Genomic DNA, 66357 nt, shown 5'->3' on the forward strand with positions numbered 1-66357 from the left:
CGACCACGCTGTAAAAAAACTTTGCAAACGCTGCGGAATATAAGTCTAGGTGGGAACGCACTGTAGAATTACGCAAAAGACAGTCACGGTAACTTTCCACGTGACAGCTGAAGGAAAAGTCCAATGGGAACATGGCTTTAATGTACTTGGAGTCTAATACTTTGCTAGAGCCTTCCGCATCAAGAAAACGACACAAACGCCCTAAAAATGAACAAGAAGATGAAGAAGGGTACCCTACCTTTTCCAATATCCCAAGGTCTCGCCGGCGCCGTCTTGCTCAGCCTCTCTGCTAGTCTCTTCTCATCCTCCTCCTTCTGTCTCCGTCTCGCTGACTCTGACTCCTCCTTCATCCTCGCATCTTCCTCCTCCTCCTGATGTTCCCTATCGCCCTCCTCCTCAACTATCTCCCCCTTGGCTCGGTTACGCTGCTTCACTTGAGGGCCGCTTTGCATTTCGCTTTAAGCTGGTCACTCTTGGTTCTCTGACCAAGCGTCTGAAAAAAGAAACGATCGCACAAAACGATATTCCAACTGTATTCTTGAAAAACATCTGTATCAATGTGCATTTGGAACTTTAAAGCTTGATTTCTCAAACCAAGGCCAACTGGGTCAATTTCACAAAGGGTTAGGACTATTCCTAACTTAGGACTATATAGTCCTAGAAGATATAAAAACTGACGAGTAACTCGTCCTAACTCGAGATAAGACAAGTCTTAACTCTTTGTGAAATCCACCCTTGGTCCTACCATGGAGGTAGAGGTAGATACGAAAAGAGTGGAGTGTCCCCTTAAATTTCATGTATATAAATTAACTCAGAAATGAATACTTTCATCACCTTGTGATGGGTTCAGATCGCATCACAATTTTTATTCCATGAGGGGAGGCTTGTGTAAATCTCACTGAGAGTAGTTTTGAAAAGAACTGGTGGTTGACAATCGTGGAGTTGTCAACCAACGGTTCTTCTCAGGACCAACTCTACTCAAAAAGAGATTCATAAATACCTCAGACAGTTTTGCTATTCCTATTGGTGGAGAGCGCGTCACGTGGGTGTGTATAAACCTTTGTTTATGACCGGTAAAAAGTGTTAATTCATGGGCGTGACACGTGACCTTGCACCTGTTCTTATAAGACAGTTTCTTCACTCCTATTGGTAGAGAACAATGGCTGAAACAGATGTGCTACATCACGCGATACGCGCGACGTGCACAACATTCCCCTATAAAGAGTTGTTTACCCGAGGGGGGCGGAGGGCTTTACCATTTCATAGCTAGAGGGGTGTTGTGTTGAAAGAAATCTATTAAAAATTAGAATTTTTGCATTTATTTTACTTTTTGACAAAAAAGTGATGATGTTTTTGACCGAAAAGGTATTTATGAATGGGAATCAAAGTGTATTGAATAGGTTTTCAACTAGTGGTTTAAACCCGCCGAGGTCTGGTTCTCTATAATTTACCTCGACTTCGTCTCGGTAAAATTATCAAGAACCAAGCCTCGTTGGGATTAAACCACTAGTTGGAAACCTCTTCACCACACATTGATTCCCTTATTTAAACATGGTGCTATCGCAAAACTAACCATGGTACTGGACACTATTGGTAATTGTCAAAGACCCGTCTTCTCACTTGGTGTATCCCAACATATGCATAAAATAAAAAGTCTGTGAATGCTTGGACTCAATTACTCATCGAAGTTGCAAGAGAAGGGTTGTGGGTTCTGAGGTGTTGGTAGTGAGTTGTACTTTGGTATTTTGTTGCTGTAGGTTGTTGGGTTGTCGAGGTGGCTAATGGGTTTTGATAAACATGTATGGGTGTCATGGCCGAGCGGGTAAGAGCTCTGATGCTTCTGTTCAGCAGAGTGTGGGTCGAATCCCGGTCGTGACACTTGTGTCCCTGAGCAAGACACTTAACTACAATTGCTTCTCTCCACCCAGGGGTAAATGGGGACCTATGAGGGCAGAGATGGTTCTTGTGATTGATTTAGCCGAGTAGCGCATATTGATGTTGCACAGGCTGCATACTCCCCACCAGGGAGCTGAGATGGTTTAAGGAGTGTAATAATGTGAAGCGCTTTGGGACGCCCTCCGGGTGTGAGAAGCGATATATAAAAACGGGTTATTATTATTATTATTATGCGGGTTGTGGGTTGAGGGCTGGTTGTGATGCCTATCCTAGACTGGGGGTCTGTCTTTCAGGTCCATGCCGCAAGATCCAGTGATTCCATTGGATACAATGATATTGGATAAACGTGCACCCATTATGCCCAAACAGTACACTACTGTCAAGTCCGCAATGGAATTTGACTGCGTATCTCTATGTGAAATTAATAGAGTACAAAAGTCAAAACACACGCCAGTTTTTGATGCCGGTCTCTGGTGTAATTTGCGAGCCACGAAGTGTGGCGTCAGATGTTCAGGCTATGCTTATCCAAGTGCTAAAGTACCGTACAAACTAGTAAGGTTGCAAAGAAAACATCTCCTCAACTGTTTTCCCATAGTTTTCCTCTGAAGTAACGTAGTTTTTGAGAAAGAGGTTATGCAACTGAAAGCACACAAAGTTGTGCAACAAGAGTGTTTTTTCTTTCATTATTTTCTTGTAACTTCGAAGACCAACTGAGCCCAAATTTTCACAGGTTTGTTATTGTATGCAAATGTTGGGATACACCAAGTGAGAATGCTGGTCTTTTAAGGCAGTGGACACTGTTGGTAATTACTCAACATAATTGTTAGCATAAAACCTTTCTTGGTGACAAGTAATAGGGAGAGGTTGATGGTATAAAACATTGTGAGAAACGGCACCCTCTGAAGAGCCATAGTGTCCGAGAAAGAAGTAATTTTCCACAAATTTGATTTTGAGACCTCAGATTTAGAACTTGAGGTCTCGAAATCAACCATCTAAACGCACACAACTTCGTGGGACAAGGGTGTTTTTTTCTTTCATTCATATCTCGCAAGTTCGATGACCGATTGAGCTCAAATTTTCACAGGTTTGTTATTTTATGTATATGTTGAGATACACCAACTGTGAAGGCTAGTCTTTGACAATTACCAATAGTGTCCACTGCTCTTAATCAACAAAAAAATCATGTTATCTTCTTACCTCGTCTCTAAGATGACTCAACATCTCCATCTGACTCTGTCTCTCTCCCTCATCCTTTGAGAAGTCAAAGCAGCCGACACCCATCTCTCTCACCTCTGAACAGAAACAAAACTGGCATTAAAGACTCTGGACACTTTTGGTGTTTGTCAAAGACCAGTCTTCTCACTGAGTGTATCTCAACATATGCATGAAATAACAAACATGTTAAAATTTGAGCTCAATTGGTCATCGAAGTTGCAAGATAATAATGACAGAAAACACCCTTGTCACACAAAATTGGGTTCTTTCAGATGCTTGATTTTGAGACCTCAAAATCTAATATGAGGTCTCGAAATCAAACTCATGGAAAAAACTACGTTACTTCAGAGGGAGCCGTTTCTCATAATGTTTTATACAATCAACAATTCCAACAGTGTCCACTGCCTTTAAAGGGAAGGTACACATTTGGTAATTGTCAAAGAACAGTCTTCTCACTTGGTGTATCCCAACAAAAGCATAAAATAACAAGCTTGTGAAAATTTGGGCTCAATCGGTCAACGAAGTTGCGAGAAAATGATGAAAGAAACAACACCCTTATTGGACGAATTTGTGTGCTTTCAGATGGGATTTAATATTTTAGTGAGAAATTACCTCTTTCTCAAAAAACTACGCTACTTCAGAGGGAGTCGTTTCCCACAATGTTTTATACTATCAACAGCTCTCCAATGCTCATCACCAAGTCAGTTTTTAAGTTAATATTTGTTTTGAGTAATTACCAAACGTGTACCTTCCCTTTAACCACCTTTCAGTGATCACTTTGCAAAACAAGTTTGTATTTTTAAATTTGTTTTGTCATAATGAAACACTGATTTCTATCTAACCCAGTAGAGAAATTGACTGTTCTCAAGAAATGTACCTCAAGACTTATTTTTATCTATTGAGAAAATGTGGCTTTTGTTCACCGTCTCAAAAATTTATTGAGCTAACCTATGGTAATATTTTTTAGAATATGCTGAAACATGTTGTTTAAAATTATCTTGGGAAACCCGGGCAATACAAAAAAACCACAACAAATCTTGCGTGTTCCGAAATAACATTCCCGTGGGCACATGATCGCAACCCATTAAAAGATTTGGGTATTGAAGATTTTGAAGATAATAATAGTGGAAACCTTACCTTACCTACTTAAAAATAGGTTTGTAAATAATTCAAATAATTTTTGTGACATTGTTTTACTCATTTCCCAAAAACTACAGCACCTCAGCACGTAATATTTTCATGGAAGCTTTCTACTATCATTATCTTCAAACTGTGTAAGTTTAGTGTAAATCTGTGGACATTGTGTTTTTTGTCCTACAAAAGTTACATAGACCCTTTAAACCACAAGAACGATCTACTGACTAGACTGAATCATTATGCTCAAGTAAAAAAGGAATCCTACATGAGTGAATATGGGCAGGCGCCCAATAGAGTGGTCTTTGTCAAATTGAAATATTCCTACCGTTCCCAACCCTTGAGACCTACTCAAAATAATTATTAGCATAAATCCTTACTTGGTAAAGAGTAATGGGTAGAGGTTGATAGTATAAAACACTGCGAGAAACGGCTCCCTCTGAAGTAAAGTAGTTTTCGAGAAAGAAGTAACTTTCCACGAATTTGATAATCGAGACCTCAGATTTAGAATTTGAGGTCTCGAAATCAAGCATATGAAAGCACACAACTTATGCGACAAAAGCATTTTTTCTGTCATTATTATCTGGCAACTTCGACGACCTATTGAGCTCAAATTTACACAGGTTTGTTATTTTATGCATATGTTGAGATACACCAAGTGAGAAGACTGGTCTTTGACAATTGCGAATGGTGTCCAGAGTCTTTAAGACGGAAAACAAAATACACAAATTGTTTCTCTTTCTTTAACACTAAAATTGCAATTTTCCTTATACATGTACGTTGTGAACTAACACGGAACTCTTGACTCCACAAAATGGCCGACCGTGTTAGCTTTAAAGGAAAACCTTAGCCCGACTTGCCCGATTCTCTGCCAAACAGGGCCAAATATCATAGAGCTGCTATAAGCACACAAATTTGCTTAGCATGAAATTTTTTCCTTGATAAAAACAGGATTACCAACCAAATTTCCATTGGTATTCAGCTGTTGTTTGCTTTTCCTGAAAATCATGTGGAAATTTGGTTGGTGATCCTGTTTTTATAAAGGAAGAAATTTCATGCTAAGCAAATTTTTGTGCTTAGCAGCTCTATGAAATTAGGCCCAGTACACCACAGCACCAAGAGTCCCAATAAAGTAATGTAAGTGCTGAATTGAATTGTCCTCTCTAACCGATAAGAGTCGCTATGTGGCACTCATTATACACACATTCTGGTGATGGTTAAAGGCAGTGGACACTATTGGTAATTGTCAAAGACTAGCCTCCACAGATGGTGAACCTCAACATATGATGGTTGAGACCTCAAGTTCTAAATATGAGGTCTCAAAATCAAATTCGTGGAAAATTACTTCTTTCTCGAAAACTATGGCTCTTCAGAGGGAGACGTTTCTCACAATGATTTATACCATCAACCTCTCCCTATAACTCGTCACCAAGAAAGGTTTGATGCCAATAATTATTTTGAGTAATTACCAATAGTGTACACTGCCTTGAAAGCCATTGGACCCTTTTGGTAAACAGTATTGTCCAAGGGCCACACTTCGTGTATCACCACTTCGATATCAAATAACAAACCCTGTGAAAATTGAGGCTCAATCGGTCATCGGAGTCGGGAGAAAATAACGAGAAAACCCACCCTTGTATCCGCCTGTTTCGCTGTGTCACGACATGTGTTTAAAATAAATCAGTAATTCTCGTTATCGAGAATTGATACTGTTTTACTGTTTTCTCAAGTGAAAAAGTAAAGCATTTCATGGAATAATATTTCAAGAGAAGTCTTTCACCACTACCTTCTGTAAACCCTGTCAGTTATTTGAAAATCTGGGAACTTTAATTTTTTTATCTGTACCGAAAGGGTCCAATGGTTTTAACCTACTGCCTCATCCAGGAGTGAGTCCTAAAAATATAAATGAGAGAGGGAGTGCATGCAGTGAGTACACAGGTGTGAGTGGAGTCAGAGAAACCGCCTGGTGTTGCGTAACAAAAGGAAGGCATGAGGGCCGCCTGGGGCATTTAAAGGGTGTTTAAAACACTATTGATAATTACTCAAAATAATTATTAGCATAAAACCTCACTTGGTAAAGAGAAATGGGTAAAGGTTGATAGTATACAACATTGTGAGAAACGGCTCCCTCTGAAGTTGAGTAGTTTTCGAGAAATTTCATTTCGAGACCTAAGATTTAGAATTTGAGGTCTCGAAATCAAGCATCTGAAAGCACACAACTTATGCGACAAAGGCGTTTTTCTTTCATTCTTATCTGGCAACTTCGACGACGTTTTGAGCTCAAATTTTCACAGGTTTGTTATTTTATGCATATGTTGAGATACAACAAGTGAGAAGACTGGTCTTTAACAATTACCAAAGGTGTCCAGTGCCTTTAAGAACCCTATCTTACACCTTACCATCAAACTTGAGGTTCTGGTAGTGAAGAGGCCCAGGACCTCGGCTCCTCATTTCTTCCTCCTCAGCCTCCCATTTCTTCCTCATCATCTTCCGATGCATGTCACTAGAGAGAAGATCTGGCATTGTTTCTTGCTTCATAGCTTTCTCTTTGTCGTCCTTCTCCCTAAGATATGCAAAACAATAACAGGTATTAAAGTGAAGCTTATTATCTCATCCCCATCCGCCACCAGTCCCAATCCTTTAAAGGGTCTATGTACTTTTTGTAGGATAAAAACACAATGTCTACAGATTTACACCAAATTTACAGTTTGAAGATAATGATAGTAGAAAGCTACCCTGAAAATATTACTTGCTGAGGTGCTGCAGTTTTTGAGAAATGAGTAACACAATGTCATGAAAATAATTTTTGTCTCAGTGATCATGAGACGAAAATTATTTTAGAATGTAAAAACGTTTTTTCATGACATTGTTTTACTAATTTCTCAAAAACTATAGCACCTCAGTAAGTAATATTTTAAGGGAAGCTTGCTACTGTCATTAGCTTCAAACAGTGTCAGTTTGATGTAAATCTGTGAACATTGTGTTTTGTGTTTGATACAAAAAGTACCCTAATCCTTAAAGGCCACATGCCAACAGATATTATTATCACAAGAGCGAAAATCTGGAAGTGATTCTTGCTTCATAGATTTCTCTTTGTCTTCCTTCTCCCTAAGTTATGCAAACAAAGACAGGTCAAGTTAAAGGAACACGTTGCCTTGGATCGGTCGAGTTGGTCTTTGAAAAGCGTTTATAACCATTTGTTATAAAATGCGTATGGTTAGAAAGATGTTTTAAAAGTAGGATACAATGATCCACACAAATTTGCCTCGAAATTGCGTGGTTTTCCTTTTACTTTGCAGGCCATTTATGGGAGTCAAAAATTTGACTCCCATAAATGACCGACCGTGTTTGACGACAAGGTAAAGGAAAACCACGCAATTTCGAGTGATACTTGTGTGGATCATTATATTCTACTTTTAAAACATCTTTCTAACCATATGCATTTTATAACAAACGGTTATAAACGCTTTTCAAAGACCAACTCGACCGATCCAAGGCAACGTGTTCCTTTAAAGGGTGGTGTGAGTGCTGATGATGACTAGAGCAGGCTAGATGAAATGTTGAGACTAGCAATACTCATCCCACAAGAAGATTGAGACAAAGAACTCCTCTCCAAGATTGATACAAAGACAGATACCTTCTCTGTGAGACCAAGACCAAAACCTAACCTCCAAGATCGAAACCAAGGCCAAGATCTTCCGTCTGAGATCAAGACCAAGACCTCAAGACCAAGTCAAAGACTTCCCCTCCAAGATCGAGACAAAAAACAAGACCTTCCCTTGTAGCTTAAAATCAAGACCAAGACCTCCGCACTGAGATCGTGACCAAGACCAAGAAATTGAGACCAAGTCCAAGAACTAAAGTTCGAGACCAAGAGACCTCCCTCCTAACATTTAAACCAAGGCCATCTCTTTAAAACCGAAACCTTCCCTCCAAGACTGAGACAAGACAAAGACCTAACCTCCTAGGGGGAGACCAAGACCAAGACCTCCTCTGTGAGGCCAAGACGAAGACTGTCCCTCCAGAACCAAGACCATGACCCCAATGTCTGACACTAAGACCCAGACCATGAACTTGGATAAATCTGAACTGTACACATAAACTGTTTGGGTTTTCCTCCAACACCTAAAACTGAAATTTCTTCATCATCTTATCTACACAGCTACCTTCAAGGTCACAGTGCTAGTCACTTTTTAAGGGTAACTTTTTTAGCGCCATGAGGATGGATTTGTGCGCTTTATAAGTTTTCATTATTACTATTACTACTTATTTCATTACCAGAATGTAGAATAGTTGACCAAGTTCACTCTGTATGAGTGACTTCTTTGGAGTTGTATTTTTTTCGGCCTCCTAAACCAAAATGTTGCACAAATTGTGTGCTTTTACAAACTATGAACCAAATAGCGAGCGCGGAGACCAATCATTTATATCCGGTGATAATCTGGACTTACCTAAATGCCTGAGGATTAAGACGTTTATCAATGTTGATGAGCTCAGGAAGATCTTTCTTCATACAGTGTCTGGATCGTCCTAAGGTGTCCACAAAATCCATTCTGAGAAGAAGAGAAAAACAAGGAAAGTACAGACTTTAAATGTAGATTCATAAATACTCCGAACAGTTTCTCTACTCCTATTGGTGGAGAGCGCGTCACGTGCGGGGTGTTTAAATAAGGGAATAAAAGTGTAGCGACGAGTTCTTAAAGTCACTATTCTTTTATTCCCATTCATAAATGCCCTTTTGTTAAAAACTTTAAACAAAAAACAATTATAGACACTTTGACAATTGAAAATTTGAGGTTTGAAATATTTTTTTCAAAAACTTTGTGAAGAATCTGTTTGATGCGCGTGGGTTGTGTGTACGCGCGCGCGCTTATAAAAAGATTACGCGCGCGCTTACATATATTACGCGCTGTATAGCTATGATTTGCGTTCCGCGTGATAATCTTGCGCGCGCGCGCCCGACACGCGGAAGCCAGCCAGTCTTAAACAGCTTCAGCTGTGTCTTTATCAACCGTTTAAACACCCCCACGTGACGCACTCTCCACCAATAGGAGTAGAGAAACTGTCTGGGGTATTTATGAATGGTTGATGATGACCAGTGTTTACGACCAGCTGGCTTCCACGTGTCACAAAGTTTTTAAAACAAATATTTCCAACCTTGAATGTTCAACTGTCAAAGAAGAAGAGAAAACAAGGAAAGTATGACTTTAAAATCCACTGTACACCATGGTAATTACTCAAAGCAGTTTTTAGCATAAACACTTACTTAATAACTAGCAATGGAGAGCTGTTGATTTGATAGTATAAAACATTGCGAGAAACAGCTCCCTTTGAAGTAACATAGTTTTTGAGAAAGGGGCAACTTTTCACCCAAGTAATTAAAGACATTCAGGCCTGAAGCCTCTCTCAGGCTTCTAAAAGTACACAAATTTGGGCAACAATGGTGTTTTTTCTTTAATTACTCTCTCGCTACTTTGATTGTTTTAAAAGTTTTCACAGATTTGTATTTGTACCTAGGCTAATTTTAATCCTTCACCCTGAAAAATCAAATTTAAAACAATACAGAAAACCTAGCAGATGACGGACTTTTCACGTGAAAAATAGTCAGGTTCTGCTGTGGTTCCACATTGATGTTGTCAGGATACTATACAGGGCAGGTAACCGGGTGCAGGTCAGGTATCCGTAACAAACTTTTGATTGTACTGGATAGATCTACAACCAAATTGCACTTTCAGAGGGACCAACAGGCGCTTTCAATGTCATTTGAAAGTATTTGAGTTCGTGTTTTTTCTAATAAAGAGTTATTTATCAGTTGAACATAATTTCTCTGTTGTTAAAAGCACAAACCGTTGATTATTTTCTCTTGTTATGTAGGCCTACACTACTTAAACATGTAGGCCTACCAGGTGTAGTCTAGACTCAACAATGATACAGAAAATTGTATTGTATATCAACTTTTCAGTGCTCCCTGTTTTTGAATAGGTTAGCTTTTAGTGTTCACACTCATGGCTTGAAATTATCTTACCAGTCAAAAAATTTGATTTTAGAGGATTTTAAAGTAACTCATTTTTCGATTACAATCCTCCCCCGTTTTAGAAAGTATTCTCCAGTTGACGAACCAATCTAACTGTTGTAGGCTAACAATTGAAAAAATAAATTCCAGTTTGTTTGTTTGTTGGCAGTATAACGCATTGTTAGTCGCGTTTGTACACACACGGACAAATTGCACACAAGAAGACGTTAGTAAGATTCCGAAAAAAAGGACAACAACATATGTATCCCCTCCATTGATAAAACAATCCACCCCTCTCTTTTCAGCTGGCTGTGAAGAACAAGGAAAAATCAAATATCTCTTTATTCATTATTACCGCTCAATCCACAAGTATAGACTCTTACATTATTTTTGTGTGTCAGCTAGGACGGTTCCCAGCAATGAATCATTCATGAAAGGTGTGCGTATCTTCGATATTAGCAATCATAGTTTGGAGTACAAACTGAGGCAAATTGTTTTGCTAAACAAAAAAGCTTAAGTCAAAGACTGTTTTAATTTTGGCCAAGTACACCAGACTCTTACTTTGCTTTTCCAGCAATATTTTATTTGGGAAGAACAACAGGAGTTTAAACTTTTAAAACCAACTTCAAGAAAAGTCTTAAACCCCCCAAAATTGAAAATAGTAAGTTAAAAATGGACCTAATCGTCAAAATGTCTAATACCCAGTGGACTTCTTTGCAATGTGATAGTATATGATTTTTGATTTAGATGACTCTGTACATGTTATAGTATAGGGTTTAAGTGGATGCTGGAAAGGATGACATACACTGAAAAGAAGATGCCTCCTTGCACCAAGCTGTTGTATGTGTTTCAGTGTTGTTTCAGTATTACAAGGATACCTTCTCCGGTATACTTCTATCGTAACATAACATAAAATCAGGTTAATTTTAGGAAAAACACTATTGGATTTTGGGAAATATCAGCTTGAATGGAATGCTTTGATGCGTCGATTCCATAGAGGCATTTTTGTAATGTCATGTAACTGTATCTCCCAAAAGGAAATTAACATGTTTGTAAAATTATATGTTTGTTTATCAGTTTCCTGAATGCTAGTCCATCTGCATGATGATTTGTGTTTTTTAGCAAGTCACTATTCAATCGAATTGCAATGTGTTGTGTACTATTAATTCTGTACTTTCTTTTATAGAAATGTCTCTGTAAGGACAGGGATGGGAGCCCAAATACTACAAAACATTTGTTTATAATTTATATACATTGGGTTGTTTATTGGACATAATATTAAGTGACATCAAACTGAAACACTTGCTTTTCGCATTCTAAGTATCTTGAACAATTCTGAAAAAAAAAAAAGCTGACATACAAAAATAAAGTAGGAGTCTATACTTGTGGACTGTTCAAATAATAAATAACTCTTTATTAGAAAAAACACGAACTCAAATACTTTCAAAATGACCTTAAAAGCACCTTTTGGTCCCTCTGAATGTGCAATTTGATTGCAGATCTATCCAGTACACCCAAAAGCTTGTTACGGGTACCTGACCTGCACCCGGGTACCTGCCCTGTATAGTATCCTGACAACATCAATGTGGAACCACAGCAGAACCTGACTATTTTTCACGTGAGAAGTCTGCGTCTCCTAGGTTTTCTGTATTGTTTTAAACTTGATGTTTCAGGGTGAAGGACTAAAAATTAGGTTTGGTATCCATCATTTTCGGATGAATGGCCAACTCGCCCGATCCAAGGCAACGTGTTCCTTTAAAGATGGGCTCATACATGTGTAGGTCTGCTTGGAATCAGTAGAGAAAGTTGATGGTTAAAAAAAACAGTCACAGGTTCTGTTTAACCCTTTAGGAAAATAAGCGTAAGGGCACAACTCTTTACCTGCTGTCAGAATGGCTCCTTTTGACATCTCCTCCTAGAGCTTTAACTTGGCCTCTAAGGCTGCCCTGAAAACACAACAAAAAAATCAAGTCTTGAAACACTAAAACATACTATCGTTACCTGGTATTTACTTCTTTTGGGAAGGAACATTACAGAATTAGTTTACTAAAAATTAGGTTTGGTATCCATCATTTTCGGATGAATGGCCAACTCGCCCGATCCAAGGCAACGTGTTCCTTTAAAGATGGGCTCATACATGTGTAGGTCTGCTTGGAATCAGTAGAGAAAGTTGATGGTTAAAAAAAACAGTCACAGGTTCTGTTTAACCCTTTAGGAAAATAAGCGTAAGGGCACAACTCTTTACCTGCTGTCAGAATGGCTCCTTTTGACATCTCCTCCTAGAGTTTTAACTTGGCCTCTAAGGCTGCCCTGAAAACACAACAAAAAAATCAAGTCTTGAAACACTAAAACATACTATCGTTACCTGGTATTTACTTCTTTTGGGAAGGAACATTACAGAATTAGTTTTTGCTAACAGAACAGTTGCTGGCAGTGTAAGCACTTTATGTAATCCACCATCAATACATAAACTGACAAACCTGTAGAAGTTTGAGATCGATCGGCCATCTGGGTCACGAGAGAATAGTGAAAAACCGAATACAAATTTTGCATTGCATCGATGCCAAAATTAAATGAATAAAACGCTCACTGAGCGATAAACTCCAAACGCGAAGTTAGAATATTTATTTCTCATCAAATATGACATTTCAGGCAGAAATATTTCAAGGGATGTTTTCTACTATCATCATCATTAGACCGTGTAAGTTTTATGTAAATCTGTGATCTTCACGATTTTTGTTTCTTACCATTTCTGTAACGTTCCTTTAAAGGCAGTTTGGTAATTACTCAAAACCTTTCTTGATTACGAGTAATGGGGAGAGGTTGATAGTATAAAATATTGTGAGAAACAGGTCCCTCTGAAGTGACACAGTTTTGGAGAAAGAAGTAATTTTCCACGATATTGATTTTAAGACCTCAGATTTAGAGTTGGACGTCTCGAAATCATGCATCTCAAAGCACACAACTTTGTGTGACCATGGTGCGACAAGGGTGTATTTTCTTTCATTAATATCCCGCAACTTCAACGACCGATTGAGCTCAAATTTTCACAGGTTTGTTACTTTATGCATATGTTGAGATACACCAAATGTGAAGACTAGTCTTTGACAATACCCGATAGTGTCCAGAGTCTTTAACACAGATGTGTGTTGGGCATTGTATACTCACTGTTTTATCAGAACTATCACAGGCAAATCACTCAGGTGGGATTTGAACCCATGACCTTTGCATTGCTAGAGCAGACACATGTATAACTCGGGAAAGTACTGAGTATACAGTGCTTTCATACACATCGGTGTAAACAAATTATATTATTTATCTCCGATGCAAAACCTGGAATATATTATAGTTAAAACAAACTTTTCTTAAAGTCACCTGGAAGTGGTATTTTTTTAAAATAAAGCTTTTGTCAACAATCAAAATGTGTGTTTTGATGAGTAGAATATGAACAAATAGTTAACTAAGGTTCCAAAAAATGTGTTTTCTTTTTATTTATAAATTTAAGAGTTAGGCCCGACCGGAGAGGGCGCTGTCTATGACGTCAATCGAGGCACGATAGTTGAAGAGAAAATGTGTAGTCTGGCCTCGTATACTGGGTACCTGATCGGTATGATGCATACGTACAGAACTATGGTCACGAACCATGTCTGCACGCACTATGGCTGCTGTGCGGACGGTCCACTCGGATTACCCTGCACGGACAATGGCATGCAGTGCCAACACAAGATAGCTTGCGCTTGACGATTGGTGTAAGCTAAAAACATGCCCTCAAAGTTGAAACATTACCCAAATTGTTTTCTCATCAGGCAAATGCTCCTTAAAGTTCATCACGTCTTTCAGGTACCTTCTTCGACGTCCCACTAGCAAGAAAAATTGTTGGGATGGTGTCATGTTTCAGAATACTTTTTCTTTTCATGTCAAATGTGTGGTGTATTGTTTTCCGGATTCGAAGCACGACGGTTCGAAGTGTTCGCTGCACAGCACTGAAAAAAGACAATGGACCGACCACTTTGCAAACTGACCCCATCTAAAGTTGTTTTACTGCATTAAGCAGCAATACACCTGGTCGGCATTGCCGGAAAAATGCAAGAAAAAACTTTTTTCGAAACGTACAAACTCACGACTAGGACTTGCATGTACTTCCACATGTGTTCGATGTTCGATCAAGGCAAGGTTACCCCCTTCACAGTCCCTAAGGATGTAGGCATGGGCATCATCCACTAAAAGCCACCTACTCCTAGGGCTGAAACAGGGTTACCCCCTTCACAGTCCCTAAGGATGTAGGCATGGGTATCATCCACTAAAAGCCACCTACTCTTAGGGCTGAAACAGGGTTACCCCCTTCACAGTCCGTAAGGATGTAGGCATGGGTATCATCCACTAAAAGCCACCAGCTCCTAGGGCTGTAACAGGGTTACCCCCTTCACAGTCCCTAAGGATGTAGGCATGGCTGTCATCCACTAGGAGCCACCTACTCCTAGGGCTGAAACAGGGTTACCCCCTTCACAGTCCCTAAGGATGTAGGCATGGGTATCATCCACTAGAAGCCACCTACTCCTGGGATTGAAACAGGGTTACCCCCTTCACAGTCCCTAAGGATGTAGGCATGGGTATCATCCACTAGGAGCCACCTACTCCTAGGGCTGAAACAGACTTACCCCCTTCACAGTCCCCAAGGATATAGGCATGGGTATCATCCACTAGAAGCCACCTACTCCTGGGATTGAAACAGGGTTACCCCTTCACAGTCCCTAAGGATGTAGGCATGGGCATCATCCACTAGGAGCCACCTACTCCTAGGGCTGAAACAGGGTTACCCCTTCACAGTCCCTAAGGATGTAGGCATGGGTATCAATCACTAGAAGCCACCTACTCCTGGGATTGAAACAGGGTTACCCCTTCACAGTCCCTAAGGATGTAGGCATGGGTATCATCCACTAGGAGCCACCTACTCATAGGGCTGAAACAGGGTTACCCCCTTCACAGTCCGTAAGGATGTAGGCATAATAATAATAATATAATAAAATAATATCGAAGTCTTATATAGCGCACATATCTACCAAACAAGGTACTCAAGGCGCTGAGTATATACAAACTTTCAGAAAGATAGGTTATTGCAGTGATGAATTCTGAGACCCAATTATTGGCATGGGTATCATCCACTAGGAGCCACCTACTCCTAGGGCTGAAACAGGGTTACCCCTTCACAGTCCCTAAGGATGTAGGCATGGGTGTCATCCACTAGAAGCCACCTACTCCTAGGGCTGAAACAGGGTTACCCCCTTCACAGTCCCTAAGGATGTAGGCATGGGTATCATCCACTAAAAGCCACCTACTCCTGGGATTGAAACAGGGTTACCCCTTCACAGTCTCTAAGGATGTAGGCATGGGTATCATCCACTAGGAGCCACCTACTCCTAGGGCTGAAACAGGGTTACCCCCTTCACAGTCCCTAAGGATGTAGGCATGGGTGTCATCCACTAGGAGCCACCTACTCCTAGGGCTGAAACAGGGTTACCCCCTTCAAAGTCTGTAAGGATCATCCACTAGGAGCATGGCTGGTGGAGCAAAATGCACTACCTTCAAAACTTTTTTAGGGAATGAAACATGCATCTTACATTATTTACCTTGATTTATCCAATGCATTTTCTTCTTCTGCTGTAAGGACTTTATCCTTCTCAGCTCGGGACTGAACTCCGTCATTCTTCTTGGTCCAGATACTTGCTTTCTGTAAAAAAAAAAACAAGGAAACTGACAGGGTAAAGTTTTGAATAATTTTGATTGGAACTTGAAATGTTAAAGACAGTGGACACTATTGGCAATTGTCAAAAACTAGCCTTCACAGTTGGTGTATCTCAACATGCATAAAATAACAAACCTGTGAAAATTTGATATCAATCGGTCGTCGAAGTTGCGAGATAATAATGAAAGAAAAAACACCCTTGTCACACAAAGTTGTGTGCGTTTAGATAGTTGATTTTGAGACCTCAAGTTCTAAACTTGAGGTCTCGAAATCAAATTCGTGGAAAAATTACTTCTTTCTCGAAAACTATGGCATTTCAGAGGGAGCCATTTCTCACAATGTTTTATACCATCAACCTCTCCCCATTACTCGTCACCAAGAGAGGTTTTACGCTAATAGTTATTTTGAGTAATTACCAATAGTGTCCACTGCCTTTAACTTGAGTTTGATTGCTTAAAGGGTCTGGGTACTTTTTGTAACACAAAACACGAAGTCCACAGATTTAGATTAACTTACATACACCGTTTGAAGATAATGATAGTAGAAAGAATTCCTTAAAATAATTACTAACTTGCTGAGGTTCTGCAGTTTTAGAGAAATGAGTAAAACAATGCCACAAAAAAATAATGTTTGTCTCAGTTTTTGCCGTAAAAAGTATTTAATACTTTTTACAGCAAAATTGCATTTTTATCATAACTGGTTTTTAATACGTTTTTACATGCTGAAATAATTTTCGTCTCACTGAGACGAAGATTATTTTTGTGACTCAGGTTTTACTCATATTATTTGCGATAAAAAAGTGCGACAAGTGCAATTGGTTCTTTTACATGCGTTACACAACACATGGGACCAACAGCTTTACGCCCCTTTCGAAGGACGAAGCAATGGTGAAGTGTCTTGCTTAAGAACAAGTGTCATGGCTAGGGATTCAAACCCACACTCTGCTGATCAGAAACAACAAAGTTTGAATTCAGTGCTCTTTACCGCTTGGCCACGACACTTCCATGGGGGTGTCAAACATAGGTGAACATGGTAAATAACCACCTTTTCAGACAGAGTCTCATTTCAGTTCATCCCAGGTCCAGCCTACCTTAGGAACAGGTTTAGCCTTGACTGTAGTAGAGTTCTCTTGAAGTCGTTCTTTGCCGAGTGCCTCTTGTTTCCGGAATAACTCTGCTTTCAAACCCACAAGCTGCAAAAGAAGAAAGTGATCACATTGATTAATGTCAAATTATTAACTCCAGTCTCCTGACGATGACTAGAGCAAGGTAGTCCAAATGTTGAGACCGATTTAAGAACTGACTCCGCGGTAGCGCAGTTAATAACGCTCCTGTAAGCTAAAGTACACGTAGTCCCTGCCAATTTCCTATCTTCCGCCCGGGTATAGTTAAAAAGCAGGACAGAGAAACGAGAAGTCTCCTGAACAATCCAATTTGGGTAGACAGGCCTTCGGGTCACAGTGTTTTGGTACACTTTTGTCTATCCTGGCCGGCTTAAGTTGGTTATGTTGTTGATTGGTTCCTGTTTTTGTCTGATCATGTTGTTTTGTCATATTTTTTGTCTTTTAACAATATGTCTGGAGATGTTCTTTGTTTTTTGTGTTGTTGTGTTGTTCTTCTTTTGGTTTTTTGTGTTGTTGATTTGTTGTTGTGTTTTTGTTGTTGTTGTTTCTTTGGGTTGTTGTTGTTGCTGTTGTTGTCCCTGTTGCTGTTGTTGCCCCTCTTGTTGTTGTTGTCCCTATTGTTGTTGTCTCTGTTTTGTTTTATCTCCCCGTTGTCTTACTTGGTTGCCCAACCACCCCCTCTCTTCCCCACTCTTTTCTTCCAACTGCGTTTTGTAATGTAAAGAGAGAGGGACGGGAAGGTGAAAGAGCCGGTCCTCTACTTAATAAAGGACGAGCATTCGCCAAAATACATTCCAATAATAATACAGTCAGTAAGCCAATGACGTTTATATGAAAATCTCTTCTATACAGGTTTTAATATTCCAACCCATAGAAAACATACAAAAAGTTATAACACTACAGTATACACTACATGTAGCCTACATAACACAGTGCACGAAGTTCACAAAAAGGTCAGCACACACAGAGACTAACGGACGCAATAAAACGACCCAAATAGAGAGCTACAAAATCACAATAATTTGGGCATTAATGAGGGTAAAAACACAAAATAATACTCACAAATATCTCTACAACTCACTTGATCCCATATAAATAGGTTTTTGGAGCATGGCCAGAGCCATGCTCCCTATAGAAATAGAGAGAATCACAGCCCAAATAAATAAGTTGCTCTTCCAAGTCGAAGCTATAGAAAAAGAGAGTGATTGTCACGTGACAATACCAAAAGTTAACTTTGAACAAGTCCAACAATGAGGGCGCACTTTGGATTCCTACAGTAATAATAATTTCTTGTCAATATTTTATTTATTTTATTTGACATTTTTTGATTTATTCATGTTATTGTATTTGTTAGTTTTCCTGATTCTGTTTACTTGTTTTGTAGTAGTATACTGTACCTTTGTAAACGTTATTGTCTTGTATCTTGGTCGAATAAATACTAATTATAATAATGATAATTAATAATTCTACTCCGCGATAGTAGTATGTATACAGAAAGACAGTTCTCTAAGAACAAACTCTACCTGGCAAGTAGATACACACACATGGTGTTAACGCAAACCAAACATAAATTGATACCTCGGCTTGCCATGCAATGCCTAGAATATATTAATTTCTGTTTTAGTGTGAACTTTTTTGGGGGTGTTTCAAAATAACTTGGGTAGCATCTCAGCATAAAAAGTTGGTTTTCCATTAAAAAATTATTTCACCACCTGAAACTGAAAAGCTGAAGGTTCCTACTTGGATATATCCATGGTCTACATATTTTAAAGTTACACAAAACGTTGAGCGATTGAGTCACTCGATCGTATTGGTAACTTTTTCAATGTTCCTTAATTTTGTTATTAATTCTTTATTTTAAAGCCAGAATAAACTTTAGGTTTTTTGTATCTCAATTTGATCAGTGAAAAACTTCATGATGGACCGTGTTCTGAGTCTGTGTCCAGTAGAAAGGGTAGAAGAGTTGACTTGTAGGCCTAGATGATTGTATAGGGAAAAGTTTCTGTATCACACGCCACCACTTTTTCATTCAATATGAAATAATATCAAGTCTAATTAGGCCTACCTCAATGAGATAATGTAGGCCTACTTCTAGAAACTATAAGGCTCCCCTGTGAGCCTTATGTAGGGGTCACATAATTATTTAGGGCCTTCTTAACGCTATACTTTTTCAAATCAGCGTTGATGAGTGAAAGTTTTATGACCGTTAGCCAGCCAGAACTGAAGTTTCCTGTGTACTGTACAACTAAAGCTTTCCCCAACCTACTCAATATACATTCATAATGCTTGTATTTCCTTTTTGTTGAGTGAAATTAAAAAACATCGTCAAAAATTACAATTTTCTGCATGAAAAGTGGTGGCAGGGAAACGGATGTGTTAACTGGGGCACTGATTCCTTTTTCGAAATTTTAACATTAATTTCGAAAAAGGCGGAAAAATAGGCGGAAAGGTTTCCGTATGGCGCCACCACTTTTTCATTCGATATGAAATAATAGTATCTAATTTACCTCAATAATAAGATATCCCTTTTTGTAAAAATGAGTGAAAAAGTGGTGGCGCCATACGGAAAGTTATCCGAATAGGCTTACAGGCCTACAAACAATAGTACAAATACACGTACAATGACCGATAATGTCAAAATTTCTAAAAAGGAATACAGCACCCCAGTTACACTGACTGGGTCTGTCTGTGTTGTATTGATGACTTTAGAAAGAAATTAATTTATTTTGATCTGGTGGATGGAAGTGTGAACTTGAAGTGGAGGAAAAATAAAATAAATTCCATTTAATCGTGTTCAAATTTCAATTCAACAACCATCATCAATCATGCCATTATCATCATATTATGTCATGACCACATGACAACAATCGATCGTGACAATTAATTCAAACTTTCAAAGAGTTCTTACGAGGAATAATTCACTTCTAATCTATTTACTTGCCTGAGTTCATGTTTCCACTGAGGTGTGGTCTACAGGGGAACGTATCTGTAGATAAACCACAATTTCAGATAATGTGGCTATTGCTGCAGTCCAATGTGAATGTACACTAGGTTGTTGTTGGCAATCAAATTCGGTTTAAGGGCGCCGCCATCTTTTAAGCTAAACCACGGTTTTCTGTTACCGACAATAGAGGGCGCTATACTCCAAGAGCCGTCGTGTAAACTAATTATTGGCTCTTTATGCGCCCTGATCCCAATTTCATCGATCTGCTCCAGCAGAAAAAAAAATTGTTAAGCAGCTTACCAGAATAAGGCTACCCGCCAAATTAAAAAGTACAATTTGTGACATTTCTTCTTACAGCAGTGAACTTCAAAGTATTAAAGGCAGTGGACACTATTGGTAATTACTCAAAATAATTATTATCATAAAACCTTACTTGTTAATGAATAATGGGAAGAGGTTGATAGTATAAAACATTGTGAGAAACGGCTCCTTCTGAAGTGACATAGTTTTCGAGAAAGAAGTAATTGTCCACGAATTTGATTTCGAGACCTCAGTTTTAGAATTGAGGTCTCGAAATCAAGCACCTGGAAGCACCGTACAACTTGTGCAACACGGGCGTTTTCTTCCATTATTCCCTCGTAACTTGGACGGCCAATGTGAGAGGGCTGGTCTTTGACAATACCAAAGGTGTCCACTGCCTTTAATCAATAATTAAGTTATGCCTATGATATTTTGCCCTGATGGCATTTAATTTGGGTTAACAGCCGATCATTACAATTATAGCCCTCTGAAGTAGCCATTCTACAATAATCTCAAAAAAGCAATTATGGCGCAGTTATTAACGGGGGATTAATTAAACAATGGCGATTACGGTATTACATTAAAACGTCAAATCATAATATTCTGAGGTTAATTAGAAAACCCTATAATTATATAACACAAGATCGTACAACTTGATTCTTTTGAAGACGAGCAGTGTGTAGTATCGAAACGTCGTGACCAAACCGGCTCTTTTCAGAGATTATCACGTGGTTGTATCCCGCCAGTTTACTATTTATTTATTAAAAAGTAAGTCTTGTGGAGTAAACTTGCATTAGAACAAATTGTAATAAAAGGATGGTAGACACTAGAAACTACGCGCTGAGTCAGCGGGAACTACAATGCACAAACAATTTCAACAAAATGCTAGATATCCCAATGTTATTGTATTCAATGGTTCATTGTCCTATTAAAAATAAGTATTACTGTCACCAATTTTAGTCATTAATTGTCCTTCCTTGTATTGTGGTGATTTCTTGAATAAATTTCAGTTTTGAAGCTCATCGGTTATACATTTTTATATCAGCGCAATCCTCCGGATAAATACATATTATTTCAAACTCTTGGATAAAGTCAAGGATATAGGAATTGCAGATGTTAAAACTATACAATTGCTTGAACGATTTATTCCTTCAAACGTGCAAAAGATGACGTCCATTTAAAGAACACATGCCCTTTTCGAAACCGCGGCTTCTGCTTTGGATTCGGCTTCAGGCTCCGTGCTCTCGTCTGAGACCCTGGCGCGTGTACGCAATGCATGCGCAATTGTTCAAACAACCGCGGGGCTAAGCTAGCCCGAGCCGAATCAAAAGCCGAAGCCGTGGTTTTTAAAAGGGTCAAAGACTACTTGAATATAAGATCTTGGTAGCTGGATGGTGAGGTTTCTTTATGGCCAGTATAGAAGCAGCTTGCCCGTGTAGTTGGGTTTCCATTTCCTCATACGCATTTGCATCTTCATCTGGAGCTGTTTGAACTACACGGGTTGAATTAGGATTGGCTTTGGATCTTCTTTTCGTCACGATAATGTACAGGAGTGACGCGATGAGGAGCAAGATGGCGACAGCAGCTAGTGGCCACCCTACTAAGATGACTGTAGAGTCCGTAGATTCTGAAGAAGGGTTCTTACTGTCAGGATCGGGATCTTGCTTCTTGGTCGGTAGAGGGGATGGGGTATCGGGTGCAGATGTTGTAGACTGTCGGTACGGTCGATCTCTCGGTACGGGTTCGGTGCTGCTGATTGCAGGGTATCTGGTAGGTGGATGGGAAGTGGTCACTGCCATTTGAGATGTCGATACCTCATCTGTGGTTACTTCGTCATGAAGTAACACGCGCATCAATATCACCTACCAGTCTTAAAAACCAAGACTAATCGTTTTCTCCTCGTTTCTCATTGAGGATTATGTTAAGATTATTTTCTTGGCACAACAACTGAAATATTTTCTCTATTTTTCTTCCTCTTTTGCACCAACGTCAACAAATTCCTGCCTTAATTTTAATACAGAAAGGTCTTTGGTAATAATATAACTAGGACAAGCGGGAAGTGTTGTACGTTTGTTCCTTATGAGTTTTCTAAACACCCCCTGCCCTGGGAAAGTTCAGAATCTACCCTTATAATTACTGCTAGAACTGCACATATTGTTTGTTCCTTATGATGAGTTTTTGTAAACACCCTTGCTCTGGGAAAGTTCAGATTCTACCCTTGTAATTACTGTTAGACCTGCACAGATTGTTTGTTCCCTACGAGTTTTCTAAACACCCTTGCCCTGGTGAAAGTTCAGATCCTACCCTTATAATTACTGTTAGAACTGCACAGATTGTTTGTTCCTTATGAGTTTTGTAAACACCCCTGCCCTGGGAAAGTTCAGATTCTACCCTTATAATTGCAGTTAGAACTGCACAGATTGTTTGTTCCTTATGAGTTTTCTATATACCCCTGCCCTGGGAAAGTTCAGAATCTACCCTTATAATTACTGTTAGAACTGCACATTATTGTTTGTTCCTTATGATGAGTTTTTGTAAACACCCTTGCTCTGGTGAAAGTTCAGATTTTACCCTTAGAATAACTGTTAGAACTGCACAGATTGTTTATTCCCTACGAGTTTTGTAAACTCCCCTGCCCTGGGAAAGTTCAGATTTAATGTAATATAACTGTACTGAACCCTTCATATTGCAGTTTGTTTTTCTCAATTAGTTCTTTTCCCCCCCTCTTTGTTTCCTAAAAGAATCAAAACACTTACATCGCCTGTTTTTATGTGTAGATCATATTACTTTATTAAAACTACACATATGGTTTCATACAAGACAGGTTTTTAAAGGCAGTGGACACTATTGGTAATTACTCAAAATAATTATTTGCATAAAACCTCCCAGGGTAACGAGTAATGGGGAGAGGTTGATAGTATTAAACATTGTGGGAAACGGCTTCCTCTCAAGTGATGTAGTTTTCGAGAAAGAAGTAATTTTCAAAGAATTTGATTTCGAGACCTCAAGTTTAGAATTTGAGGTCTCGAAATCAACCATAAAAGCACATGACTTCGTGTGACACGGGTGTTTTTTCTTTCATCTCGCAACTCCGACGAACAATCGAGCTCAAATTTTCACGGGTTGTTGTTTTATGCATATGTTGAGATACACCAAGTGAAAAGACTGGTCTTTGACAATTACCAATAGTGTCCAGTGCCTTTAAGAAAACTCTACTTTTAGTCTAATTGATAACTAATGCAGGCTTGTGTTATGTCTAACACTGCGTCGACACATTTTTAACACAATGAAAATCAAGATATTTTAAACGACCAACAACCGATGTGATTTACTGAAATAACTACTGCACTTCACTCTAAAACGTACCCGGATTCCAGTCCGGGGGGGGGGGGGAGGTAAGGTTGACCATCTGCTGTCTAACCCCATGGATTTTAACTTGGATTTACGTCCTTTTGATCCATTCCGGGTAACTTGACACTGATTCCTGGTCTAACTGAAAGCGAAATGGGTCAGACCCCCCACGTGACACGGAATCATGGTTTATCCTGACCCGGATGTTCTCAGACTGGATTCAAATAATAATATTATGATGAGAAAAGTTTTTAGCTGATTATTTTTTTGAGCTGTAATTTGCTTTCTCAAACGGCGTATATGAGTTGTTTTCATTTAATAGCTTATTGTCCGTTTAAAGGTATATCACATAGTCATTTTGTCCTTGTGGTGATTTCTTTAACAAATATTGAGTAATGCATGCAGGTGAAGAGATGACGTCATATCCACGTGGCCATCTTAAGATGTAGGCGTACCTCAGATGAATGTAAATAAGAAATACTAATTGGTTATAAGAGAACGTGTTACTTTGCGGTTAAATGTTGCATGTCAGATTGGTCAACTATCAAACAAAACAAATTTTTAATCCGGAAGTATAAAGTTCTTACCCTAGAAAAGAACCTCAAAGGAAATAATATTTGATTTCCAACGACGTCGAGGGGTTTATACGATTTAATTTTTTCTTAAAAACACCGCTTTTCTAACAACAATCCCAGTAAATGTTTCATTCATTGACCATTAATCGGAAAAGTTTAACGTAAAGTGTCGGATCGGTTACCATTGAAAAAACAACAACATGAGTTTCAGTTTTGAAGCGCATCGCTTGTTTATTTTATTTCGGCGCCATTCTCCTAAATATTATTTAACTCTTGTTAAAAGTCGAAGATAAAGGATTTGCAGACCTTAAAACTAACCGTAGCGGAAAGGGTTAATTCGTATTTCGTATATACAAAAAGTACAAAAGATGGCGTCATTTTGACGAACACAGACTACTCGAATATCAGATCTTGGTAGCTGGATGGTGAGGTTTCTTTATGGCCAGTAGAAGCAACTTGCCCGTGTAGTTGGGTTTCCATTTTCTCATTACGTATTTGCATCTTCATCTGGAGCTGTCTGAACTACACGGGTTGAATTAGGATTGGCTTTGGATCTTCTTTTCGTCAAGATAATGTACAGGAGTGACGCGAGGAAGAGCAAGGTGGAGACAGCAGCTAGAAACCATCCTACTAAGGTGACTGTAGAGTCCGTAGATCCTGAAGAAGGGTTCTTACTGTCAGGACCGGCAGCTGTGCTCCGAAACGAACTCAACAAGCCTTCCTACGGGATTTTTCTGCACAGAGAAAAACAAAAGTTCGACGGATAAGTTTGACCCCAAATCATTGCTCAATCTAAACAAGCTTAGCACCAATGTAAGGACATTTTCAAGGGCTTTCATCTCGTACTAAACTTAGTGCTATGGTGATTTTCAAAGCGAGGCTAGAGTTAAGGGAGTGGAACCGACACACCCCCAAAATTCAGGGCATTTACTGCATGATACACACGGCATGTGGTGAACATTGGAGAACAAAAATATATTCATTGAAAAAAAAAGCCCGGACTTATGAAAACCTTCAGCTATACTCTTGATTCATTCTGGAACAAAAAATGCTAGAACGACGGAATTTGTACCTGAATCATCCTGGCATGTCCCTGAATACGAATTTCAAAGTTTTATGGCGGCTTCCGGAATTCTTGATACCGAAAATGACAAGTAGGCAGCCTTGCTCCGAAACGAACTCAACAAGCCTTCCTACGGGATTTTGTGCACAGAGAAAAACAAAAGTTCGACGGATAAATTTGACCCCAAATCATTGCTCAATCTAAACAAGCTTAGCACCAATGGAAGGACATTTTCAGGGGCTTTCCTCTCGTACTATAATGCTATGGTGATTTTCAAAGCGAGGCTAGAGTTCAGGCCTCCTCACTTTCCCAAGATGGCGGTAGTGTTTGCCTATGACATATAGACAGACCGATCGCGCTACCAATGTTTACATGTGATCACGTGCACTATAAAAAACGTTGGTATAGAAAAACACAGCTACACAGTAAAGATATGGGAAGACTCGTACCGATGGATCACAATTGGCTGTATTTGCAATAAATAACACTTTTGACTAAAAACGGGGCCCTTTTTATAAAGTTGAATATGGTGACATTGATTTAAATGACATTTGCTGTTTGATGTTTCCAGTTTTCTACTACAAAAGAGGTTTATTTTGAGAGATAGGGTTAGACTACGTAAATTACTGAGGTTTGAGCGACCTCCTCACACGCCGTGGATTTTGCGTTGTGCACGGCGTGAAGTTGGGCTGTGATAAGGGAGACCGCGAAGTTGTCCGACTCATAGCTGACAGCTACCCTTTCCAATCAAATATTTGGGGTGAAAATAAAGGGATTTGCAGCTTCATAATGAGATTTTTGTTGTTGAAAATATTGGCAGGAAAATCATTAGAATGAGGGCATGTATAAAACCACACTTTCCGTGCACAAACACATGACATCGTGTGAACATTCTCTTGGAATTTTCTATAAATTGGTGGAACTTTGTTTACCCATACTGGCATTGTTAAGTCATCAGTAAGGTCTCATATTATGACAAACTCCGGAATATTCTTCAGTGATTTCCAGAAATTGAGTCTTTATTGAGCCAAAAATTGCAACAGTAAATCCGACGTCTTCTTATACATAGCACGTTTATATGCAGTACGCCGTATTTGTTTACATTTTACCCACTATGTCACGTGAGGCACGGAGCGCAATCGGTCTATTGATCATGACCATGAAAACACCAGTTTTTAAGCACCAACACTGTAGCGCAGTGCGTAAGGTGCTGGGACTGTTTCAGCAACTCGGATCATCCGGTCCGGGTTCGAATACCGTCTGTCTCTAATATAGATTCAAGGCTTTTTGCTGCCCCTGATGGGACAGTGTGATTGGGATCTGCCTTGCTTTCTCCCCTAAAGGGACAGGGCCCGCGTAGTGGCTAGGGTTCGAGGCAGGGGGGGATGTGCTCTGGGTCGGATGCAAGTCCTGAAGGGTTCTATATGGCAATGGGGAGGGGCCAGTGTGTGCCATTAACTGAACCGGCGCCTGAATGCCTGACACTTCCGGAGTGTAACCTTTTATATTTTTCCACCAGATTAAATAATTTGTATTACTAAATTTCTTGACGTAGTTCGGGCACCCTCGGTAGTCTAGTTGGTAAGACACTGCTCTAGAATAGCAAGGGTCCTGGGTTCGAAGCCCACCCGAGTAACATGGCTGTTATAATTTTTTGCACAGGACTCGGGGAAAGTACTGAGTAAACAGTGCTAACACACATCGGTGTATGGGTAAAAAACAAATTTAATTTTCTTTATGTATTTATTATTGTATGTTGTTATTATTTATCACGCATACTAGTAGGACTGGTATCTGATCTCAACTGGGTGTTCCAACATTTGTTGTGATTCACTTAAAGAATTTGTTTCAATGAAGACGGGAATAAAACTGAGATTGGGAAAATCAAATTCTATCTATCTCTCTCGCAAGACGCGCTACAATTCTAGATGTGGTTTTCACTAGACACACACTTTCCTCCCCAATTAGTTCTAAATTTGCAGTGCGCCGTGTTTGTTTACATCCAATCCTCACTATACACGTAGGTCATGTGACGCAATCGGTCTATTGTTAACTCAAAAAAACTGACAGCCAGCCTCGTGTCTCTTCACTTCTTTAAAATTCTAAAAAACAGTTTACAATAGTTGAGGACTAAAATAACACATAATACATTAATACCAATCGTACATAATATAGTCAACGGCGACTTCCAGCATTGATGCCCATTTATCTTGCCTTCAATGTGTGCTTGGAAAATCAGAGATTCTTTAGAGTTGGGGGAGGGGGGGGGGGTGGGTACTTATGAAAAAGAGGACAATAGTGTGCTGGTAAAATCGGGAACAATGGGGATTGGTTGGGGGGGGGTACCCTCTGCCCCTATATGGGGCATGTCATGCTTTCCATAAATGAGATCATTTGGACGGGTACCCTGTATACTATTGCCTACAATCAATGGGTGCGTTCGTTTAGCTTCCCTGGGTCGACCCCGGTGTGTGGTGTGTTTTTTCCAGGACGAACGTGGGTAATTATCTGCACACGTTCGTCCTGGAAATAAAAACCGCCACACACCGGGGTCGACCCAGGGAAGCTAAACGAACGCACCCATAGAATTGAGAGGGCTCAATCTACTTTCGACAGTCGGCGGGTCTTTTCGAAAACGGCTTTTGCAGACTCTGACTTACAGTAGATGCTTTTAAAACCAGCGTTGTCAGCATAAAGTGGCTTCATAAGCCCTGACCAGATTTAAGTTGGAACCGAAGCCAGAGGCAAAGTTACCATGTTTCTGCTTAGGTCTAGACCTATAATCTAAAGGACAGACTATAATAAAGTCATACATAGGAAGGTGTTATTATTAAAATGGACCCAAACATTTTATAAAAATGTAACGCCTTCTCCCAACAAACTTGTAACCATAGAAACAAATCTTCAAAAGGAAGACAAATAAAAAGAAGTGCTATTATGGCAAAAAATAATCGCAAACAATATTTTATACTTTGATTATCTTCTTTGCGATCGGAGGCTGGACCCCGTTCCCTTCGGGGTGTTGATCAGCAAAAACATGGCACAACATTTTTGTTGCTACTTAATGTCCAATTCTCATACTGAGTTTAACACTCCTATATGACCTATGAATGGCCGCCGAATAACTTTCAAACTTGTACGCTTAGTTTTTAGCATTTTTTTGCTCATTAAAGAATGCCTAAAATAAACTTTTTATACATAGGAAGGTGTTATTATTAAAATGGACCCAAACATTTTATAAAAATGTAACGCCTTCTCCCAACAAACTTGTAACTGGAGAAACCAATCTTAAAAGGAAGACTGATAAAAAGAAGTGCTATTATGGCAAGAATAATCGCAAACAATGTTTTATACGTTGATTATCTTCTTTGCCACCCCAGATTTCCCTTCCATGTCCGGCTCGCCATTCTCGGCATCAGCAGTTGGGACGATCTCCCCTTCATCCTCCAAGAACGTCTTGTTTGAGATACCATTGTCCGGAGCGTCAACCCTGGGCTCTTGCGGTTCATCGGAAGGTGCTACTACCGGGGCGATCGGAGGCTGGACCCCCGTTCCATTCGGGGTGTTGATCAGCAAAAACATGGCACAACATTTTTGTTGCTACTTAATGTCCAATTCTCATACTGAGTTTAACATTCTTATATGACCTATGAATGGCCGCCGAAGAACTTTCAAACTTGTACGCTTAGTTTTTAGCACATTTTTGCTCATTCAAGATTGCCCCGTTTACTCTTTCAACCCTCTTTCAGTCACAAGACGAACATACCTGGTTTGGGCGGCACACCATTCCTCATGTATTTCGACAGCAGGACGGATTCCATGGTCTGACAAGCGACGCCCCCAAGCGACGCATCTCAAACGCCACGGTATTCTGATCAACAGGAACCAACTTGAACCTTGTTTCCACAAAGTTATATACAAGTTATTTCAAAAGCAATTTCAAACTAAATTTATTACACGTTTTTTATATTGTCACTGACGTCATGAAGTTACAAAGCTTGAAAAGCAATCCTTTTGTAAATAAGATTTACTTTTGCAACTGAGTGATACCTATGAAGATTTATAGTCAGTACACCTAATTATTTCATAAAGTGAGTGAAACGCATACAAAGTGAGTGAAATAACGAGTTACAGCACTATGACATTTAATAAAAATATATTGATAAAAAACATTGAATGAAGTTTGTTTCTTTGTTTCTGTACCATTGGAATTGTTACAATTGCAGTTTTAGAATTTGGTCTCGAAATCGAGGTCTCGAGATCAAGCATCTGAAAGCACACAAGTTGGTGTGACAAGGGTGTTTTTTCTTTCATTATTATCTCGCAACTTTGACGACCGATTGAGCTCAATTTTCACAGGTTTATTATTTTATCTAATGTTGGGGTGCAGCAGGTGAAAAGACTGGTCTTTGACAGTTACCAATAGTGTCCACTGTCTTTAAAAGCCAAATAGGTGAAATATCGGTCATAATTTTGCGTCTTTATCTTGGCCTTCTTTTTAATAAAACATCCATCATATAATTCATTTTGTTTTGACACTATTCCAATTTCAGACAAGGCAGCATTATTGTGGATGCCAAAATGGAATTGACTGAGGCCCTAAACGTTCAAGAACGAGATGAGGTTGTCACAATTCTGTACGAGAACGTTCAAAGGCACTGAACACAATTAGCTATTACTCAAAATAATTGTTAGCCCTTCAGTAAAGTCCAGTTTGGCATCCATAATAATGCTGCCGTTTCTGAAATAAGAGTACAGTAAAAGCAAATAATTTATTCGATGGCTGTTTTAATCCAATGAAAGTTGAGATAAAGATGCCAAAGTATGACAGATATTTCACCTGTTGGTTCACAGTTACTTTTAGAGGCACTGAACACTATTGGTATTTACTCAAAATAATTGTTAGCATAAATTACTTACTTAGTAACGACCATTGGAGAGATTTTGATAGTTTAAAACATTGTAAGAAACGGCTCCCTCTGAAGTAAAGAAAGAGGTAATTTCTCACAAAAATAATAAAAGACTTCAGGCTGAAGTCTTTGCATATAAAAAGCAAACAAACTTTTGCAGCAAGTGTGTTTTTCTTTCACTATTCTGTTGCAACTTCGATGACCAATTGAACCCAAATTTTCACAGGTTTGTAGAAGACTGGTCTTTGACATTTACTAAAAGTGTCCAGTGCCTTTAAGCCAGTCTCTTGTTACTAACAAAGTGAACACTTACCGTAAACTCGTAACTGTTGCAGCTTTTAATTTGGTGTAGTCCGAATACATGCGTTCAATCTGCAAAATAAACAGTTTAGGAAAAGTATGTATTTATTTATTATTTTAATTAAAAATCATCGGACAGAACTCTTTGTTGGCAGGGGCCGTCAAGGGTATGGCATAAGTAAACAAACAACCGTCATCAAAGCCTTCCCAGACCCTGCCAACATATATACAAATAATTCTAAAAAATAAAAGTAGCATTTCCCCCTCTGGTTGACCTCTCTCTAAAGGTGCCTCCAATCAGAAATGAGCAGTTTTGCTTTGTTCAAGGGAATAATAATAATAACATGCTTTTTGTATAGCCCATATTCTGGGGTTTCATGAAAACGTCATTTGTTTCATTTTCTCATTTCCATTTCATTGACCTGTAAGGCGTTTAAATACAGCCGTCAATAATCCACAAAATTGAATCGTCTTACTGTGAAAGACAGAGTAAAATGCGACAGTTAATTCGAATCAAGGGAAAAGATTATAAATATGAAAAATATTTCGAATCAAGGGAAAAGATTATAAATATGAAAAATATTTCGAATCAAGGGAAAAGATTATAAATATGAAAAATAACGGACAGAAGAACATGTTTGTCTTCACCTCAACAACAAGCTGATCCCTCAGCAGCTGTTCATCACTCTGCTCCTGAATATCACTCATATTCATGTTGGTGATTGAAAACTGAATGTCATCGTCGACCCCGAAATCTCTGAAAAAGGAGAAGGAAAAAAAAAGATTAACAAAAAAAGAATTGCGTGCAAAACCGTCCTACTTCAACTTCGAAATGTAATGCTCCGTATTTTTGCCGCGCATGAGGGCGTTTACAAACATTTAGGGCTGTAACTACGAAAGCCGTTTATCTTTATACTAGTGTATTATAGACGTGGATAAATCCAACACGCGTCTTCCTAAACACTTGAATTAAACAAGTCTTATGAAATATCTCAAATAGTTGCTTAGTTATACTTGTGTAACTAGGACAGTCTAAACTTATTGACCGTGGTTCCTATTGTTAAATACATTGTAATGTAAAAAGAGGATTGCGCAACATGATGAACATGTATGATACGCCTCAGTATAGAGAAATATTCAGCAAGTCGTTACTTCGATACTCTACAGCCATGGCTGATAAAAGGCAACGCAGTGACAATTTCACTGTTGACGATAGGATGGCTCTCGTTGAGACCATGAGGGACTTCATTTCCATTATTGTGACAAACTATGTGACACGAATACCCAAAACAGTTATTGAAGACTGAAAAACATTACCACCACAGACATCATATTCATCACGGACAGTAAGAATTTTAAAGGGACCGTTACAACCCACCTCTATAGAACAGCTTAATAAAAATATACGGCGCAACATAAGTGACAGAACGCGGATAAAAACTGTGCAGGACGAAGTCTCGAAAATGCAATAACAGGTGGCTGAGATTTATACTTGAAATATGTGTCAGTTTGACCCATATCTGAATCATTTTGAAACAGAATCCGGGTCAATTCGGACCAGGAGTTTTTAGAGTGATTTGTATGGATATCTGTGTCTGTACATTCAATTCCGAATCGTATGATCAATATTAACCCATTCAGTACCGCTGAGCCAGATGCGCTCAAAGAAGCATTCTACTACGTGACCAATGAGTCCCTATGGCACCTGACTATTTTCTCTCTTGTTGACCATGGAGGCTCACTGGCACACGCACGAACACTAAATTCGCAAAATATAAATGGCGCCCTCAATCGCATGCAGGCCCCGCGTGCGTGTATCAAGGAAAGGTTTGTCTGTGAAGGTTTAAATAGAGAATATTTATACATAATGGAAGTAAATGCTGTAAATAACACATATGTAAACTGAATAAGGTTACTTACGGGAGATGGCTACGGAAAATTACATGTCTGAGACCTGAGTAGAACTAAAAATAAACTCGAACAGAACACAACGGAATCAGGAACAGAAATGAGCTTAAGGTGTTCGCTGCAAGCATTATATATTTCGCAGCCAACGCCCAGTACGTTGGTACCCGGGCATACTGCACAGTGGTTTAAAACCCTATGTGACCCCGACATCGACAAGTTTCTGTACAATAATCGGTCAAAATACCTTCATAATCGGTCAAAAATACCTTTATAATATCTCAAGCATGTCTCAATGTCATCTTTAGGTAGATAAAACGTGGTTGTCCATTAAAATAATCCACAATTTATCGATCCGTGTCGTGATTCACGAATTATTGTGACAATTTTTATGATGTGGTTTTGAAGTCAACAGAGGGCGCTATATCTTCCGTGTGTAATGTTAATGTACACGATGTTTTTGGTTAAAAACAGCGTTCTGAAAACTTAGTTTTTGGGAGTGAAGGCGATCTTGCGGGATTTCGGCGCTATTTTATTATCAAAGCTAAGTAGTCACTCTATCATTTTATGGAAACAAATACAAAAAATATGTTGGCCGTTGGTGCCCGATTGGGAAAATATCCAACGATTTGATTTTTGTTTATTTTCCTTAATTTTGCGATGTAAACAATTGCTTTTTTGAAAATTCTCATTTTCAGGAATAAAAACTCATTTTCGCTAATTTACCGTGAATTTCTAGCCACAACGAATGGTTACTTTACTAATCTATTACATATTTTTAGCATTTCGTCCAGGCCCTTAATGGCTTATTTTAAAGATGTGTGGCGGTATTTTTTTTTATAAGTAGCATTTTTTGACATTTTAGTCGAAGATTTCAAAGCATTTTTGTCCGTATCATCAAAACTTCGGTCCGTATTTAATTTTCTACAGTGCGAAAGGTCACTTATACAGGTAATTTAAAAACAATATTTGTTTTCTCAAAAAATTTGTATATGCCTACCCTGGTATTTTTTTTTAACATAAGGGTTTGTGATTTTTGCTGAATATAAACGTATGTCACAATATACGAACTACAAATCCTTAAAAAACCAGGGTCATAAATTTCAAAAAAATAAAAATTCTTCAACAAATTAGTTCTTCTTGTTCAAGTCACCAAAGATATGTAGTTATCTCAGAAAAAAAAATCGGACCTGATGTCTGGGTCTTAAACCACTGTGTACTGGACATTACAAAGCAATACCAAGTAAATACCAGGAATGCAGTGGTTTAAATAAATAAAGGGGAAGTCGGGCGGGACAATAATAGAAATACCTTGGGATAATACCATGAAGCAATAATGATAATACAACACAACAAACACACTTATCGGCGGAGATAATAACATCTCCTCTTGATGGAATTCGTTCCTCAGTCAACAGATGCAGTTCGCAGTTCGCACGAACGCAGCCTGATAACGAGAGGTGGCCGATGTAGGCCTACCGATGAAGTTGGCACCCTCGAGTATGCCGAATGCGGAGAGACACAGACGGCCGACCATTTTTGACAACCGCCCCTTGTAACTGTCCCCCAATTTAACCCGAGTCCACAGATTCACCATCAAGAAAGTGGCTGACAAAATGGCTCCCTGAGGCTTTTTGTCAGACCTCGGGGAGTATAGGCCTATACATTGCTAACATACATCGGTATGGTTACCAAAATAAATATTCTTTATCCCCGATGCAATCTTGGATAAGCAGTTGTTGTGCTAGGCTTATTTCTGTGGTTAAAGACAGTGGACACTTTTGGTAATTGTCAAAGACCAGTCTTCTCACTTGCTGTATCTCAACATATGCATGAAACAACAAACCTGTGAAAATTTGAGCTCAATCGGTCATCGAAGTTGCGAGATGATAATGAAAGAAATAACACCCTTGTCACACGAAGTATGTGGAGCAAATACTATTGGTGTCGCTCTACTCGAGAGAAAATTACTTCTCATAATGTCTTATACTATCAACCTCTCCCCATTATTACTCATTTTCAAGTAAGGTTTTATGCTAATAATCATTTTGAGTAATTACCAATCGTGTCCACTGCCTTTAAATAAATCTTCGTTTGGGTCCTGGCTTATGTTTGGCCGATACGTGATAAACAGTTTTATGTAAATAGCAAACAGATTGATTTCAAACAATAAACTAACATAAACATATTCACTTTAAAGATATCATTATTCCCAATCACACAACGTGACGTGAGTTCTTTATTTAAAAATAATAATAATGGCAAGTTTATTAGCTAAAAGCAGATTGTTAGAGTATTTAACAGCATACTGTACAATATTAAGTTTTCAAATACAACTTGACAAAGTCACAAAATTAACACTTAAACTGCGGTTACACATAAGATATAATCCGAATGAATTGTTTTTACACACAAGCCTGGAATTACATGGATGCCATGGAGGTCAATGTATCTGTTGCCCTGGTCTGGCCCTCCTTGGTGCACCTTTAAACGTTTCCCATATAGATTTTACGGTATTTTCCAACGAACCCTTGCAGACGCGCGGCCGCGGGGCGGAAGGCACCTCCGCACAATTCGCATCCACAATTTCCATCATCTTGCTTGAGACACAGCTATAACTACGCTGCTGGAAGGCACCTCCGCACAATTCGCATCCACAATTTCCATCATCTTGCTTAAGACACAGCTATAACTACACTGCTGGAAGGCACCTCCGCACAATTCGCATCCACAGTTTCCATCATCTTGCTTGAGACACAGCTATAAGTACGCTGCTGGTAGGTACATTTTGGCATTGCACTCTGAAACGTAGCTTTCGGGGGAAGTACTGGAAAAAACAGCGTCTATAAAGGCACTGGACACATGTGGTAATAACTGTCAAAGACCATGTCTTCTCACTTGGTGTATCTCAACAAATGCATAAAATAATAAATCTGTGAAAATCTGGACTCAATTGGTCGTTGAAGTTGCAAGAGGATACTCGAAGAAAAAAACACCCTTGTCGCAAAATTTGAGTGCTTTCAGATGTTTGAATTCGAGACCTTTTTTTAGGAGGAAAAATACTCTTTCTCATCGTTACTTCATAGGAAGCCGTTTCTCACAATGTTTTACACCATCAACAGCTCTCCATTCCTTGTTACCAAGTAAGTTTTTATTCTAACAGTTATTTTGAGTACTTACCAATAGTGTCCAGTGCCTTTAAGTAATTCACTTGACCACAGTGATAACAACATCGCTGAGTGAGAAGAAGAAACAAGTCTGACGCTTCATGAATTTACGACTGAGGATAGTATTCATGTCCAAAAATTAGTAGGGGAAGCTCTGTACACTTGTGTAATTGAAAATAAAACGTAACATAACAAGCAAACTTACTTAACAATATTTTTCTCTCTCAGAATATTTTAAAATTCAGGCTAATAAATTGCATGCATGATATACATTAAACTTTACACTTACTACAAGACCTTACTTTAAACAATTACGTTTGGATAATTTTTAATTGAATTGAAAATAAGTACATTTTTAAACACACTTTGACATCTTGAAATTAAACACAACGTGTATGTGGTTCTTTACGACTTCAAAAGCAACTGATTTTTAACAAACCTCTTGTGTGTATTGAGTAATCAAATAAAACAAAGAGGATATTTTTCAGAGGCGGGTCCATGGGAGCTGTTAGACGAGGTGTATTATTATAATAGTCATTTGCCAGCACGGGAGGGTTCACATCCCTCCTGCACCACATGGATTGATGGTTGGGAACTAACTTTAGCTGTTGGCACTATGGTTAAGAACATTGATCCACTGGATTATGTAACAAGATTCTCTTATTTATATTAAAGGGAATGAAAGGGTATCGACGACTTCTTAAACGGTCGTTTAAAATCGGCAAGGTGGCCGTGCAATAAAGGCCCGAGCCGGAGGCCATTTAAGAACGAGCCTTCGACAGTTTTGCTATTCCTATTGGTGATGGAGAGCACGTCACGTGGGTGTGTATAAACCTTTGTTTAAGACCCCACGTGACGCGCTCTCCACCTTTATGAATAGCGAAACTGCCAGGCGTATTTATGAACATTCAAACTAGCTTTTTATATCAGCTAAACAGAAAATTGTAATAAGTTATAAACATTATATTCTACAGTTATAAAAAAAACATCAATTGTATAAATTTAGTATTGTTTACAAATCGACTTAAGGCAAAAAACGTTAAAATAAATTTATACAGATAATCTCAACTTCAGGAAAAATCATATCCATGAGTGTTTAGCAGAAGTTGGACTTAAAGGCAGTGGACACTATTGGTAATTACTCAAAATAATTATTAGCATAAAACCTTAATTGGTCATGGGGAGAGGTTGATAGTATAAAACATTGTCAGAAACGGCTCCCTCTGAAGTGACGTAGTTTTCGAGAAAGAAGTAATTGGTATTTCCACTTGATATATAATTTGAGGTTTCGAAATCAAGCATCTGAAAGCACACAACTTTGTGCGACGAGGGTGTTTTTTTCATTTATTTTTATCTCGCAACTTCGATGACCGGTTGTGCTCAAATATGCAAATGAGGAGCTGCGTTGGCTGATTCGGACACGGCCTTTGACGAAGTGAACGCAACTTTAAAAGTCCAGCCGGCAAGGCAAGGCACAAATTGACATACTACTTTAGCAGCTCAAGTACAAAACAAAAGGTCAGATTTGACCCGGATTCCGGGTCCCAGTTGACCTAACCCATATCCGAGAGGGTAAACTTTTCTTCGGTACGGCAGTGAGATGGAATAGCCCATATTATGCATGTCCCGATGCGCATGATCAGAACCGCCCGAACCACCATTTTGAAGCAATGTGGCCGGTACACAACCTGGCATAATATTTAAATTTAATGAAAACTTCTACATGGCGTCCAGATTGGCAGGTTGAATGTTTGTGTTTAACTCTAGGCCTCCTCGGTTTCCCAAGATGGCGGTAGTGTTTGCCTATGACATGGGCTCTAATAGACGGACCGATTGCGCTACCAATGTTTACATGTGATCACGTGCCCTATAGTGGGTATAGAAAAACACAGCTACACAGTAAAGACATGTGAAGACTCGTACCGATGGATCACAATTGGCTGTATTTTCAATAAATAACACTTTGGACTAAAAAACGGAGCCCTTTTTATAAAGTTGAATATGGTGACATTGATTTAAATGACATTTGCTGTATTCTACTACAAAAGAGGTTTATGTTGAGAATATGTTAATTACTGAGGTTTGAGCGAGCTCCCCACGCCCCGTGGATTTTGCGTTGTGCACGGCGTGAAGTTGGGCTGTGATAAGGGAGATCGCAAAAGTTGTCCGACTCATAGCTGGCAGCTACCCTTTCCAATCAAATATTTGAGGGTGAAAATAAAGGGATTTGCAGCTTCATAATGAGATTTTTGTTGTTAAAAATATTAGCAGGAAAATCATTAGAATTAGGGCATGTAAAACCACACTTTCCGTGCTCAAACACATGACATCGTGTGAACATTCTCTTGGAATTTCCTATAAATTGGTGGAACTTTGTTTACCCATTCTGGCATTGTTAAGTCATCGGTAAGGTCTCATATTATGACAAACTCCGGAATATTCTTCAGTGATTTCCAGAATTGAGTCTTTATTGAGCCAAAAATGGCAACAGTAAATCCGACGTCTTCTTATACATAGCACGTTTATATGCAGTACGCCGTGTTTGTTTACATTTTACCCACTATGTCACGTGAGGCACGGAGCGCAATCGGTCTATTGATTATGACCATGAAAACACCAGTTTTTAAGCACCAACACTGTAGCGCAGTGCGCAAGGTGCTGGGACTGTTTCAGCAACTCGGATCATCCGGTCCGGGTTCGAATACCGTCTGTCTCTAATATAGATTCAAGGCTTTTTGCTGCCCCTGATGGGACAGTGTGATTGGGATCTGCCTTGCTTTCTCCCCTAAAGGGACAGGGCCCGCGTAGTGGCTAGGGTTCGAGGCAGGGGGGGGATGTGCTCTGGGTCGGATGCAAGTCCTGAAGGGTCCTATATGGCAATGGGGAGGGGCCAGTGTGTGCCATTAACTGAACCGGCGCCTGAATGCCTGACACTTCCGGAGCGTAACCTTTTATATTTTTCCACCAGATTAAATAGTTTGTATTACTAAATTTCTCGATGTAGTTCGGGCACCCTCGGTAGTCTAGTTGGTAAGACACTGCTCTAGAATAGCAGGGGTCCTGGGTTCGAATCCCAGCCGAGTAACATGGCTGTTATAATTTTTTGCACAGGACTCGGGGGAAAGTACTGAGTAAACAGTGCTAACACACATCGGTGTATGGGTAAAAAAAAAAAAAAATTAATTTTCTTTATGTATTTATTATTGTATGTTGTTATTATTTATCACGCATACTAGTAGGACTGGTATCTGATCTCAACTGGGTGTTCCAACATTTGTTGTGATTCACTTAAAGAATTTGTTTTAATGAAGACGGGAATAAAACTGAGATTGGGAAAATCAAATTATATCTGTCTCTCTCGCAAGACGCGCTACAATTATAGATGTGGTTTTCACTTAGACACACACACTTTCCTCCCCAATTAGTTCTGAATTTGCAGTGCGCCGTGTTTGTTTACATCCAATCCTCACTATACACGTAGGTCATGTGACGCAATCGGTCTATTGTTAACTCTAAAAACTGACAGCCAGCCCCGTGTCTCTTCACTTCCTAAAAATTCTAAAAAACAGTTTACAATAGTTGAGGACTAAAATAACACATAATACATTAATACCAATCGTACATAATTATAGTCAACGACGACTTCCAGCATTGATGCCCATTTATCTTGCCTTCAATGTGTGCTTGGAAAATCAGGGATTCTTTAGAGAATTGGGGGAGGGGGGGGGGGTGGGTACTTATGAAAAAGAGGACAATAGTGTGCTGGTAAAATCGGGAACAATGGGGATTGGTTGGGGGGGGGGTACCCTCTGCCCCTATATGGGGCATGTCATGATTTCCATAAATGAGATCACTTGGACGGGTACCCTGTATACTATTGCCTACAATCAATGGGTGCGTTCGTTTAGCTTCCCTGGGTCGACCCAGGTGTGTGGTGTGTTATTTCCAGGACGAACGTGGGTAATTATCTGCACACGTTCGTCCTGGAAATAAAAACCTGCCACACACCGGGGTCGACCCAGGGAAGCTAAACGAACGCACCCATAGAATTGAGAGGGCTCAATCTACTTTCGACAGTCGGCTGGTCTTTTCGAAAAACGGCTTTTGCAGACTCTGACTTACAGTAGATGCTTCTTAAAACCAGCGTTGTCTGCATAGTGGCTTCATAAGACCTAACAAGATTTAAGTTGGAACCGAAACCAGAGGCAAAGTTACCATGTTTCTGCTCAGGTCTAGACCTATAATCTAAAGGACAGACTACAATAAAGTCATACATAGGAAGGTGTAATTATTAAAATGGACCCAAACATTTTATAAAAATGTAACGCCTTCTCCCAACAAACTTGTAACTGGAGAAACAAATCTTAAAAGGAAGACTAATAAAAAGAAGTGCTATTATGGCAAGAATAATCGCAAACAATGTTTTATACGTTGATTTTCTTCTTTGCCACCCAAGATTTCCCTTCCATGTCCGGCTCGCCATTCTCGGCATCAGCAGTTGGGACGATCTCCCCTTCATCCACCAAGAACGCGTCGTTTGAGATACCGTTATCCGGAGCGTCAACCCCGGGCTCTTGCGGCTTATCGGAAGGTGCTACTACCGGGGCGATCGGAGGCTGGATCCCCGTTCCATTCGGGGTGTTGATCAGCAAAAACATGGCACAACATTTTTGTTGCTACTTAATGTCAAATTCTTATACTGAGTTTAACATTCATATATGACCTACGAATGGCCGCCGAATAACTTTCAAACTTGAACACCTAGTTTTGAGCACATTTTTGCTCACTAAAGGGAGTTTTGTGCACAGAGCTGTCGGAGAGAAAAACAAATTGTACAACAGGTAATTTCGATCCCAGTATCATGGTCAATCTTCAAAATTTTACCACCACAGGATTGCCATGTTCAAGGGCTTTCCTCTCGTACAAAACTTAATGCTCTGACGATTTTAAAGGCGGGGCCAGATGCGACGGCGCGAGCAGGCACCCATTAGAAATTGACGTAGACTGTGCGTGTATACAACGTATACAAAGACACGGCGCAGTCAGGATTCCAACCAACAATAAAGGGGTCATTCAAAAAATAGGCCCGGAATATTAAAAACTTTCAGCAACGCTCTGGAATAACTCTGGAACAAAAAATGCTAGGGAGATGCAGTTTGTACCTTAGTCATCCTGGCATGTTCATGCGTCCATTTTTTTTAAAGGTTTAGAGTGACTTGCACACTTCTTGATAGAAAAAAGCTCAAGTAGGCGGGGTTGCTCAGAAACGATTTCAACAACCTCCACTATGGGAGTTTTGTGCACAGAGCTGTCGGAAAGAAAAACAAATTGTACAACAGGTAATTTCGATCCCAGTATCATGGTCAATCTTCAAAATTTTACCACCACAGGATTGCCATGTTCAAGGGCTTTCCTCTCGTACAAAACTTAATGCTCTGACGATTTTTAAGGCGGGGCCAGATGCGACGGCGCGAGCAGGCACCCATTAGAAATTGACGTAGACTGTGCGTGTATACAACGTATACAAAGACACGGCGCAGTCAGGATTCCAACCAACAATAAAGGGGTCATTCAAAAAATAGGCCCGGAATATTAAAAACTTTCAGCAACGCTCTGGAATAACTCTGGAACAAAAAATGCTAGGGAGATGCAGTTTGTACCTTAGTCATCCTGGCATGTTCATGCGTCCATTTTTTTTAAAGGTTTAGAGTGACTTGCACACTTCTTGATAGAAAAAAGCTCAAGTAGGCGGGGTTGCTCAGAAACGATTTCAACAACCTCCACTATGGGAGTTTTGTGCACAGAGCTGTCGGAAAGAAAAACAAAATGTACAACGGGTAATTTCGATCCCAGTATCATGCTCAATCTTCAAAATTTTACGACCACAGGATTGCCATATTCAAGGGCTTTCCTCTCGTACAAAACTTAATGCTCTGACGATTTTTAAGGCGGGGCCAGATGCGACTGCGCGAGCAGGCACCCATTAGAAATTGACGTAGACTGTGCGTGTATACAACGTATACAAAGACACGGCGCAGTCAGGATTCCAACCAACAATGAAGGGGTCATTCAAAAAATAGGCCCGGACAATTAAAAACTTTCAGCAACGCTCTGGAATAACTCTAGAACAAAAAATGCTAGGGAGATGCAGTTTGTACCTTAGTCATCCTGGCATGTTCCTGCGTCCATTTTTTAAAGGTTTAGGGCGACTTGCCACTTCTTGATAGAAAAAAGCTCAAGTAGGCGGGGTTGCTCAGAAACGATTTCAACAACCTCCACTATGGGAGTTTTGTGCACAGAGCTGTCGGAGAGAAAAACAAAATGTACAACAGGTAATTTCAATCCCAGTATCATGCTCAATCTTCAAAATTATAGCACCACAGGATTGCCATGTTCAAGGGCGTTCCTCTCGTACAAAAACTTAATGCTCTGATGATTTTGAAGGCGGGGCCAGATGCGACGGCGCGAGCAGGCACCCATTAGAAATTGACGTAGACTGTGCGTGTATACAACGTATACAAAGACACGGCGCAGTCAGGATTCCAACCAACAATAAAGGGGTCATTCAAAAAATAGGCCCGGACAATTAAAAACTTTCAGCAACGCTCTGGAATAACTCTGGAACAAAATATGCTAGGGAGATGCAGTTTGTACATTAGTCATCCTGGCATGTTCCTGCGTCCATTTGTTAAAGGTTTAGGGCGACTTGCACACTTCTTGATAGAAAAAAGCTCAAGTAGGTGGGGTTGCTCAGAAACGATTTCAACAACCTCCACTATGGGAGTTTTGTGCACAGAGCTGTCGGAGAGAAAAACAAAATGTACAACGGGTAATTTCGATCCCAGTATCACGCTCAATCTTCAAAATTTTACCACCACAGGATTGCCATGTTCAAGGGCTTTCCTCTCGTACAAAACTTAATGCTCTGACGTTTTTTAAGGCGGGGCCAGATGCGACGGCGCGAGCAGGCACCCATTAGAAATTGACGTAGACTGTGCGTGTATACAACGTATACAAAGACACGGCGCAGTCAGGATTCCAACCAACAATAAAGGGGTCATTCAAAAAATAGGCCCGGACAATTTAAAACTTTCAGCAACGCTCTGGAATAACTCTGGAACAAAAAATGCTAGGGAGATGCAGTTTGTACATCAGTCATCCTGGCATGTTCCTGCGTCCATTCTTTAAAGGTTTAGGGCGACTTGCACACTTCTTGATAGAAAAAAGCTCAAGTAGGTGGGGTTGCTCAGAAACGATTTCAACAATCTCCACTATGGGAGTTTTGTGCACAGAGCTGTCGGAGAGAAAAACAAAATGTACAACGGGTAATTTCGATCCCAGTATCATGCTCAATCTTCAAAATTTTACCACCACAGGATTGCCATGTTCAAGAGCTTTTCTCTCGTACAACACTTAATGCTCTGACGATTTTTAAGGCGGGGCCAGATGCGACGGCGCGAGCAGGCACCCATTAGAAATTGACGTAGACTGTGCGTGCATACAACGTATACAAAGACACGGCGCAGTCAGGATTCCAACCAACAATAAAGGGGTCATTCAAAAAATAGGCCCGGACAATTTAAAACTTTCAGCAACGCTCTGGAATAACTCTGGAACAAAACATGCTAGGGAGATGCAGTTTGTACATCAGTCATCCTGGCATGTTCCTGCGTCCATTTTTTAAAGGTTTAGGGCGACTTGCACACTTCTTGATAGAAAAAAGCTCAAGTAGGTGGGGTTGCTCAGAAACGATTTCAACAATCTCCACTATGGGAGTTTTGTGCACAGAGCTGTCGGAGAGAAAAACAAAATGTACAACGGGTAATTTCGATCCCAGTATCATGCTCAATCTTCAAAATTTTACCACCACAGGATTGCCATGTTCAAGAGCTTTCCTCTCGTACAACACTTAATGCTCTGACGATTTTTAAGGCGGGGCCAGATGCGACGGCGCGAGCAGGCACCCATTAGAAATTGACGTAGACTGTGCGTGCATACAACGTATACAAAGACACGGCGCAGTCAGGATTCCAACCAACAATAAAGGGGTCATTCAAAAAATAGGCCCGGACAATTTAAAACTTTCAGCAACGCTCTGGAATAACTCTTAACAAAAAAAGCTAGGGAGATGCAGTTTGTACCCTAGTCATCCTGGCATGTTCCTGCGTCCATTTGTTAAAGGTTTAGGGCGACTTGCACACTTCTTGATAGAAAAAAGCTCAAGTAGGTGGGGTTGCTCAGAAACGATTTCAACAACCTCCACTATGGGAGTTTTGTGCACAGAGCTGTCGGAGAGAAAAACAAAATGTACAACGGGTAATTTCGATCCCAGTATCATGCTCAATCTTTAAAATTTTACCACCACAGGATTGCCATGTTCAAGGGCTTTACTGTCGTACAAAACTTAATGCTCTGACGATTTTTAAAGCGGGGCCAGATGCGACGGCGCGAGCAGGCACCCATTAGAAATTGACGTAGACTTTGCGTGTATACAACGTATACAAAGACACGGCGCAGTCAGGATTCCAACCAACAATAAAGGGGTCATTCAAAAAATAGGCCCGGACAATTAAAAACTTTCAGCAACGCTCTGGAATAACTCTGGAACAAAAAATGCTAGGGAGATGCAGTTTGTACCTTAGTCATCCTGGCATGTTCCTGCGTCCATTTGTTAAAGGTTTAGGGCGACTTGCACACTTCTTGATAGAAAAAAGCTCAAGTAGGCGGGGTTGCTCAGAAACGATTTCAACAACCTCCACTATGGGAGTTTTGTGCACAGAGCTGTCGGAGAGAAAAACAAAATGTACAACGGGTAATTTCGATCCCAGTATCATGCTCAATCTTCAAAATTTTACCACCACAGGATTGCCATGTTCAAGGGCTTTCCTCTCGTACAAAACTTAATGCTCTGACGATTTTTAAGGCGGGGCCAGATGCGACGGCGCGAGCAGGCACCCATTAGAAATTGACGTAGACTGTGCGTGTATACAACGTATACAAAGACACGGCGCAGTCAGGATTCCAACCAACAATATAGGGGTCAGTCAAAAATAGGCCCGGACAATTAAAACTTTCAGCAACGCTCTGGAATAACTCTGGAATAAAAAATGCTAGGGAGATGCAGTTTGTACCTTAGTCATCCTGGCATGTTCCTGCGTCCATTTTTAAAGGTTTAGGGCGACTTGCACACTTCTTGATAGAAAAAAGCTCAAGTAGGCGGGGTTGCTCAGAAACGATTTCAACAACCTCCACTATGGGAGTTTTGTGCACAGAGCTGTCGGAGAGAAAAACAAAATGTACAACGGGTAATTTCGATCCCAGTATCATGCTCAATCTTCAAAATTTTACCACCACAGGATTGCCATGTTCAAGGGCTTTCCTCTCGTACAAAACTTAATGCTCTGACGATTTTTAAGGCGGGGCCAGATGCGACGGCGCGAGCAGGCACCCATTAGAAATTGACGTAGACTGTGCGTGTATACAACGTATACAAAGACACGGCGCAGTCAGGATTCCAACCAACAATAAGGGGGTCATTCAAAAAATAGGCCCGGACAATTAAAAACTTTCAGCAACGCTCTGGAATAACTCTGGAACAAAAAATGCTAGGGAGATGCAGTTTGTACCTTAGTCATCCTGGCATGTTCCTGCGTCCATTTTTTAAAGGTTTAGGGCGACTTGCACACTTCTTGATAGAAAAAAGCTCAAGTAGGCGGGGTTGCTCAGAAACGATTTCAACAACCTCCACTATGGGAGTTTTGTGCACAGAGCTGTCGGAGAGAAAAACAAAATGTACAACGGGTAATTTCGATCCCAGTATCATGCTCAATCTTCAAAATTTTACCACCACAGGATTGCCATGTTCAAGGGCTTTCCTCTCGTACAAAACTTAATGCTCTGACGATTTTTAAGGCGGGGCCAGATGCGACGGCGCGAGCAGGCACCCATTAGAAATTGACGTAGACTGTGCGTGTATACAACGTATACAAAGACACGGCGCAGTCAGGATTCCAACCAACAATAAGGGGGTCATTCAAAAAATAGGCCCGGACAATTAAAAACTTTCAGCAACGCTCTGGAATAACTCTGGAACAAAAAATGCTAGGGAGATGCAGTTTGTACCTTAGTCATCCTGGCATGTTCCTGCGTCCATTTTTTAAAGGTTTAGGGCGACTTGCACACTTCTTGATAGAAAAAAAGCTCAAGTAGGCGGGGTTGCTCAGAAACGATTTCAACAACCTCCACTATGGGAGTTTTGTGCACAGAGCTGTCGGAGAGAAAAACAAAATGTACAACGGGTAATTTCGATCCCAGTATCATGCTCAATCTTCAAAATTTTACCACCACAGGATTGCCATGTTCAAGGGCTTTCCTCTCGTACAAAACTTAATGCTCTGACGATTTTTAAGGCGGGGCCAGATGCGACGGCGCGAGCAGGCACCCATTAGAAATTGACGTAGACTGTGCGTGTATACAACGTATACAAAGACACGGCGCAGTCAGGATTCCAACCAACAATAAGGGGGTCATTCAAAAAATAGGCCCGGACAATTAAAAACTTTCAGCAACGCTCTGGAATAACTCTGGAACAAAAAATGCTAGGGAGATGCAGTTTGTACCTTAGTCATCCTGGCATGTTCCTGCGTCCATTTTTTAAAGGTTTAGGGCGACTTGCACACTTCTTGATAGAAAAAAGCTCAAGTAGGCGGGGTTGCTCAGAAACGATTTCAACAACCTCCACTATGGGAGTTTTGTGCACAGAGCTGTCGGAGAGAAAAACAAAATGTACAACGGGTAATTTCGATCCCAGTATCATGCTCAATCTTCAAAATTTTACCACCACAGGATTGCCATGTTCAAGGGCTTTCCTCTCGTACAAAACTTAATGCTCTGACGATTTTTAAGGCGGGGCCAGATGCGACGGCGCGAGCAGGCACCCATTAGAAATTGACGTAGACTGTGCGTGTATACAACGTATACAAAGACACGGCGCAGTCAGGATTCCAACCAACAATAAGGGGTCATTCAAAAAATAGGCCCGGACAATTAAAAACTTTCAGCAACGCTCTGGAATAACTCTGGAACAAAACATGCTAGGGAGATGCAGTTTGTACCTTAGTCATCCTGGCATGTTCCTGCGTCCATTTTTTAAAGGTTTAGGGCGACTTGCACACTTCTTGATAGAAAAAAGCTCAAGTAGGCGGGGTTGCTCAGAAACGATTTCAACAACCTCCACTATGGGAGTTTTGTGCACAGAGCTGTCGGAGAGAAAAACAAAATGTACAACGGGTAATTTCGATCCCAGTATCATGCTCAATCTTCAAAATTTTACCACCACAGGATTGCCAGGTTCAAGGGCTTTCCTCTCGTACAAAACTTAATGCTCTGACGATTTTTAAGGCGGGGCCAGATGCGACGGCGCGAGCAGGCACCCATTAGAAATTGACGTAGACTGTGCGTGTATACAACGTATACAAAGACACGGCGCAGTCAGGATTCCAACCAACAATAAAGGGGTCATTCAAAAAATAGGCCCGGACAATTAAAAACTTTCAGCAACGCTCTGGAATAACTCTGGAACAAAAAATGCTAGGGAGATGCAGTTTGTACCTTAGTCATCCTGGCATGTTCCTGCGTCCATTTTTTAAAGGTTTAGGGCGACTTGCACACTTCTTGATAGAAAAAAGCTCAAGTAGGCGGGGTTGCTCAGAAACGATTTCAACAACCTCCACTATGGGAGTTTTGTGCACAGAGCTGTCGGAGAGAAAAACAAAATGTACAACGGGTAATTTCGATCCCAGTATCATGCTCAATCTTCAAAATTTTACCACCACAGGATTGCCATGTTCAAGGGCTTTCCTCTCGTACAAAACTTAATGCTCTGACGATTTTTAAGGCGGGGCCAGATGCGACGGCGCGAGCAGGCACCCATTAGAAATTGACGTAGACTGTGCGTGTATACAACGTATACAAAGACACGGCGCAGTCAGGATTCCAACCAACAATAAAGGGGTCATTCAAAAAATAGGCCCGGACAATTAAAAACTTTCAGCAACGCTCTGAAATAACTCTCGAACAAAAAATGCTAGGGAGATGCAGTTTGTACCTTAGTCATCCTGGCATGTTCCTGCGTCCATTTTTTAAAGGTTTAGGGCGACTTGCACACTTCTTGATAGAAAAAAGCTCAAGTAGGCGGGGTTGCTCAGAAACGATTTCAACAACCTCCACTATGGGAGTTTTGTGCACAGAGCTGTCGGAGAGAAAAACAAAATGTACAACGGGTAATTTCGATCCCAGTATCATGCTCAATCTTCAAAATTTTACCACCACAGGATTGCCATGTTCAAGGGCTTTCCTCTCGTACAAAACTTAATGCTCTGACGATTTTTAAGGCGGGGCCAGATGCGACGGCGCGAGCAGGCACCCATTAGAAATTGACGTAGACTGTGCGTGTATACAACGTATACAAAGACACGGCGCAGTCAGGATTCCAACCAACAATAAGGGGGTCATTCAAAAAATAGGCCCGGACAATTAAAAACTTTCAGCAACGCTCTGGAATAACTCTGGAACAAAAAATGCTAGGGAGATGCAGTTTGTACCTTAGTCATCCTGGCATGTTCCTGCGTCCATTTTTTAAAGGTTTAGGGCGACTTGCACACTTCTTGATAGAAAAAAGCTCAAGTAGGCGGGGTTGCTCAGAAACGATTTCAACAACCTCCACTATGGGAGTTTTGTGCACAGAGCTGTCGGAGAGAAAAACAAAATGTACAACGGGTAATTTCGATCCCAGTATCATGCTCAATCTTCAAAATTTTACCACCACAGGATTGCCATGTTCAAGGGCTTTCCTCTCGTACAAAACTTAATGCTCTGACGATTTTTAAGGCGGGGCCAGATGCGACGGCGCGAGCAGGCACCCATTAGAAATTGACGTAGACTGTGCGTGTATACAACGTATACAAAGACACGGCGCAGTCAGGATTCCAACCAACAATAAAGGGGTCATTCAAAAAATAGGCCCGGACAATTAAAAACTTTCAGCAACGCTCTGGAATAACTCTGGAACAAAAAATGCTAGGGAGATGCAGTTTGTACCTTAGTCATCCTGGCATGTTCCTGCGTCCATTTTTTAAAGGTTTAGGGCGACTTGCACACTTCTTGATAGAAAAAGCTCAAGTAGGCGGGGTTGCTCAGAAACGATTTCAACAACCTCCACTATGGGAGTTTTGTGCACAGAGCTGTCGGAGAGAAAAACAAAATGTACAACGGGTAATTTCGATCCCAGTATCATGCTCAATCTTCAAAATTTTACCACCACAGGATTGCCATGTTCAAGGGCTTTCCTCTCGTACAAAACTTAATGCTCTGACGATTTTTAAGGCGGGGCCAGATGCGACGGCGCGAGCAGGCACCCATTAGAAATTGACGTAGACTGTGCGTGTATACAACGTATACAAAGACACGGCGCAGTCAGGATTCCAACCAACAATAAAGGGGTCATTCAAAAAATAGGCCCGGACAATTAAAAACTTTCAGCAACGCTCTGGAATAACTCTGGAACAAAAAATGCTAGGAAGATGCAGTTTGTACCTTAGTCATCCTGGCATGTTCCTGCGTCCATTTTTTAAAGGTTTAGGGCGACTTGCACACTTCTTGATAGAAAAAAGCTCAAGTAGGCGGGGTTGCTCAGAAACGATTTCAACAACCTCCACTATGGGAGTTTTGTGCACAGAGCTGTCGGAGAGAAAAACAAAATGTACAACGGGTAATTTCGATCCCAGTATCATGCTCAATCTTCAAAATTTTACCACCACAGGATTGCCATGTTCAAGGGCTTTCCTCTCGTACAAAACTTAATGCTCTGACGATTTTTAAGGCGGGGCCAGATGCGACGGCGCGAGCAGGCACCCATTAGAAATTGACGTAGACTGTGCGTGTATACAACGTATACAAAGACACGGCGCAGTCAGGATTCCAACCAACGATATAGGGGTCAGTCAAAAATAGGCCCGGACAATTAAAAACTTTCAGCAACGCTCTGGAATAACTCTGGAACAAAAAATGCTAGGGAGATGCAGTTTGTACCTTAGTCATCCTGGCATGTTCCTGCGTCCATTTTTTAAGGTTTAGGGCGACTTGCACACTTCTTGATAGAAAAAAGCTCAAGTAGGCGGGGTTGCTCAGAAACGATTTCAACAACCTCCACTATGGGAGTTTTGTGCACAGAGCTGTCGGAGAGAAAAACAAAATGTACAACGGGTAATTTCGATCCCAGTATCATGCTCAATCTTCGAAATTTTACCACCACAGGATTGCCATGTTCAAGGGCTTTCCTCTCGTACAAAACTTAATGCTCTGACGATTTTTAAGGCGGGGCCAGATGCGACGGCGCGAGCAGGCACCCATTAGAAATTGACGTAGACTGTGCGTGTATACAACGTATACAAAGACACGGCGCAGTCAGGATTCCAACCAACAATAAAGGGGTCATTCAAAAAATAGGCCCGGACAATTAAAAACTTTAAGCAACGCTCTGGAATAACTCTGGAACAAAAAATGCTAGGGAGATGCAGTTTGTACCTTAGTCATCCTGGCATGTTCCTGCGTCCATTTTTATAAGGTTTAGGGCGACTTGCACACTTCTTGATAGAAAAAGCTCAAGTAGGCGGGGTTGCTCAGAAACGATTTCAACAACCTCCACTATGGGAGTTTTGTGCACAGAGCTGTCGGAGAGAAAAACAAAATGTACAACGGGTAATTTCGATCCCAGTATCATGCTCAACCTTCAAAATTTTACCACCACAGGATTGCCATGTTCAAGGGCTTTCCTCTCGTACAAAACTCATCGCTCTGACGATTTTAAGGCGGGGCCAGATGCGACGGCGCGAGCAGGCACCCATTAGAAATTGACGTAGACTGTGCGTGTATACAACGTATACAAAGACACGGCGCAGTCAGGATTCCAACCAACAGTAAAGGGGTCATTCAAATAGTAGGCCCGGACAATTAAAAACTTTCAGCAACGCTCTGGAATAACTCTGGAACAAAAAGTGCTAGGGAGATGCAGTTTGTACCTTAGTCATCCTGGCATGTTCCTGCGTCCATTTTTTAAAGGTTTAGGACGACTTGCACACTTCTTAATAGAAAAAAGCTCAAGTAGGCAGGGTTGCTCAGAAACAATTTCAACAACCTCCACTACGGGAGTTTTGTGCACAGAGCTGTCGAAGAGAAAAACAAAATGTGCAACGGGTAATTTCGATCCCAGTATCATGGTCAATCTTCAAAATTTTAGCACCACAGGATTGCCATGTTCAAGGGCTTTCCTTTCGTACAAAACTTAATGCTCTGACGATGTTTAAGGCGGGGCCAGATGCGACTGTGCGAGCAGGCACCCATTAGAAATTGACGTAGACTGTGCGTGTATACAATGATACAAAGACACGGCGCAGTCAGGATTCCAACCAACAATAAAGGGGTCATTCAAAAAATAGGCCCGGACAATTAAAAACTTTCAGCAACGCTCTGGAATAACTCTGAAACAAAAAATGCTAGGGAGATGCAGTTTGTACCTTAGTCATCCTGGCATGTTCCTGCATCCATTTTTTAAAGGTTTAGGGCGACTTGCACCTTTCTTGATAGAAAAAAGCTCAAGTAGGCGGGGTTGCTCAGAAACGATTTCAACAACCTCCACTATGGGAGTTTTGTGCACAGAGCTGTCGGAGAGAAAAACAAAATGTACAACGGGTAGTTTCGATCCCAGTATCATGCTCAATCTTCAAAATTTTACCACCACAGGATTGCCATGTTCAAGGGCTTTCCTCTGGTACAAAACTTAATGCTCTGACGATTTTTAAGGCGGGGCCAGATGCGACGGCGCGAGCAGGCCCCATTCGAAATTGACGTACACTGTGCGTGTATACAACGTATACAAAGACACGGCGCAGTCAGGATTCCAACCAACAATAAGGGGGTCATTCAAAAAATAGGCCCGGACAATTAAAAACTTTCAGCAACGCTCTGGAATAACTCTGGAACAAAAAATGCTAGGGAGATGCAGTTTGTACCTTAGTCATCCTGGCATGTTCCTGCGTCCATTTGTTAAAGGTTTAGGGCGACTTGCACACTTCTTGATAGAAAAAAAGCTCAAGTAGGCGGGGTTGCTCAGAAACGATTTCAACAGCTTTGATTTAACACTCTATGATGTTAGGTGTGTACTTATGTGACAACATCCATGGCGTCAGTTTTCTGCACAGAGCTGTCGGAAAGAAAAAAAAAATATGCAACGGGTTGTTTCGATCCCAGTTTCATGCTTTCTGTTAACATTATTTTGAGTAGTTGTCAATAGTGTCGTCTGCCTTGAAATTGTCCATCCAATGGTGCTAAATTTGTTTAAATTGAGCAATGATTTGGGGCAAATTGACCCGTTGTACTTTTTTGGCAGATTTGTATGTGTACACCGTAACCCCCCCTCCCGAAAACGGACATTAAAAAATGTCACCACTCTTTCACCCTTTTTTTTTTCAACACCAATGCATCGTTAATTTATAAAAAATTAGGATTGATTTAAACATTTAAGACTGGGTTGCTGTAAAAATCAAAGAAGTGGTGGAAGACTTTCAAAAAAGGATTTCCTTTAAACTTTGCACAAGTGAAGGCCATCAACAAAAGTGTCAAAATAAAGCATAATTTTTGCATTTACACCTTCGTTGCCATGGCAACGGTCAAAAGTAGAAAGTTAAAAATTATTCACCTAATTTAGCTCTTTTCATGAGTAAACATTACCGAAAGTTGAGGGCTTCACTGTGTGAAAAGCAAACAGTGGACCTACCTCTCAGCTGGATATGGTAAATATCCATCCATAATCTTTCCAAAAATGCATTTGACAAAAGTACAGTTAATTGTGAATTGAAGATTCCATTATTTCAAAAATGGTTGTTTTGAGGAAAAATCATTTTGGGAAATATAGGGGGTTGCTAATTGTAAGAAGTCCCAAAGGAGCATATTTAGGAAAGTTTTGCTTCTAGGCGGGAAAGATAAGGTACTGGTCTGTAAGAAATTCAAAACAAAAGTTTTGGTATTTGTTGTACTTGGGAGCAGTGCTGCCACAAACTACGTGCTTTTTTTGAGGAAAAAAAAGTGTTTATTTTCAAATTGTATTACAAAAAAATATGATTTTTGTAGAGGATCTTGTGTTCTCTCTTTGCACATGTTAATTCCTTCAACCAAAGTGTAAAAAGAAAGCATAGTTTTTGAATTGGCACTTTGAAAATTGCCATATTTTACGTAATTTGGCTCTTTTTCTATATAAAAACTACCCAAAGTTGAGAGCTTCACTGTGTGAAGACCAAAAATATGACCTGCCTCTCAGCTGAATATGGTAAATATACATCCTTGGTCTTTCCAAAAATGCACCTGACCAGGTACAGTTAATTGTGAATGGAACAATTCATTATTTCGAAAAGGGGTGTTTTGAACAAAGGTCGATTTGGGAAATAGAGGGGGTTGCTAATTTTGTCAGAAGTCCGAAAGAGGCATATTTAGGACAGTTTTGCTACCAGGCTTGAAAGATAAGATACTGGTCTGTAGGAATTTCAAAAAATGTTTTGGTATTTGTTGAATTGGGGAGCCAGAAGCTTTATGCTTTTTGGCAATTGTGTAGATTTAAAGTTGTTAAATAGTAAAACAATGATGAAGACTGACAAAACATCAGGAGAAAATATTATAAAGCATCTAATGACAACATAACTCAGAGTGCGAGATGTTTAGCATTTTCCAGGTTTCATTTGCAGTCGCGCGGCGCACTCGGACCCTTCGAGATTTCGCGTGACAGCGCGAGAACTCGGAGACGATGAGCAAAATTGGCTACAGGTCCCAGCAAGAGGGCAGTGTTTGGTCAAGCATAGACCTTATCGCAAATACCAATGCGCAAGCACAGACTGTTGAATGAGGTGCATTGTGGGATATATATGGATCAAATTTGGATACCAGCTAGACCACAATGCACCTAATTCCAAGCTTTACGCGCGCGCCCCGGTATTTGCGAAAAGGTCTATGGAGTGGTAAGTTTCTTGAACATTTTCCTCGTAAAACAAACCCATTTTACCGGATTTTCGAGACCAATGCATGTGAATCTTTGTCTGAAATGTGGTTAAAGTTTTACACTTTCTGTTGATAAGCTTTACACTTAGGGTGCCCCCGACTGTTTCGAGCACGATTGAGACAAACGGAGTCCATATTCTACGGTGCGCACTGACTGTCACAGAATTAAGAAAGAAAGTTTTTGTATTTTATGAACTGTGGAGCAGTGTTGCCAGAAACGTCATGCTTTTTTGAAAAAATGTATTTTGCAAATTTCATAATCATAAAAAAATAATGCTCTTTAAAGGGAAGGTTCATGTTTGGTAATTACTCAAAACAAATGTTAACTTAAAAATTGACTTGGTAAACGAACATTGGAGAGCTGTCGATAGTATAAAACATTGTGAAAAACGGCTCCCTCTGAAGTAGCATTGATTTTGAGAAAGAAGTAATTTCTCACTAAAATAAGATTGTCTTTTATTCCTATCTGAAAGCGCACAAATTTGTCCAACAGAGGGTGTTTTTTCTTTCATCATTTTCTCGCAACTCGACCAATTAAGCTCAAATTTGCACAGGCTTGTAATTTTTTGCTTAAGTTGGGATACACCAAGTGAGAAGACTGGTCTTTGACAATTACCAAAACGTGTACATTCCCTTTAATTACTTTTTACGTGCTGAACAATTATGTTGATTGAAAAAAACAGGCACACAATATAGCAAAGCAACTTACAAGTATAAAAATATAACTCTCAATTGTATAAACATGCATCACAAAGACATTCTGTTGCACGTTTGTGGTCATTTACTATTATATAGCAGCTACATTACAATCTTCAACAAAATGTTCAATTTTCTTGACAAACGGACGTTCACAGCTCTTCGTTTGAACGTCAAAAATGTTTAACACGTCCTTAACGATGCGCAGAAGCATCACATAGCCAGTGACTGTACAATTAATGGTTACGTAAATCAATTAATTTCCAAGTTCCCTAAATGGAACATAGCCGGATAACACTATTACCAGCCGAATAAGCTTGGGGTGAGTCTTCAAACTATAAACTGTATACAACTGAGAGTTATATTTTTATATTTTATCCCTTTTTTTTCAATTTTTCAATCAACATCATCGTTCAGCGCGTAAGAAATGCCATTTTAGAGAAATATTTTGTTCTTGTTTTTGCAAATATTACCATGTTTAAGACCGTGTCACTACATGATACAGTTGCCCATTTTGTGCTCCCTACCAGACATGAAAACACAAATAATCGCCCAATCACAACCGAAAGGGAAATATTCCCTGAAGGAGACTGAAGACACTACAAACTTTCCAACTATTAGTGACGTGCAATGGTAATTTAAAAAAGTGACTTTCAACAAAGGAGACGCTGTTCACAGCGCTTTGTAATGCATTGTCAACACAATTTGATATGCTTGGGGGCTGGGCAGGGGGGGGGGTATAAAATCCAAAACTTAGGTCAATACAAATATTCATGATCAATGTTGGTGCTTATGAGAGGTGCTGGATTGATGGAAAAATTACAAAAATTAAGTATTATTTTATACGTTAGAGTAATAACTTTTGTCTCAAGAAAAGCAAAGGACGACTCGTTGTATTGATGTGAAAGGTTTGATGAAAAAAAAAATGCATTGGCTGGGTGGAGTTGCAAATATGCTAGAAAACAGTATTTTATACCCCAAAATCGGCAAAAAATTGCCAAAACACAAAGTGAGCTGTTACCGTGGCAACTGGCTATGTAGTGATTTCCAAAGTTTATTTTGTTTGAGTGCACCTGAAAGCCCCTACACCCATAAGGTATTTAAAAAAAAAAAAATCTCAAAAGAAAATGATATTTTACCTAATAACAATGTATAATGTTTGGCATTTATTGTGTTTTTCCCCTGCCAAAGTTAGTGCTAACTTTCCGGCAAAACTGTGTTCGCACACTTAAAATACCAAAACATTTTATTGCTTTTTTATGTAGGTCGGTACCTTATCTTCCAACTATAAAAGTGTATTAATCCAAAAAGAGCCACTTTCGGACTTAAAGCCCAATTCAATACCCCTATTTTTCGCTATTAAAAAAATATGACAAAAACACCCCTAATTGTGGTTTGATCCAAAGTTAATCGCAAACTTAATTTTTAAAAACATTTTCCGAAAGAGTAAACATGGTTGTGCAATGTGTGAAAGAAAAACTTCAACGTTTTCCCCTTAAGACGCACCAGTGCTTTCAATTCACCTATATTTCAACACTTAAAAATGGTAAAAACTTGGAAAATCTTATTTTGGCTGTAACCATGACAACCAATGTCTGATATAACTTTTTTTGTCGATGTTTGTGTTTTGTGTACCCATATCTACTCACACATAGAGTTTTACCAAAATCCATTTTTTGAAGTCTGCCAACATTTTAAAAATATCTTTGATTTTTACAGCAACCCAGTCTTAAAACATGTTTTTTTGTTATGTTTACATGCTGCTCCCATTTATTTAAAGCCACTAGACAACTTTGGTAATTGTCAAAGGCCAGCCTTCTTACTTGCTGTACTGCATCAAATAATAAACCTTTGAAATTTTGAACACATTGGTCGTCGAAGTTGCGAGATAATGATGGAATAAAAAAAAAACCTTGTTACACAAAGCTTTTAAATGCTTGAATTCGAGACTTCAGCTGAGGTCTCGCATTCAATTCAAATAACTTAGTAAACTAATTTCCTTCTCAAAAAACTACGTTTCTTCAAAGGGAGTTGTTTCTCACAAAGTGTAACTCTATCAAAAGCTTTCCATTGCTCGTTACCAAGTAAGTTTGTATGCTAATAATTATTTTGAGTAACTACCAAAATAGCGCCTTCAAAAGGATTAACTACTGTCATTATTGAAAGTCATCACAATCTCAAGTGAACAGAATCATAGGCAGTTGTTCAGTTATTTAGCTGCACCCTGTTTAAGCAATAGTTTGCCACCTTAAAACATTAGTAAAAAGACCGATTGCGCTCTTTGGTCTCCCATGGCACAGCCCGAGTTCACGCCGTGCACGAGCGAAAAATTCACGGCGCGTGAGCTCGCTCAAACCATAGTAATTTACGTAGTCTAACCATACTCTCAAAAGAAACCCTTTGTGTAGTACAATACTGACAAACAGTATAAGGTGTGATTTAAATCAGTACAACATTCAACTTTATAAAAAGGGCTTTGTTAAAGTTAGAAATGTTATTTATCGAAACTACAGCCGATTATGGTTCATCGGTACGAGTCTTCACATGTCTTTACTGTGTAACCTTGTTTTATATACCCATTCTAGCTAGGTTACGTGGTCACATTGGCAGCGTAATCGGTCTATTATTACACTCACTATTAAATTCATTCAAATCTCATATCAAAACGATCTTTTTCAAGAAAGTATTTAGTGATTATGGTGTGCCTTTAAACATCATTTGTTTAAATTGTTCGTGTATTTATGTTGGCTGACCCTTTGAAATGTCCTGCATGTCAAATCGGATTTTTTTTAAAGAACTTCTTTTGTAATTTTGATTGGAGAGAGGGGATGTTTACGTATGGCGCCAACACTTTTTCATCAGACATGGAATAATATAGTATCCAAGTATAACTCAATTGAACATCCATTTTTTAATGAGTGAAAAGGTGGTGGCATTATACGGAAAATTATCCTTATTACTTATGTAGACAGTACAATACAATTATAGGCGTGCCTGCTCAATGACGCAACTGATAAAGTGGATACAAAATAGCGTGTGTAGACCTACCTTGTAAAGGTTGCGATCGGGAACATGATGTAGGGTCATACCTATGATACCGGGAATCTCGTATCTGGCATTTCTGGCGTTCTATGTCGTTCAACACCTCTTCCTCTTCGGTATTGACGGTGTTTTGCTGCTCTGCAGATATGTGAGACTATGTGCATGTATTCCCCAACTCCGTGATCACCACCAATCAGTCGTGTTTCTATTGCGTCCTGCTACCAAATCAGCGTCAGATTTGTTGGCTCAAACAAAATTTTGCCGTGTTCGGAACAATCCAGCTTTCTGTATGCATATTTCAAACATGGTTATCTCTCTTAATGCAGGGATAAACAGAAATGCGAGCCCTTAAACTGTTTAAAACTAAACATGTATCCGATGCACAGCGTCCCTCTTCAGTCGGAAAAGTCTATGATGCGAATGTGTTGATACTATGAAGACATGGCGTAGTAGGCTTGTAATGGCGTTCGCCAATATCTAAAGGCATATGTGCATTCGAGGGTGTGGTCAGAGCAGCAAAGATCATTGCGGCAACTCATTTAACATTCCAATAGATCAGTGCAGACAAGAGGCGCAGTGCAGACATTGACCGTTCATATACAATTGTATTATATAACAAACTATGTGCTGGCCGATATAGTACCCAAGCGTACACTTGCTACAACAATAGGCGAGCTACAGCTGTTCCTTGCGGAGCTTGTGCGATCTTTTGTCAGTAGGTATGGTGAAATACCGAATTGGGCATATTTATGAACAATCAGGGGATGCATACAAGTGTACAGTTAACGTCACAGAAGAATGTAAGTGTTTTTGTCAAACGAAACTCCATTATGGTGGTCGATACAGGTTCCCAAATTTTACAGCACGAAAACATGTCCTTCGGTTGTGAGACACACGAATCCACATCGGATCATCAACACATTGTTGTTGTGTGTTGTAATGCAAAGGTTAACAAAATAATGTTGGCCTATAAAACAGTGCATCAATATAAAACACACCGATTAAATTGTGGGCTTGGCGCGAAGTGGTCCCTTCTCTATGTACCATAGTACAATCTAAATGCTTTGAAACCACCTGGGCCCAATTTCATAGAGCTACTAAGCACACAAAATTTGCTTAGCATGGTTTACCAACCAATTTCCATGTGATTTTCAGGATAAGCAAACAAAAGCTGAATACCAGTAACAAGCACTATGTAACAAATGGAAATTTGGCTGGTAATCATGTTTTTATTAGGGAAGAACTTTCATGCTTAGCAATTTTTCTGTGCTTAGCAGCTCTATGAATTTGGGCCCTGGACACTCATGAGAACGAGCAGTTTTCAGAAAGATGTTTTTTATCTGACAAAAAAAGTTCTTAAAGGCAGTGGACACTACTGGTAATTACTCACAGTAATTGTCAGCATAAAACATTACTTGGTAACAGGCAATGTAGAGATGTAGATAGTATAACACATTGTGAGAAACTGCTCCCTCGTGAAGTAACGTAGTTTTCGAGAAATAGGTAATTTTCCACGAATTCGATTTCGAGACCTCTGAATTACATTTGGAGGTCCCCTGGACCAGAACTTTCCTGAAGTCAAAACAAAAATTTTCAATAACAACAACATGGAATTCTTAAACGTGTCACCAATTTCAAACTGCTTATAGCGAAATCTTAGAATTGTTTTAAGAAGGAAGCGCCACAACCGAGATAAGCAACGAATGCTCAAACTTTGTAACGATTTAACGTTCAAGCTAAAACATCTTGAATATAATTCAGCATCACTAAACTACAAACATTGGTTGCATAAGTGCACCCTTGCGGAGTGTTATCGTGAAGTGAAGTATTTACCGCTCCATTTCACAAGGCAAATACTTGTGAACAAACCGGCTATAAAATTATTGTGTGACAATGCAAGAACAATGCATTCAATGTCATAAATATTGTAAAACACACCGGGGCCTAAAACAGATCATTTATTTGTTTGTTTTGTTTAAATAAGCACAACATAGAATGGGAATCTCGTCCGCCTCATAGGTCTGAAAATTAAACAACAAAAACCATTAGAAACAAAATGAACGACTCCAATTATACACCAACCTTGTCCACCACGATACTACCCGGGCCCGGTAGCCCCTCCCCCGTACTATCCAAAAGTGGGTGGGGTCTAAGAGCATTCAACTTGATTTACGCATGTGGTGAATATTAAAATTAATAAACCTTCGACCGTATGTATGAGATATGCAGCGTGTTGTGCATATTGTTGTGTAATGTAGTGCTGTTTCATCCAATGAATGTGTTCGTGTATGTGCAAATTGACTGCGAATCTCCGTGGGAAAGTCACGCGAGGTCAAAGGTAATTCTTTTACGAAACCAGGTATCCGATGGCATTATTCACAAGGCTCGAAGTATGACGTCAGATGTTTGAAAAAGAACTATCTTGGCAGATCACGGGACAATTAATTGATTTTACGGTGCGTTGAATATTGACTCTGCCAAGTATCGTGGTATTTAACCCAGTTTTCGAGAACCGTGTGTTCCCACTTACGGCCCTTTTCGAAACCACGGCTGCGGCGTTAGATTCGGCTCAGGCTAGCTTGGCCTCGCGGCTGTTTTTACAATGCTTACGCGTGCTTTGCGTAAGTGCTCAGATCTTCAGACAGGAGGACGGAGCCTGAAGCCGAATCCAAAGCCGAAGCCGTGGTTTCGAAAAGGGACTACGTAAAGTCAGCTCGCGAAGTCGGGGGGGGGGGGGTAGAGTTAACATTTGACATTTATTTCATCGTTGTCCATTCATCTTACAATACATAGATTAACATTACATTCAGTTACACAATAACATGTTTATGATAAAGTAGGCTATTACAATGTATACGCAATATAAATAATAGATTAATAACAATTTTTATATGTAATAAGCGGTAGGACAACAATTAGGTGCAGGTGAAGCCGTGGCTTTTGTTCCTTAACCTATGGACAGACAAACACAAAAATAACAGCACCAGCACATATTGTACAGACAATAGACTTGACAGACAAACACAACAACGGCTAATGTAAGGTGTGTTGAAAGATAACATAACCTAGGCAATGCAGAAACAGTCATAATCTATGAATATCCATCAAGTAGTTGCTTTTTCAAATTTCTTGTAAAGACAGGTAGAGTAATTGATTTTTTAATTGAGTTACTCAGACCATTCCAGAACCCAACTCCACGCTGAACAAAACTCTTTTGGTATAATGATGTTCTTTGGCGGGAAACAAACAAATTTGTCTTTGCAGTACTTCGAGTATTATATGAATGGACTTTTGAAGTTAAAGTGAAAAATGAACTAAAACAGCTTGGTAATGCGTTAGTCATAAATTTATACATAACTTAAGATGATAAAGGTCGATGATTTGTAGTATTTTAAGATTGAAAAATAATGGAGCTGTGTGTTCGCGAAAACCAGCATTGGAAATTATGCGAACAGCTCTCTTTTGCAATGTAAGAAGTTTATTGCATTGTGACAAGGAACCACCCCATGTAAGAATTGAGTAATTTAGATACGGCAGAACTAAAGAGTTATAAAGTGTTAGTAAAATATAACCGGGTACGAATTTCCTTAGACGATTAATTATACCAATATTTTTAGCTATTTTACTAGTAACTTCACTAATATGATTTCTCCAGGATAAATGTTCATCAATTTCTAAACCAAGAAATTTAGTGTGTTCCAATTTGTTAAGCCCCACACCGTCCAAAACTAGAGGAACAGACTGATTATATCTTTTCTGTGCTGTACAGAATATTATATAATTACATTTCAACAAATTAATACATAACTTATTAGCTTTAAGCCAAGTACTTATTTTTACAAGCTCAATATTTAAATTATTGACAGCTACGTTAACATTTTTGTGGCTGTAAACAAAACTGGTATCATCAGCAAAAAGACAAAATGATATAATGTCAGAGGTGTTGCATATGTCGTTGACATAGATAATAAATAACAAAGGTCCTAAAACAGAGCCTTGAGACACTCCACATGTAATGGGTTTCTCTAATGAAGTAGCAGAGTTATATGAGAGTAGCAGAGTCATAACCTAAACTACCAAATGGCTCATCTTGTGAAATGAACAATGGTCAAGTAGTCGCGACTCTATATCACTCACATGAGTTGTAATAATTATATAGTCATTAAACATGTCAAAAACATGTTACTATTCATTTTTATTTCTTTCGTGCGAATCTGTTGACCTACGGTGCAGTAGATTGTCATGTTTTTAATTTAATTTTAAAGTAGGGGCGTTTTTGTTATACGTTGACCATGTCAAGTATCGCCTCAGGTGTTCAATAACTTATGCGATTAATAATTATAAGGAAAACAGGAAAGAAGACACCTCGACGAATGTACCAAACAGAGGGATATTTACATAAGGAAAGTTTTGTCTGGGAAGGTTTAAATAGAGATTATTTATACATAATGAAAGTAAATGCGGGAGATGGCTACGGAAAATTACATGTCTGAGACCTTGGTAGAACTAAAAAATAAACTCGAACAGAACACAACGTATATAGAAATACCTTGGGATAATACCATGAAGCAATAATGATAATACAATACAACAAACACAGGTATCGGCTGAGAACACATCTCCTCTTGATCGAATTCGTTCCTCAGTCAACAGCTGCAATTCACAGTTCGCACGAACGCGGCCTGATAACGAGAGGTGGCTGATGTAGGCCTATCCGATGAAGTTGGCACCCTCGAGTATGCCGAATGCGGCGAGACACAGACGGCCGACAATTTTGACAACCGCCCCTTGTACTCTCCCCTCATTTAACGTAGTATAATCATTTTGAAGCATTTGGGGAAGTACTGGAAAAACAGCATCTATAAAGGCACTGGACACCTTTGGTAATAATTGTCAAAGACCATGTCTTCTCACTTGGTGTATCTCAACAAATGCATCAAATAACAAATCTGTGACAATCTGGATTCAATTGGTCGTTGAAGTTGCAAGAGAATACTCGAAGAAAAAAACCCTTGTCGCACAAATTGTGCTTTTCAGATGTTTGCATTCGAGACCTCATTACTTCAGAGGAAGCCGTTTCTCACAATGTTTGTCCATCAACAGATCTCCATTGCTTGTTACCAACTTAAAGGCTGTGGACACTATTGGTAATTACTCAAAATATTTATTTAGCATAAAACCTTTCTTGGTGACGACTATTAATGGGGATCGGTTGTTGGTATCAAACATTGTGAGAACCGGCTCCCTCTGAAGTGCCATAGTTTTCGAGAAAGAAGTAATTTTCCACGAATTTGATTTTGAGACCTCCGATTTAGAACTTGAGGTCTCGAAATCAACCATCGAAACGCACACAACTTCGTGAAACAAGGATGTTTTTTTCTTTCATTATTATCTCGCAAGTTTGATGACTGATTGAGTTCAAATTTTCACAGGTTTGTTATTTTATGCATATGTTGAGATACACCAACTGTGAAGGCTATTCTTTGACAATTACCAATAGTGTCCAGTGCCTTTAAGTAATTCACTTGAACACAGTGATAACAACATCGCTGAGTGAGAAGACGAAAAAAGTCTGACGCTTCATGAATTTACGACTGAGGATAGTATTCATGTCCACACATTAGTAGGGGGAAGCTTTGTACACTTGTGTAATTGAAAATAAAACGTAACGTAACAACAAACTTACTTAACTATATTTTTCTCTCTCAGAATATGTTATCACTTGCTATACGGTTGGCTAATAAATCGCATGCATGCTATACATTCAACTTTACACTGACTACAAGATCTTACTTAAAACAATTACGTTTGGTAGTTAATTTTTAATTGAATTGAAAATAAGTACATTTTTAAACACACTTTGACATCGTGAAATTAAACACAACGTGTATGTGGTTCTTTACGATTTCAAAAGCAACTGTTGCGTCCTCGTATCCGTGGGCTAAAATGGCACGGCGAGATCGATCAACCGTGGGAACGAGGTTGTGGGCTAACACGCACAAACGCTATCCGAAAACAACCGGTTATAACCAGCCCTGGATGGTCATATCAACCGTTTAAACACCCCACGTGACTTGCTCTCCACCAACAGGAATAGGTAATAAGTTATAAACATTATATTCTACAGTTATAAAAAAACATCAATTGTAAATTCAGTATTGTTTACAAATCGACTTTAAGGAACATGTTGCCTTGGATCGGTCGAGTTGGTCTTTGAAAAGCGATTGTAACCGTTTGTTATAAAATGCATATGGATAGAAAGATGTTGTAAAAGTAGAATACAATGATCCAAACAAACATGCCTCGAAATTGCACGGTTTTCCTTTTACCTCGTCGTCGAACACGGTCGGCCATTTATGGCCGACCGTGTTAGTTCGCACAGTAAAAGGAAAACCACGCAATTTCGAGGCAATCTTGTGTGGATCAGTGTATTCTACTTTTAAAACATCTTTCCAACCACATGCACTTATAACAAACATTCACACACGCTTTTTGTAGACCAACTCGTCCGATCCAAGGCAACGTGTTCCTTTAAGGCGAAAATCGTTAAAATAAATGTATACACATAATCTCAACTTCTGGAAAAATCAAATCCATTAGTGTTTAGCCGAGGTTGGACTTAAAGGCAGTGAACACTATTGGTAATTACTCAAAATAATTATTAGCATAAAACCTTCTTGGTAACGAGTAATGGGGAGCTGTTGATAGTATAAAACATTGTGAGACACGGCTCCCTCTGAAATGACGTAGTTTTCGAGAAAGAAGTAATTGGTATTTCAACTTGATTTAGAATTTGAGGTCTCGAAATCAAGCATCTGAAAGCACACAACTTTGTGCGACGAGAGTGTTTTTCTTTCATTATTATCTCACAACTTCGATGACCGAGTGTGCTCAAATTTACACAGGTTTGTTATTTTATGCAATACAGCAAGTGAAAAGAATGGTTTTTTGACAATTACCAATAGTGTCCATGCCTTTAAGCTTTGTTGATTCCGTCTGTTTGTAAGGTTTTGTTATGGACATCATTGAAGACCAAATCAAAGGAGGAGCCGCGTTGGCTGATTCGGACACGGCCTATGACGAGGTGAATGTAACTTGAGAGTGAATGAAAGTTCAGCCGGCAAGGCAAGGCACAAATTGACATACTACTTTAGCAGCTCAAATACAAAACAAAAGGTCAGATTTGACCCGGATTCCGGGTCCCAGTTGACCTAGAGAGGGTAAACCTTTCTTCGGTACGGCAGTGAGATGGAATAGCCCAAAAAATTATGCATGTCCCGATGCGCATGGCCGGTACACAACCTGGCATATTTATATTTAATGAAAACTTCTACATGGCGTCCAGATTGGCAGGTTGAATGTTTGTGTTTAACTCTAGGCATCCTCGGTTTCCCAAGATGGCGGTAGTGTATGCCTATGACATGGGCTCTAATAGACAGACCGATAGTGGGTATAGAAAAACACAGCAACACAGTAAAGACATGTGAAGACTCGTACCGATGGATCACAATTGGCTGTATTTTCAATAATAACATTTGCTGTTTGATGTTTCCAGTATTCTACTACAAAAGAGGTTTATTTTGAGAGATAGGGTTAGACTACGTAAATTACTGGGGTTTGAGCAAGCTCCTCACGCGCAGTGGATTTTGCGTTGTGCACGGCGTGAAGTTGGGCTGTGATAAGGGAGATCGTGAAGTTGTCCGACTCATAGCTGACAGCTACCCCTTCCAATCAAATAATACTTGAGGGTGAAAATAAAGGGATTTGCAGCTTCATAATTATATTTTTTGTTGAAAATATTGGCAGGAAAATCATTAGAATGAGGGCATGTAAAACCACACTTTCCGTGCACAAACACATGACATCGTGTGAAGATTCTCTTGGAATTTCCTATTTGGTGGAACTTTGTTTACCCTCACTGGCATTGTTTAGCCATTGGTAAGGTCTCATATGACAAACTCCGGAATATACTTCAGTGATTTCAAGAATTGAGTCTCTATTGAGCCAAAAATGGCAACAGTAATCGTGTCTTCTTATAGCACGTTTATATGCAGTACGCCGTGTTTGTTTACATTTTACCCACTATTGTCACGTGAGGCACTGAGCGCAATCGGTCTATTGATTATGACCATGAAAACATCAGTTTTTAAGCACCAACACTGTAGCGCAGTGCGCAAGGTGCTGGGACTGTTTCAGCAACTCGGATCATCCGGTCCGGGTTCGAATACCGTCTGTCTCTAATATAGATTCAAGGCTTTTTGCTGCCCCTGATGGGACAGTGTGATTGGGATCTGCCTTGCTTTCTCCCCTAAAGGGACAGGGCCCGCGTAGTGGCTAGGGTTCGAGGCAGGGGGGGATGTGCTCTGGGTCGGATGCAAGTCCTGAAGGGTCCTATATGGCAATGGGGAGGGGCCAGTGTGTGCCATTAACTGAACCGGCGCCTGAATGCCTGACACTTCCGGAGCGTAACCTTTTATATTTTTCCACCAGATTAAATAATTTGTATTACTAAATTTCTTGACTTAGTTCGGGCACCCTCGGTAGTCTAGTTGGTAAGACACTGCTCTAGAATAGCAAGGGTCCTGGGTTCGAATCCCTCCCGAGTTATATTTTTTTGCACAGGACTCGGGAAAGCACTGAGTAAACAGTGCCAATACACATCGGTGTATGGGTAAAAACCAAATTTAATTTTCTTTATAAATTTATATATATACTTATTATTGTATGTTGTTATTATTTATCACGCATACTAGTAGGACTGGTATCTGATCTCAACTGGGTGTTCCAACATTTGTTGTGATTCACTTCAAGAATTTGTTTCAATGAAGACGGAATAAAACTGAGATTGGGAAAATCAAATTATATCTATCTCTCTCGC

At 39.8% G+C, this 66357-nt stretch overlaps 1 non-coding gene and 1 pseudogene across 1 annotated transcript; one reads left to right on the forward strand and one right to left on the reverse strand.

The window, feature by feature from the left end:
- Positions 1-22221, reverse strand: part of LOC117288049 — a 25681-nt pseudogene extending 3460 nt beyond the window's left edge.
- Positions 22222-38651: 16430 nt separating this feature from the next.
- Trnas-aga lies at positions 38652-38724 on the forward strand. Its single transcript has one exon. It is a non-coding gene; the product is annotated as a tRNA-Ser (tRNA).
- Positions 38725-66357: the final 27633 nt, after the last annotated feature.

The sequence above is a fragment of the Asterias rubens genome, chromosome 3, assembly GCF_902459465.1.
Source record: "Asterias rubens chromosome 3, eAstRub1.3, whole genome shotgun sequence".
Classification (NCBI taxonomy): domain Eukaryota; kingdom Metazoa; phylum Echinodermata; class Asteroidea; order Forcipulatida; family Asteriidae; genus Asterias; species Asterias rubens.